We start from the raw sequence: 72089 nt of genomic DNA, 5'->3' as shown, positions 1-72089 counted from the left end.
CACATTGCCCCAGCAGCTTGGTGCATATTACCCCAACGGCCTGGGGCACATTGCCCCAACAGCCTAGTGCAAAGTGCCCTAACAGCCTAGTGTAGAGTGACCTAACAGCCTGGTGTAGAGTGACCTAACAGCCTGGTGCACAGTACCATAAGAGTGTAATAATCTGCTGGTCACTTTCTCTTCTCTACTGTGCACTTTATTTGGGGTGCAAAAAATGAGGAGAGCATCGAATAGGGGACTTGTATGTGGCCGTGGTGCTGCTGATGGTGGTGTTTTAGCTGCTGCAAGAAGAGGACGTGATCATTATGTGCCTTCTACGTGCCCAAATTAAACACCTTTCTCTGGTGCATGCAGTCGACAGGACGTTCTGTGTAATTTCATAGGCCCGAGTACCGCTGGACGAATATTGAGGCCAGAACATGTTGATCCGGTTTTAGATTGGATAGCTGAAAGTGCCACTAGTTCCTTTGCATTGTCTTCTTCCGAGTCCACTGCTGAAAGCACAGAATTGGCACCTGTGGACCATGGGCATCTGTCTTCCACCTCACCCCCTTGCAAATCAGCCAAGCAGTCTGAGCTCCAAGTTATGCAGCAGTCACTTCTGCTTTTTGATGACACCACTGGCTGTGGTTCTCTGGGCCATCTGACGCGCCCCCGGGGCAATGGGGTACTCGGCAGCCGGGCCTATGGATGCTGGTGGGGGATATCACGATGGCTGGCCCGGTCCGTGGCCCAGGGCTTTCAACCAAAAAGGGAATTTGTAATTTGGATAGGAAAAATAAAATAAATAGTTTGTGACACCACCTGTGGTACCTGGTAAGGTTTACCAGCGCTGCTGCAGACCTCCGGGGGGTGATGGGATGGCAGCTGAGGTGTTTCTGCTCCCCACATGTGGAGCGGGTCCCCGGGGCAGGAATGGTGTTTGATGGTGGGTGGTGATGCTGGGGCTTGTAGTGCAGGCGGGATGGCACAGCAGGAGTAGCTGACAGAGACAGGGGATTAGTTTCAATACCTTTACTGGTGCGGATGTCAGGTACGGTCCAGGGTACTCAGTAGGATGGGTGCACTTCAGGACTTCTCCCCAGTGAGCGGGTATAAGGCCTCCTGGTCCGTGTCTGCCTCTCTGTATGCTCCGGGCCAGCCTGCAGCTGGGCCTAGCTTATGTGTCGTGCTGTTCCTTCACCTGTCGCTCGGTAGTAGGACCTTCTGCTGGTAACCACTCTCCCTGGACACTGGGGCCTTGTGGTTCCTGGTCCTGTAATGGGTCTAGCTTCATAATTTTTTTGTAGTACTAAAGGATTTACAACTATTTCTTAGAAAAGTAATCCTGCGGAAACTACACACCTGACCAACATCTGTCCTCAACTTGGACACTATTATGGAAAGAGAGGCCCTGTCAGCTTTAGAAGAATTGGACGGAGAAAATACCCCAACTCCCACAGGTACTTTCCCTTGCTCGGTCCTGGCCAGATCTACCACTTTCCCTCCCTTCTCCCTCTGCCCACAAGTGGAGATATTTAATAAACTTGTCATTAATGACCTTAGGATGCTGTCCGTGGGATCTAAACATGATAACCTTACTGTGGGACAGAGAAGGGCACTTGGTGAATTACAATCACTCAAGGATGTAGTATTTAAACCTGCGGACAAGGGAGGGAACGTTGTGGTCTGGCCGGTCACTAAGTACGAGAAAGAAGCCTTTAGACAACTTAGGGACCGGTCCTCATACACCACTCTACCAGACAACCCTTTAGCAGCTTTCAGGGCAGATCTCCTTGACATCTTAGAGCGGGCCTATGAACATGGCATTATACCGAAAAAAATCTTTGAGGGCCTTTGTGTCAATCACCCAGTGGTTCCCACTTTTTATCTGCTCCCTAAGATTCATAAGAATCTTATGGAACCCCCAGGACGTCCCATTGTCTCTGGCATTGGAGGGCTGTGCGACCCCATCTGTAAATTTATTGAGTACTATCTACATCCACTTGTCGAGACACTGCCCTCCTATGTCAGGGACACTGGTGACGTCCTTAGGAAAATTGATGGTCTTTAACTAGATTCGAATAGTCTACTGGTGGCCGTTGACGTAGAATCGCTATATACTAGCATTGGCCATGAAGATGGATTACGGGCCGTGGAGTTCTTCCTCGATGCCAGCAACCTTGATGCCTCTCTCCGTGCGCTTGTTCTGGAACTATTAGAATTTATACTTACCCACAATTTCTTAACATTCAAAGACAGATTTTTTCTCCAGAAACGCGGCACTGCGATGGACGCGGCGTGTGCTCCATCCTACGCTAATCTCTTTCTTGGCTTTTGGGAGCGGGAGATTTTCGGGGATGGAGCATGCGCCTCTACTCATGCGCAGTGCTGGTACAGATATATAGATGATATTTTCATCATTTGGCAGGGTCCCGAGACTGAGTTGCACGACTTCATTATTGCATTAAACACCAATGATCGCAATATTAGACTTACGTATATATGGGATACTACCCATATTGACTTTTTGGATATTAAGATCACTGTCCAGCGGGATGGTCTGTTACAAACTGATGTCTTTCGCAAAAAGACATCAGTTAACGCACTACTTCACGCAACATCGGCTCATACACCGTCCACTATCCGGGCCATCCCAGTTGGACAGTATCTAAGAACGAAACGCATCTCTTCCACCGATGCGGCGTTTGAGGCTCAGTCCCGGGACCTTGACCAGAGATTCAGTGAAAGGGGATATAGCGCGCGGAGTATTAAAAGAGGCTATAGACGGGCGAGGAGCACTCCACGGGATCTTCTCTTAATTAATACTAAGAAGCTACCTGAGAATGACCCCCCTATTAGGTTCATATCAACGTACAATAGCCACTGGCATGCGATACGAAGTATCCTTAGTAAACACTGGTCAATTCTCAAAACTGAACCAATACTTAATAAAATTTTGCCTGATAGACCAATGATGATGGCGAGAAGGGGCAAAAGCCTGAGAGACTCATTGGTTAGGAGTCATTATGTTGCCCCCATTCATACCCCATTTGGGATTGGTAAACAGAAATGGGGCTGCTACCCCTGTGGGTCTTGCATGGCCTGCAGAAATATAGTTCGCACTAAGTCATTTACCTCCAATGGAGGCAAAGAATTCAAAATCACGCATCATATTTCTTGCAGCTCCACATACATTGTTTACCTGGCTACTTGTCCCTGTAATTTACATTATGTGGGGCTTACATCCAGAGAATTTCGGGTCCGCGTTAGGGAACACGTCAGGGATGTGATCTCAGCACAAGACATCCCTGACGTAACTACACTTAAAACCATCCCGTGGCACTTCAAGCTGTGCCATAACTGTGACCCCTCTGTCCTCAAATTTAGAGGTATTGATCAGGTACACCTGAGAACAAGAGGTGTAAACTACAAACGGATTTTGGCGCAGCTGGAGTGCCGCTGGATGGCGATCCTGGACACGGTGACCCCCAGGGGTTTAAATGAATTTAACAGTTTTTCCTCATTCTTATAGATCTCTTCCCCTTGCTTTTTTATGTGGATTTTAACCTTTATTATACGTTTTCCTCTATAGTTTTCTGCATCTTGGTGTCATCATTATTCTGCCTTCGCTATGTACAGGATTATTGGACATATTAGGGTCATGATGCTCTGATCTACATGGAATTGTCCTTTAAAATTACATCGAAAGATCTAACAAGACTTCGCAGTTTTGTAACTGTATTTATGATATATGTCTTTATATGTACATATTTGTCCTACTGTGTATAGACTTGCGATCAGATCAGCAGTTATTCCAGCTGGTGGCCCACTATTTTCCATTCTTAGCTTTTTAGCTACTTAGCTCTGTTCTACTTTCATATATCTAACATGTTTGCCCAAACTTCGTCCCTATTCTGACATGGCCGCCGCTGAGCCGCGCATGCGCGGTGCTGTCCCCTCCTAACTACGTCCTGTCGGGCTTCCGTACGATGGGATTGTGGGTGGTAACGTCGTAGTGACGTATGTACCTACCCACAATGCTCTTCGGGAAACTGGCCGGACATGACACGGCGCGGGGGGACGTAGGTCACTGCGCATGCGCCGCACACATCAGCGGTGTCACCTGCGTTACACTCCCGCAGCATACATAATGGTGCCCATCTTCTTCCACAACCACAGCCCCCCGAAGAAGCTACGCGAAACGCGCGTCGGGGCTCCAGAGCGGCTCAGTGGCCTCCACCAGCACCTTATGGGTGAGCCTCCTTATTTGACTGATACTCTCTTTTCTTGACTTACTATTTCTCATGTGGCTCCCATCAATGTGTGTATGTGGAAACCTCTTTCATATGGAGGCCCTCTAGCCCTTATATATTGTGCCTAATGATTTTTGAAGTGTATAAGCCTTTACATAGGTATACCTGTACTATATAGTATATGTATCTAGAGGGTTGATTTACTTATCTGTGGATCTACCTACACTTGCCGCTCTGTAATTGTGTGTATTCCCACCCTGAGTGACCTTTTTTAATCTTGTCATACGGTTTTACTCTGTCTCTTTAATAAAATTGTTTCAAATTTGTATTAATATTTGTTTCATATATTTTTTGGGGTTGATACTATATATTTTTTGTAGGCTTTATGTATACCTTGAGGAATACCCTGACTACCAATTATGCTAGATAATCATGGGGTTCGGTCCGTTTATCTATATATCTGGGTATAAAGGGACCCTGTAGGCGCGGACCCGGTGTCCGGTTTGTATATTGGGGTGAGCCTATGATGCTCCTCTGCCCTCTCAACTCCTCTCTCCTTTCTCCTCTTGCCTTCGGCCACACTCGGGGCTCTCAGAACTCAGCAGCAGACGCGCTGCGTCTTCACTGCTCTCAGCGTCAGCACGCTCTCAAACTCTCTCTCAGTCTGACTACTCTCACTGAACTAACTGAGCTGCTTGGCTCCACCCTCCATATATACATCCCTAACGGGCTCCCTCTGGTGGTGTGAGGTGGAAGGGTGGAGGTGCTTGTATGTAATGAGGGTCTCTTGTGGAGAAGTCCGTCCATGCACCCTGGGTCCTGTGGGTCCTGTGCTCAGCAGGGTGCCACATTCCCCCCTAGTACAATTCAATACTCTTAGACTGAAGCATTTTGTAAAACAGGTTAACAACGATAACAACAATAATAACAATTATAATAACATTAATTAAGTTACAGTAAGTCCCGTAACCAGGTGTCCATTTCACCAGTGAAAGAACATGAGGGACCCGCCTGAAAACCCTCAACGTAGGCCCTGGGCGTGGCTACAGGGCATAAGTGATCAAGGTGCTGGACCACGTCTTCGGCCACGCCAAACAGGTTATTGTTCTGTGGTCTTATAAGGGGGCACTTTTGGTGAGTGCAACTATTTACAAATAAAGTTTTTGGCTGCTCACAGTCCTCAGCCTACAAGTCTCTGTACCCTTACGGGTAACTAAATGCACACATATTATTGACAGCTTATACAATAAATAATAGGCAATACCCAACTGGGTAACTATTTACAATGTAGGCACTTTGTGCTTATTCCCTAAACCTGGTAGGGATTTGTCCTTGTGTGCTGCATGTGGACCTTCACTGGGGTGTAACTAGTGTCTGTGCGTACCCTTTCTGTTAATCTAGCCGGTGTACGTGCTGGTAGATTGTAAAACTGCCTTAATATCTCTATGAGACTGGCAAGTGCACTGTCCACTGGGCCAGCAGGCTCTGCTTAAACGGGTGATTCTCTTCTTTCTGGGGACTCTTCCTGTTCCTGAGCAGGCTCATTCAGGGCGCTTACAGGTTCTTCTGGTTGTTGGTAGAAGTGTATCACCTGTATTATAACTGCTCCATCAAGTTGAGGCCAGTCAGCAGGGAAATCTCCTAGAACTATGTGGAGCACGTCTTCCTTGGGTTCTTCCGGTGCTATAGGAGGTACTTCTTGCTCTGTTGTCTTCAGTAGACCTGGGCACACATTCAGATAGTCTCTTGAGACTGTTGCAGTTGTTTTTCCTCCATCTTTGCTAATTAGGCAAGTTTTACTGTTGTCAAATCTGGAGTTCAACACTGGTCATCGAGCTTGTGACTTCTTCTCTTCCGCTTTAGCACTATCTCTCCAGGTGCCAAGGGTTCTTCTGGTGCATGTTTATTGTACTGTTCTTCTTGTTTTTCCCTTACTCCGTTCAGACTGTCTTCGACACAGGCCTGTACTCTCCTGTACTGCTCTTGCCGATTTGTATCCCAGTCTTCAGTGGACATATCTGCTTCAGGTTCTACCACTCCGAGTTCCAGGTCCATGGGCAACTTTCCGGGTCTTGCTCTCATGAGGTATGCTCGGGTACAATTAGTAGACCTCACAGGTATGTGATTGTACAGATCTACCAGGTCAGGTAGTTTGTCTGGCCACTGGTTTCTTTCTTCCAAGGGTAAGGTTTTCAGCAGGTCTATGACGATGTTATTCATTTTCTCACACAACCCATTGGTCTGAGGGTGATACGGCGTAGTCCGGATCTTTTTGCATCCGTACAGGTGGCAGAACTCTTTAAACAGCTCGGCTTCAAAGGCAGGGCCTTGATCCGTCAGCACTTTGTCCGGGTATCCATGGGGCCTGCAGAAGTATGCTTGGAACGTTCTTGCTGCAGTCTCTGCTGTCAGGTCCTTGACAGAGGCTACCACCAGGAACTGGGAATAATGATCCACAATGGTCAGTGCATAGGAGTAGCCTGACCTGCTGGGTGACAGCTTGACGTGATCCAGAGCGACGATCTCCAGGGGCTGGGTTGTCTTGATGGACTGCAAGGGTGCTTTCTGGCTGCCGCAGTCTTTCCTTCTGAGGCTACAGGGCCCACAATTCCGGCACCACCTTTCTATGGAACTCCGCATTCCAACCCAATAGAACCGGTCCTTTAGCAGGGTTTCCAGCTTCTTCCAGCCAAAGTGACCTGCTTGATCGTGGTAGGCCTCCAACACCAACTGGATATCCGTTCTGGGTACAACAATCTGCCACACCATTTCATGGGTCTTGGGGTTGACATATCTTCTGCACAGCTTCGCTCTGTAGATGAACAGCCGGCTTCTTTCATTCCACAGTTGGTTGGCTTGTGGAGGAGCATCCTTCTCCAGATGAGAACCTTCCTGGGTGATCAGTCTTTTGATAAGGCTGACAACCGGGTCACTGTCCTGCGTCTCCTTCCAACTGTGGTGGGGTAGAGGATTCAGCGTCCTTCCCTGACGTCTTCTGGTGACGTGTTGCTCATGGACCACTCCGCTTTGGTGGAAAGCAGGAAACTCAACTTCCTCTAAATCATCCACTTCATCCTCGGTGTCTGACTGGTGGGGCATCCTTGACAGGGCGTCAGCATTTGTGTTCTTGTGACCTGCCCGGTACTTGATGGCGAACTGATAATTTGACAGTCTGGCCACCCAACGCTGTTCCATGGCTCCCAACCTGGCTGTCTCCAGGTGTGTCAAGGGATTGTTGTCAGTAAAAGCTGTAAACTTAGTTGAGGCTAGGTAATGCTTGAACCTTTCAGTGATAGCCCAGACCAAGGCCAGGAACTGCAGTTTGAAGGAACTGTAATTCTCCGGGTTCCTCTAAGTAGGGCGAAGCTTCCTACTGGCATACGCAATTACCTTCTCTCTTCCATTTTGCTTCTGGGACAACACAGATCCCAGTCCCTCGTTGCTGGCGTCAGTGTACAGCAGGAAAGGCTGGCTGTAGTCAGGGTAAGCCAGGATTTCTTCACCAGTCAGGATTCCCTTCATTACTGCAAAGGATTCAGACTGTTCTTTGCCCCACTGGAATGGGGGACTCTTTCCTCTTTTCGGCTGTCCTACCAGGAGGCCTTGTAGAGGTGCTACCTTTTTGGTATAGTCCTTTATGAACCTCCTGTAGTACCCGACCAGTCCCAGGAATTGCCGTACTTCTTTGATGCTTCTCGGCTCAGGCCACTTCTGGATGGCAGTGACCTTCTCCGGGTCTGGTGCTACTCCCTCCGAGCTGACTACGTGCCCCAGGTACTGAACCTTCTGCTTGAGCAAGTGGCATTTAGAAGGCTTTAATTTCATCCCATACCGGGACAATGCTTCAAATACCTCCGCCAGGTGCTTCAGATGGTCCTCAAACGTCCTCGAGTACATGATAACGTCATCCAGGTACAGCAGCACTGTTGCAGAGTCCAAACGGCATACTGTTGAACTCGCACAGTCCCATCGGGGTGGTGAAGGCCGTCTTCTCCCGGTCTTCCTCAGCAACAGAGGCTTGCCAGTACCCGCTAGTGAGATCCAGTGTAGAGAAGTAATTGGCATATTTTAGTGCAGCCAGGGATTCCTCTATACGGGGCAAAGGGTATGCATCTTTATGTGTTATGTATGCGATTAATCTGTCTATAATCTACACACATCCTCATGCTACAGTCCTTTTTCCTGACCAGGACCAGGGGAGCTGCCCAAGGGCTACAGCTATCCCTTACTACCCCTGCCTTTTTCATGTCGTGTAACATTTCCTTGCCTTTCTGATAATGTGCTGGTGGTATAGGTCGGTAACGCTCCTTAATGGGTGGATGGTTACCGGTGGGTATGTGGTGTTGTACCCCTTTAACCCTTCCAAAGTCAAGTGGGTGTTTACTAAACACTTGTTCATATTCCTGAGCCACTCTGTAAACACCGTGTTTCTGATGGACAGGAGTGGCGTCAGTCCCAACATGGAGTTGTTGACACCAATCCTCCAGCTGAGCTTCGGAGTCATTGTCCTCCACTGTATCTGGTGGGGTCAAGGATTCCACTGTGTGTATGGCATCATTATTCACAGTATACAATCTAGCAACAGTGGCATACCTTGGCAATTTGACTTCCTCCTCCCCACAATTTAGGAGTCGTACAGGCACCCTCCCATTGCGTACGTCAACTACCCCTCTAGCAGTTAAGAGTGTAGGTCTGTGATCTGAGCTAATGGGCTCCGCTACCGCCTGGTAGTTTTGTCCCTTGAGACCTATTGCTGCCCTACACAAAATCAGCATTTCACTCATATGGGGGAATCACAATGGGTATCGGGTCTGTCACCCGTACATTACCAATCTCACCACCTGTTAGTTTTACCTGTTGCTGGTACAGGAGGGCTCGAATCTCTCTCTGGAGTACCTTCCTCTGCCCTGGTTTGGCAGTGTCAGCAATCTGTTGGAGCAAAAACAACACTTCTCTCAAACAGTTACCAACAATATTTGTACCAAGTATCATATACAAGTCTGTATCACCAAGGTTAGATTCCACTACAAACATTCCTTGGTCCTTTAGTTGCACTCTCCCCACCTATACTGTCACGTCCTTAACCCCTACTAGGTTAAGAGGAAGGCCGTTAGAGGCATACACAGAGAGGTTCGGGGCTGGCGGCTGGAGTTTATCTACGGACAAGTACCTTTTGTAGAGGACAGCAGGTATGATGGTTACCTGTGAGCCGGTGTCCAGTAATGCAGATGTGGCTATACCATCCAGCATGATGGACAGGAAAGGCCTTCCTCCTACAAACCGATGGTACCAGCTTGATGGGCCTGGTTGATTTACTCCTGGGTGTCAGCCCTCGGCCCCAGGGTTTGCTCATTTAAAGGGCAGTTCAGCGCTGTGTGGCCTGCCTTGTGGCAGCGGTAGCAGATGAAGACTCCTGGAGGGTGACGTTGGTCGTTGTTCCTCCCACGGGGTGGCGTTGTCCTCCTACGGGGTGGCATTGTGCTCCTACGGGGTGGCATTGTGCTCCTTCTTCTCCTCATCCAGGGGACATCCTCAGGGCTGTCGGCGAGTAGGATCCTTTCTTCTGGCTCGGGCTCCGTCTGTAGCTGAAGGGTGCTCAGGACAGTGGCCAGGGTTTTACTTAGCTGGCGCACTTCAGAGGGCAGGCTGTCCAGCTCGCTAGGGGGCACTGTTTGCGTCTTTGTTTCAGCTGTCAATGAAGGAGCAGTGGGTGCCGTAGCCACTGGGGTGGCCCCACCCTGGTAACGCTGGATAGCAGTCCCTGATGTTTCCAGGGGCTGTAGACCCTTAATAGCCATGTCCTTCAGGGTGTCAAAGGTGACGTCTGGATGATCTACACTGTGTTCCAAATTATTATGCAAATAATATTTTCTCAGATTTTCCCAAATTACCTATATGAATTGCAATCATTGTAATTTTCCAGTCAAATAACTATTAGAGTACAATTGAAAGGTTTTTGTACAAACTGCCTATGATAACAGTATATTTTTTTAAAAATAAAACACTCAAGCTGCACTCAAAATGCATGTTCCAAATTATTATGCACAGCAGAGTTTTCAACCTTTTTATTTTAATAAAGAACAAAAAATGGTCATTTTTGAAATTATAAGCATTAGCAGGTTATTACAAACTGAAATCAAACAGTTTTCAACTCAAAACTTTATTCTAGGTTATGTAACATTTGCACATAGGACCCCTTGTTCGAAAGGAGATTCTGAACTCTCTCGTCCATTGAATTTGTCAGGTTTTGGATGGTTTCTGCTTCAATTGTTTTGCATGAGGACAGAATACCCTCCCAGAGCTGTTGCTTAGATGTGAACTGCCTCCCGCCATCATAGACACTCCTTTTGATGATGCTCCAGAGGTTCTCAATGGGGTTGAGGTCAGAGGAGCATGGGGGCCACACCATAAGTTTGTCCCCTTTTATGCCCACAGCAGCCAGAGATGCAGATGTGTTATGTGCAGCATGAGACGGGGCATTATCATGCATGAAATGATCTCGATGGTCCAGATGGAAGGAGTGGAGGATGGCTGGTTGATGGACACCCCATGCAAACACGGCTACGGCGCCAACAAGGAGGAGGTGGAGTAATGTTTTGGGCTGGAATCATGGGGAGAGAGATTGTCGGCCCTTTTAGGATCCCTGAAGGGGTAAAGATGAACTCCATAATGTATGTTGAGTTTCTCAAACAGCACTTCATGCCATGGTTCAAGAAGAAGAACCGTGCATTCCGCAGCAAGATCAGAACAGTTCTGCTCTCCTCCTGGGACCTCAAACCCCGGATGAACTGTTCCGTCAGCATTTTATTCTCATCTTGTATGCTGGCTGGACTAAGCTGTTTCAGGGCCCGCAGGGCTTCCTTTAAGTGCCAAGTCCCGGATACTGTCCTCAGGTTTCTGGGTACAGTGGTAGAACCTCATCCGGAGATCTTTCTCAGTGCGGTTTTCAAAGACAGTTTGCAGTCTCTTAAAGATGATGGATACTGATTCCTGGTCTGCGGCTGGCCAGGTTTCAACTTCCCACTCTGCGGCACCAGTCAATTGTCCGAGCACAACTGTGGCTCTCTGCTTACCAGTCATAGAATACATGTCCAGTACACCGCATATTTTCCTTTTGAATCCAGACAGGGTGTCTGGTTTGCCATAATACTGGGGAAGCCATTTCGCTCCAGGGATATAAGGCAGGGCCATGGGTATCAACGGAGTCATGACCCCTGCTGGTGGGGCGGCCGCTGTGGCCTGTGCAGCGCGGGGCGCAAGTTGGGCATCAGGAGCATTAACCGGTGTTCCGGCAGCTTGCTGGTCGCCGGCCATGGTTGCGCCCTCCTAATAAACCGTAGCCTACCTTCTTTACTTGAATCGGGTAGGCCGCAGCTCCGCAGGCGACGGTCTCCTTCCAGGACCTTGCGTCTCCCTCGCGGCTGACGCCAGAGCGTGCGCTTGACAATGATCTCCTTCTAGGACCTGATGCTTCCTGGTTCGGTGTCAAGGCGTGAGGCGGGGCCTGGGCTTTGCACACTTCCAGTGGTTACGCCTCTCAGATTCCCGCGGTTTCGCCCCTCTTCTTCCTGCGCGGCGACAGGAAAATGGCGGATAATGGCGGGAAACCTCGGGAATAGCGGGAAATCTTCACCACAGTAAGTGTTACAGTCTTTTAAGGCGCACAGTACCCGGTGGCAAGGGGCACAGAATCCTGTTCGTGACGCTAGAAGTTGACACGCCCCCGGGGCAATGGGGTACTCAGCAGCCGGGCCTATGGATGCTGGTGGGCGATATCACGGTGGCTGGCCCGGTCCATGGCCCAGGGCGGTCAACCAAAAAGGGAATTTGTAATTTGGATAGGAAAAATAAAATAAATAGTTTGTGACACCACCTGTGGTACCTGGTAAGGTTTACCAGCGCTGCTGCAGACCTCCGGGGGGTGATGGGATGGCAGCTGAGGTGTTTCTGCTCCCCACAGGTGGAGCGGGCCCCCTGGGCAGGGATGGTGTTTGATGGTGGGTGGTGATGCTGGGGCTTGTAGTGCAGGCGGGATGGCACAGCAGGAGTAACTGACAGAGACAGGTAGTCACGCTGTCCCATCTGCACAACATAAGAGGGAGCAAGATGCAAAAGCACAACAGCTGGCTCATAACCAGTATTTCAGCTGCTACTGCCCACCGTGCCCATGAACTGAGCACACCAAAGCCAGCTCAAAGGAGCAACCTTGCGTGGCATTTCTTTAGGCAATGTGTTGACAACAATAGAACGGTGGTGTGCACGCTGTACCATCAGAACCTGAAGTGAGGCATAAATGTTCTGAACCTGAGCATGACTAGCATGACAAGGCATCTAAATTCAAAGCACGAGCTGCAAAGGAATACACACCTAAAAAAACAGGAAAGATCTCAGGCTTCTCCTGTTCCCTCTTCTGCTGTGATCTTTCTCACGCTCCCAATTAACAGGGCCACCTGGCTCACCTCAAAGAAAGGATGTGACAGCACCATTACCACCACCAGTGACCTCGAGCATTTCTACACCATGAAATGAAAACATTCAGCTGTCCATCCATGTTGCGCTGCTTCAAGTACTCCACCAACATTGTCAGCGCTGTTGATGCCAAAGCGGCTGCTGTAACGGTGCCCCTGGTACCAAACTGACAGCTGACCCCAACGTAGAGCCAGTGTCAGTCAGGGCTGGGGGCGCAGTTACAGCTGCCGCTCAGTATTCTCAGAGCAATGCCTGGACGCATACCGGCACCTCCCCCGTAACTGCAACCGAATGCTTCTGGGGAGAATAAAGTTAATTTTCTTCCCACAGTGTTTGGCTACGTGCAGGAGCCGGGCAGGTTAGTAACACTATCAACTTGCAGATTAACCCCATTTTGGCAGGGTAATAGTGTTTTTCTGGTGACAGGTTCCCTTTAATTACAGCATTTTTTTTTATTATTCTTCAAACAAAGACGAATAATGAAACAAGGGTAAGCAAAAATTAGATTCTTGAGGATGGTTAATATATATATGAGAAATTTTATAACCTGGTGGTATATGAATAAATAAATATTCCCTAATCAGAAATTCGGACTAGTGTGAACCCGAGGACAGTCAGTAAAATGAAGAGAAGAGAAGAGAAAGAAGAACAGTCCGACCATAAAGTCCCAACACGTCATATGCAGTTAAAACCAAAGTAAGTTTATTTATTACAGGTGACAAAAATGGATAACAGAACAATGCCAAAAAAATTAAGACACACTAAAAACAGGGGCGCATGTCTGAGAATTACCGTATATTCCGGCGTATAAGACGACCTGGTGTATAAGACGACCCCCCTACTTTCCTGTTAAAATATAGAGTTTAGGATATATTCACCGTATAAGACTACCCCTTTTCCAACGCATACCAAACACCGGTAAAAATAAAAAAAAAACAGATTTGAATTTAACATGGTCCTTTTTTAATTTAAATTCTTATGACATGCAGGTATATAGCAGGAAAACTGTCACTCATAAACATATTAAAATAGGGGGGACCCCACGTCATTTTTTGGGGGGGGTCCCCCATTCTAATAGCTAGTAAAGGCTAGGTATTCAGCTGGGGGCTGATATTAGTAGCCTGGAAAGCTCCGTGGGTATTACCCCCTTCCCAGGCTTCAAACATCTGCCCCAGCCGTCTGATTAACCTCCGCTAGAGACTATAATGATGGGGGATCCCACGCCAATTTTCTTTTTAAAAAATCCTTTATTTTAACACTAAATGACACTTGAGGGGTTAATTAAGATGCAGTCCCTAAATTATTATTAATTTTGTAATTAATTTTTCCCAAAAATGTTGACGTGGGCTTCGCCATATTTTTGTGTCCAGCCAGGTACAGCAGGCAGGAACGGGCTGCCCCCAACCACCAGCTGCCTATTTGTACCTGGCCGGACACAACAATATAGGGAAGCCCTTTTTTTTTTTATTATTTCATGAAATAATTTTAAAAAAAAAGACGTGGGGCTTCGCCCTATTTTTGTGTCCAGCCAGGTACAACTAGGCAGCTGGGGGCTGGAATCTGCAGCGCAGGGAGGCCCAAGCTTTCTGGCCCCCACCCGCTGCAAATTGCAGTCCGCAGCCACCCCAGAAAATGGCGCGTTCATAGAAGCGCCATCTTCTGGCGCTGTACCCAACTCATCCAGGGCCCTGGTGCGGTGGCTCACTGGGTAATAAAGGGGTTAGGGCCAGCTTGGCATTATCAGCTGGCCCTAAGCCTGAAATTCATGGGGTCACGCCAATATTAGACATGACCGCCATGAATTTCTAGTAAAGTAATTAAAAAAAACACAACACCCAGAAAAAAGTCCTTTAATTGAAATAAACACACAATTTTTTAATGTTCTAAATTAAACCATACTTACCATCACGCCCATTCCAGCTGAAGCCAACGATCTCCTGCAATAAAAGTAAAATAATAAAGCAACCTCATCCTTACCTTCCCATGGTTCCCAGGACCGGTCCAGCTCTGCTACATCGAGATGACAGGCTGGACCGCAGCAGAACGCTGCCATCCAGCCTGTCATCCCGCAGACACTGAGAAGCGCAGGCATGCTTGTGCTCCTCAGTGTCTGACTGTGACGGCATCCAGATGAGCCGACAATGAACTCGGCTCACCTCATGCACGTCACTGACAGCGTGGGAAAATTCTCCTGCTCCCCGCATGCGCAGTAGAAGTTTCCCACGCTGTCAGTGACGGACGTCCAGGAGGTGAGCTGAGTTCATTGTCGGCTCATCTGGATGCCGTCACAGCGAGACACTGAGGAGCGCAAGCAAGCCTGCGCTTCTCAGTGTCTGCGGGATGACAGGCTGGATGGCAGCGTTCTGCTGCGGTCCAGCCTGTCATCTCGATGTAGCAGAGCTGGAGCTGTCCTGGGAACCATGGAAAGGTAAGGATGAGGTTGCTTTATTATTTTACTTTTATTGCAGGAGATCGTTGGCTTCAGCTGGAATGGGCGTGATGGTAAGTATGGTTTAATTTAGAACAATAAAGAATTGTGTGTTTATTTCAATTAAAGGACTTTATTCTGGGTGTTTGTGTTTTCTTTTAACTTTGACTATGGGGTTAGTAATGGGGGTGTCTTATAGACGCCTCTCCATTACTAACCTGGGCTTGATGTCAGCTGGCATTATAAGCTGACATCAGCCCCAACCCTATTACCCCCTGCCACCGCACCAGGGCAGTGTGGAAGAGCGAGGCTAAGTGCCAGAATTGGCGCATCCTATGGATGCGCCATTTCTGGGGCGGCTGACGGCTGGTATTTCTAGCCTGGGAGGGGGCCAATATTCATGGCTCCCTTCCTGGGCTATTAATATCAGCCTCCAGCTGTCTGCCTAGCCTTTGCTAGCTATTAAAATAGGGGGGACCCCACGTCATTTTTTTGGGGATGTCCCCCATTTTAATAGCTAGTAAAGGATAGGTATTCAGCGGGGGGCTGATATTAGTAGCCTGGGAAGCTCCGTGGGTATTACCCCCTTCCCAGGCTTCAAACATCTGCCCCAGCTGTCTGCTTAACCTCCGCTAGAGACTAAAATTAAGGGGAACCCCACGCCAATTTTTTTTTAAATAAATCCGTTATTTTAACACTAGATGACAAGTACAGTAACCAGCACTGTCACTGTACTTCATATATATGTGACTGACATGTTTCTGTCTATCTAATCTATGTGTGATGCTCTATTCTTTCTGTTATAAATTGTCGGGTACCGCTGCTGAAATGCCGGCCGGCTTTTTTAAAGAGACGGTGCATGAAAACACTATTATTTGTTTTAATAAATCCTTTACACTAAATGACAAGTACAGTAAGCAACACTGTCACTGTACTTCATATATATGTGACTGACATGTTTCTATCTATCTAATCTATGTGTGAAGCTCTATTCTTTCTATTCTAAATTGTCGGGTGCCGGCTTATGCCGCTGCTGAATTGCCGGCTTTTCATATATTGTCACAGAAGCGATGCGAACTTCCCAGCTCCGGACACAGCGCAGCGCTTCTGTGACAAGTGAAAGCTGTCGGCACAGAAGCCCTGCGCTGTGTCCGGAGCTGGGAATACGCAGCGATGTGTCAGTTTCAGCACAGAAGCGCTGACTGTCTGGACCTACCGCCGCCGTATTTTAACTCCCTCCACCTTATATTAACTCCGACATGGCAGGGATACGGCCACGGCAGCTTATTAACACCCCCAGAGTATCCCCGCATGTCAATTTCTGAAAGTTCAAAAGCATTACCGGCGTATAAGACGACCCCAGACTAGACAGAAGATTTTTCAGTCTTCAAAAGTCGTCTTATACGCCGGAATATTCGGTATGTAGAAATCATGAAGGGAACAGCGAATCTCACTGTGCAAAAAGAGTGATGTGGAGACAAAAATGCAGCAGCAAAATTAGTCAAATTATCATATTAGTAAAGCAGGCTCAAAAATGAGGTAGGCTCAAAAGGTAATCTTTAAGTACTAACACACATCATTGGCATGTGACAAAGACAATAGTAAAGACTTACAATCAAATTGCTCCCTTTGCCGGGGTGCGTCCACCCCGACGCGCGTTTTGGCAAGCGCCTTCGTCATTTTGGTCTCCACATAGCTCTTTTTGCACATGTTTCATCTTTGCCACTGGATATCTGAAATTGCAACATGATTATGTGTTGCCCTCTTTATGCACTGACGATGGCATGTTCCCTGAGTTTTTCCAACAAGATGGTGCACCACCACATTATGGATGTCAGGTCCGAGCATTTCTACAGTTTCCTGGAAAGTGGATTGGTCGTCATGGGCCAGTTGAATTGCCACCAAGGTCTCCCGATCTGACCCCCTTAGACTTTTATCTTTGGGGTCATATGAAGGCAATTGTCTATGCTGTGAAGATACGAGATGTGCAGCATCTGAAACAATGGATACTGGAAGCCTGTGCTAGCATTTCTTCTGCGGTGTTGCTATCAGTTGCATTGACAATCCAACACAATGGGCAGCACTTTGAACACATTTTATAAATGGTCATAAACTTGCAAAAAATTCATGAAAGAATAAAGTTATGTTAAAACCAAGCACACCATTGTTTTTCTTATGAAATTCTCAAAATGTTTGATGTGTCACATGACCCTCTTCCCATTGAAAAAAATAAATTTGGATCCAAAATGGCAGACTTTAAAACGGCTGCCATGGTCACCACCCATCTGGAAAAGTTTTCCCCCTCCCATATACTAATGTGCCACAGACAGGAAGTTGATATCACCAACCATTCCTATTGTATTTAGATGTATCCATATAAATGGCCCACCCTGTATTATGAAGAAAAAAATAATTAAAAATAAGCACCAAATTTGTCATACAGTATTACACTGACAGAATGCCTTTTAGACCATGCTTCTTGCATGGTCTAACAAGTCACCATAGCTGGAAGACCAGGAGGTTGTCACTTGACCTCCGGTTGCGATGATTACTTTTGGCAGCCTACGATTATGTCGTGGGGGTGCCAATCCTGTGGGAGAAGGAGCTCTCTCCTTCTCCTAACCATTTAAATACTGCAATTGTTATTGATCACAGAATTAAGGGGGTTAAACAATTGGCGTGGTGTTGGCACCGGCCCTCCTGTTACAGCTGGAGATCGGCTATCACTTAAGCCGAGCTTCTGGCAGCAATCGTGCGGGCGCAGCTTATGTGCCCGCTTGATCGCCAGGACATACCGGTACAAGTAATTTGCAGTAATGTACTTCAAAATAAGATATACAGGTATGTCCAATGTAATGAAGGGGTTAATAAAAAGATTAAAGAAGGTGATACACTTACCATTGATCTCAGTTGTAAAGTGCAAATTTAAATAATTTCAGTTTAGGTGATCAACAAATGCATCAAACAATTCATGTGGTCCATTCTGTAAGATGAATATATCATCGATGAAGCATCATTAAAAAAACAATCAGGGTGCTAATAGACCCACCTCTTTCTAAATCACTATGATGTCCTCTCACCAGCCCAGGAATCGTTTGGCATAGGTGAGGGCACATGGGCTCACCATTATTATGCCCATGAGCTAGTGATAGAACTTTTGACTTCTCATCTCAATCAGGACTTCTGACCTCAGTCAGGCATTGGGAGTCATTACATGTCATATAATCATGATAACATGACATTTACATGTGTGCTGTGACCTTACAATGTGCAGAGACCAAACCAGAAGTCCTGGCCTATAATGAAAAGGATGGAAATTCAGCAGGTGTTAGTAGAAAAAAGACTGGACAGCTGGCAGTGAGCACTGAGCAGTGAACTGCTGAGTGGCTGGAGAGGTGAGTGGTAAGTTGAGCATTTATTGTTTTTTTTTTCATTTTTTTTACATCTTACCTTTATTATACTCTGGCATCTGCAAGAGCATAATAAGGAACAATGAATTTGTGTAACATTTATTTGCTGGTTAAAAAAAACATCTTTTGGAAAAATTTGGCAAAGGCAATGAATTAGAATCCCCAACAATCCATTCATCACTATTCTTTATGTATTTTAAGTACAGCATAAAATATAGGTATGTTGGGCTTTTCTATTGATAGAAAGATGAACTCATCTTTTAAAATAAGCCCCCTATCCAAAGCTGTTATAATAATGGCTTCCAATTGCTCACTCTTTTAACCCTCCGTCACATACAATATCGGTTCTAACGAGTTCACATACAATGTGACTGTCAGGCGCAGGCTAGAAAAATACCTATAATATCTAATGTTTGCAATTTCAGTGCTCTAAAAGTGATCAGTGACCTTCATAGGGATGTAATAAAAGAGACTACACATAATCAGGTGCAAAAAAAAAACATTTACTTAACATAAAACTAATAACTCTGAAATACAAACATTTCAAAACTCCCGCCAAATAGTCCCCAGTTCGACTCTGTCAAAAAACTCTACAAAGAAAATTTATGGAAACAAACTTAATTTTAAGGTACCTTAAGTACTATTAAACACATATTCAATCAGAATTAGATCCTGAAGTTTCCCCAGAAAAATTACACTTGCAGAGCAAAGAGCAAGAATTACACATCATTTTTGCATGTGTCAGGCAGATTGCATTATGACATTTGTGACATTCATAATTAGAAAGCCTTCTGATTCCGCTTTCCGTGGTGCAGGTGGTGCATCTCCTTCTTTTGGGAGGTGGTGCAGGTGGTGAATTTTCACTATCATCTTCTGGGCGGAAACTTTTGAGCTGAACTTGAAGGCGAGAGGGGATACCGATTGTTTTCATACTTCTCCTGCGTAGCTCTCCAAGCACTTGTTCATGGGCCAATTTTTTCAGATAGAATCGTCTACGGAGTGGTTCAAGCTTGTTTTCAAGGTAAATGACTTGTGAATTTATACCACCCAAATTCAACATTGCAAAAAATATGACCATTGGCCAGCGTTTGGTGTTTCTGCTGACGTTGAAAGTTGAGCACATCTGATCAGCTGTATCAACACCCCCTTTGGTTGCATTATAAAATGTAATTATCTCCGGGTTTTTTTGTGCCTCAGTCCCAGGATCGATGGCATCATCATCAGGAAGTGTTGATAGAAGAAGTACAATTTTTTTTGCTTGTGGTACATAGGAAACCAAAACCTTTCCATTATGGAATGCAAACCTACTGCTGTACTGTTGTCTCCCTTTCACACTTACAAACTGTGTAGGCAATTCTTTTTTATTTTTTCTTACAGTTCCGACATATGAAAGCTTCTGCATTTTCAGATAATCAATCAGATCACAATTTGAAAACCAATTGTCAGCTGTTATATTGCGACCCGATCCAAATAAGGGCTCAGCCAGTCTTTTTACAACATCACTGGGTTTGTTGCTGACACAGTAAGGACCTTCTGGTTGTTTTCCTGCATAAACTTCCAGGTTGTAAGTGTAGGTCTTACTGGCATCAACAAGGGCATACATTTTTATTCCATATTTATTAGGCTTTGATGAAATATATTGACGAAAGGCACATTTACCACGAAAACCAGGGAGCATTTCGTCAATAGTGAGATTCTCCCCAGGGCAATAGCTTTTTTTACAGTTTTCAACAAATTTTTGGAATATATCACGAATTGGAGCAAGTCGGTCATGTGTTTTACGTTCGGTTCGGGTAGTTCTGTCGTCAAACTGAAGGCAACGAATTAGAAGCTTGAATATGTTTATGGACATAACAAGGCCAAATTTTTCAACTCCATCCCAATCTTTACTCCAAAGTTCCTCCAAGCTTTGTCTATTTGCCCTATAAGCTCCTGCAAGGTATAATAATCCAAAAAAGCACGCAGTTCTATTTCATCTGTGGCCTTGATGGTTCTGTTGCAGATGAACTTGTCCTTTATAATGTCTATATATTGGTTGGTATATGTGACAATAGAGTCCAGAATGTCATCTGTGAATAAACTATTCCAGCATTCAACTGCAGTTTTTGCATTACTTGCAGTTCCTATATCTGCAGGAAGGTGAGTAATAATGTTTTGAGGTTCCCTACGTTTTTTCTGGAGTGGCTTCTTGTTCCATTGGTTTTTTTTATCTTTTCCCATATAATAAGATTCTACATCTTCATCCTCATCACTGTCACCATCTTGCTCTGTTTCAGAATCCACTTCACATACTTCCACCTCATCATGAGAATCAATCTCACTTTCCTCTCCTAAATCCTCATTCAGTGTGGGGTCTGCATCATCTAACAGCATGTTTGTTACTTCCTCAACATCAAGGTTTTTTGATAAATTGTACATTTTCCTCTCCATTTCAGCAGATAATATGAAGCAAGAGAAGGAATATGTGTTAGGGAACTACTGTATATGCCTGAGCAGCACACTTTCTTTTTTAATCTGCCTTATTTCTATGAAATATCCTCACACTTTGTGCTATACATTCATAAAACAAGCTAAATAAACAATTGTGATGAATATAAACATAAAATACCAACCTTATTGAGTTTCACGTGTTCACATAGAATGAGCCTGAGAGATTAGCGCAGTTATATCTGTCCTCCTGAAGCTCTGCAATACAACTGTGGTATGAGGTTTCACAGAGCTGCTAGAGACAGGAGACTACCTGGAGGGAGGGGGATTTCCTCACAATCTGGTGAGGAAGGACAAATGAAAGTAAAAGAGATGTGCCTGTCAGGCCTATTGTATGTGACGGAGGGTTAAGGTCCTTTTGTAATGTAGCATAATAATCTCTGTCATGTAGCAAATAATGACATAATCATCTATATAAAAGTATTTTTGTAATAACTTTATATATTGTTTTCACATGTGCAAAACCCTGAAATTAAGGACAATATAAAAACAATAATGATAATAAGAACAATATTTCAGTAGCTCAAGAATCTTTTAGAAATGTCATTTAGACGTTGCAAATCAATCACAATAGTACAAAGTCACAATGTTATCCACAAAAGTAGCTCCAACTTGTCTAGTGTATACATACAGCAAACTAAAATCTCTGCTAAACTTATTTAAGGGAGCTTTCTGATAAAGTTGACCTAAGGTTTGAATTTAGTGGCTAAAATGATTAGTATTTCCTTTTTTTAAAATAATATTGCACCAACCATAGTGAAACATGTTAATGCTGTATTTTTCTTATGTACATGCATGTGTTTGTTTTACAGTAGAACAAATCAAAAAAGTTTGAAAAACTCACTTGATCCTTTTTCTTTAAAACTATTATAAAATGACCAAGACATTTTTTTTTATTGGCACTCCTCAGAAGTTCTAAGAAACAATTGTTTTGTTTTGCTACTTCAGTCAGGCTATTATCTTGTAATTAGTTTCATAGTTATCTCTAATCTTATAATCACTCAATAAGGCAGATTATTGGAAAAATAACAATCATCCTGCTGTGTGGTGTCACTGTGCATCTCACAATAAACATTGTAAAGTGAAGGAAGAATAGTTGACTGAGAAAATTAGTTGGAAAGGTTACAGCACCAGTTCCAAAGAAGGTAAAAATTCCTGTGATCACTGTTTCCAGTAGTTTAAGCAGTTTAAGGTACTTGACCTAAAAGAAAAAAGACTTGGTCATGAGAACAATAAGTAATCCAATAATCTAAATATGAATGAAAATGATTATTTTATGATGGTGAAAGAATCAAGGACAAATTGTAAACAATTCAAATCTGTATGATGTACAATGCAAAGTTATATTATTGTACCATGATAGCCAGAAAAATCGAAGTAAATACTATTATGCCCAAAAATGACATAAGTATTCTCGGAGTGATACCTTTATTGGCTAACCAGAAAAAAAAAAAACTGGGGGTACGGAAAGTATTCAGACCTGTTTAGATTTTTCACTATTTGTTTCATTGTAGACATTTGGTAAATTCTAAAAAGTTCATTTTTTTTCTCATTAACCCCTTAAGCCCCGCGGGTGGTTTGCACGTTAATGACCGGGCCAATTTTTACAATTCTGACCACTGTCACTTTATGAGGTAATTACTCTCGAACGCTTCAACGGATCCCCCTGATTCTGAGATTGTTTTTTCGTGACATATTGTACTTCATGATTGTGGAAAAATTTCTTCGATATCACTTGCGTTTATTTGTGAAAAAAACGGAAATTTGGCGAAAATTTTGAAAATTTTGCAATTTTCAAAATTTGAATTTTTAAGCCCTGAAATCAGAGCGATATGTCACACAAAAGAGTTAATAAATAACATTTCCCACATGTCTACTTTACATCAGCACAATTTTGGAACCAAAATTTTTTTTTGTTAGGGAGCTATAAGGGTTAAAAGTTGACCAGCGATTTCTCATTTTTCCAACAAAATTTACAAAACCATTTTTTTAGGGACCACATCACATTTGAAGTCACTTTGAGGGGTCTTTATGACAGAAAATACCCAAAAGTGACACCATTCTAAAAACTGCACCCCTCAAGGTGCTCAAAACCACATTCAAGAACTTTATTAACCCTTCAGGTGCTTCACAGGAATTTTTTGAATGTGGAAGAAAAAAATGAACATTTAACTTTTTTCACAAAAATGTTAATTTAGACCCAATTTTTTTTATTTTCACAGGGGTAACAAGAAAAAATGGACCTCAAAATTTGTTGTTCAATTTCCCCTGGGCACGCAGATACCCAATATTTGGGGAAAAAATACTGTTTGGGCGCACGGCAGGGCTCGGAAGGGAAGGAGCGCTATTTGACTTTTTGATTGTAAAATTTGCTTGAATAATTAGCGGACGCCATGTTGTGTTTGGAGAGCCCATGTGTGCCCAAACTTTGGAGCTCCCCCACAAGTGACCCCATTTTGGAAACTAGACCCCCCAAGGCACCTTTCTAGATGCATAGTGAGCACTTGGAACCCCCAGGTGCTTCACAAATTGATTCGTAACAATGAAAAAGTGAAAAAAAAAAACACTTTTTCATTTTTATGAATCAATTTGTGAAGCACCTGAGTGTTCCAAGTGCTCACAATGCATCTAGATAGGTGCCTTGGGGGGTCTAGTTTCCAAAATGGGGTCACTTGTGGGGGAGCTCCAATGTTTGGGCACACAGCGGCTCTCCAAACGCAACATGGTGTCGCTAACAATTTGAGCCGATTTTCCGTTAAATTTGTTAGAGGACACCATGTTGCATTTAGAGAGTCCCTGTGTGCCCAAACATTGGAGCTCCCCCACAAGTGACCCCATTTTGGAAACTAGACCCCCCAAGGCACCTATCTAGATGCATAGTGAGCACTTGGAACCCCCAGGTGCTTCACAAATTGATTCGTAACAATGAAAAAGTGAAAAAAAAAACACTTTTTCATTTGTATGAATCAATTTGTGAAGCACCTGAGGGTTCCAAGTGCTCACTATGCATCTAGATAGGTGCCTTGGGTGGTCTAGTTTCCAAAATGGGGTCACTTGTGGGGGAGCTCCAATATTTGGGCACACAGCGGCTCTCTAAATGCAACATGGTGTCCGCTAACAAATTTAACGCAAAATTGGCTCAAATTGTTAGCGACACCATGTTGCGTTTGGAGAGCTGCTGTGTGCCCAAACATTGGAGCTCCCCCACAAGTGACCCCATTTTGGAAACTAGACCCCCCAAGGCACCTATCTAGATGCATAGTGAGCACTTGGAACCCCCAGGTGCTTCACAAATTGATTCGTAACAATGAAAAAGTGAAAAAAAAAAACACTTTTTCATTTTTATGAATCAATTTGTGAAGCACCTGGGGGTTCCAACTGCTCACTATGCATCTAGATAGGTGCCTTGGGGGGTCTAGTTTCCAAAATGGGGTCACTTGTGGGAGAGCTCCAATGTTTGGGCACACAGGGACTCTCTAAATGCAACATGGTATCCGCTAACAAATTGAATGGAAAATCGGCTCAAATTGTTAGCGGACACCACATTGCGTTTGGAGAGCTTCTCTGTGCCCAAACTTTGGAGCTCCCCCACAAGTGACCCCATTTTGGAAACTAGACCCCCCAAGGCACCTTTCTAGATGCATAGTGAGCACTTGGAACCCCCAGGTGCTTCACAAATTGATTCGTAATAATGAAAAAGTGAAAAAAAAAACACTTTTTCATTTTTACGAATCAATTTGTGAAGCACCTAGGGGTTCCAAGTGCTCACTATGCATCTAGATAGGTGCCTTGGGGGGTCTAGTTTCCAAAATGGGGTCACTTGTGGGGGAGCTCCAATGTTTGGGCACACAGGGACTCTCTAAATGCAACATGGTATCCGCTAACAAATTGAATGGAAAATCGGCTCAAATTGTTAGCGGACGCCACATTGCGTTTGGAGAGCCCCTCTGTGCCCAAACTTTGGAGCTCCCCCACAAGTGACCCCATTTTGGAAACTAGACCCCCCAAGGCACCTTTCTAGATGCATAGTGAGCACTTGGAACCCCCAGGTGCTTCACAAATTGATTCGTAATAATGAAAAAGTGAAAAAAAAAACACTTTTTCATTTTTACGAATTAATTTGTGAAGCACCTAGGGGTTCCAAGTGCTCACTATGCATCTAGATAGGTGCCTTGGGCGTCTAGTTTCCAAAATGGGGTCACTTGTGGAGGAGCTCCAATGTTTGGGCACACAGGGACTCTCCAAATGCAACATGATATCCGCTAACAATTTGAGCCGACAATTTGTTAGCGGATATCATGTTGCATTTGGAGAGTCCCTGTGTGCCCAAACATTGGAGCTCCCCCACAAGTGACCCCATTTTGGAAACTAGACCCCCCAAGGCACCTATCTAGATTCATAGTGAGCACTTGGAACCCCAGGTTCTTCACAAATTGATTCATAAAAATGAAAAAGTGTTTTTTTTTTCACTTTTTCATTTTTACGAATCAATTTGTGAAGCACCTGGGGGTTCCAAGTGCTCACTATGCATCTAGAAAGGTGCCTTGGGGGGTCTAGTTTCCAAAATGGGGTCACTTGTGGGGGAGCTCCAAAGTTTGGGCACAGAGGGGCTCTCCAAACGCAATGTGGTGTCCGCTAACAATTTGAGCCGATTTTCCATTCAATTTGTTAGCGGATACCATGTTGCATTTAGAGAGTCCCTGTGTGCCCAAACATTGGAGCTCCCCCACAAGTGACCCCATTTTGGAAACTAGACCCCCCAAGGCACCTATCTAGATTCATAGTGAGCACTTGGAACCCCAGGTGCTTCACAAATTGATTCATAAAAATGAAAAAGTGTTTTATTTTCACTTTTTCATTTTTACGAATCAATTTGTGAAGCACCTGGGGGTTCTAAGTGCTCACTATGCATCTAGATAGGTGCCTTGGGGGGTCTAGTTTCCAAAATGGGGTCACTTGTGGGGGAGCTCCAATGTTTGGACACACAGGGGCTCTCCAAACGCAACATGGCGTCCGCTAACAATTTGAGCCGATTTTCCATTCAATTTGTTAGCGGACACCATGTCGCGTTTGGAGAGCCCGTGATGTGCCTAAACAGTGGAGCTCCCCCACAAGTGTCCCCATTTTGGAAACTATACCCCTCAAAGATTTTATTAAGGTGTATAGTGAACATTTTGAACCCAGAGGTACGGCACATTATTTGTTTACATTAGGTCATCATATTGAATAAGTTTTCATTATTCTTGAGCGCAAGTGCTCGCTACTTGAGTTTGCATCGGGTACTCAGGTATGCACCATGTACAGCGTGTGCTCGAGTGACATGCTCGAGTCCCTGCTCCGCATGTTTCACGGTTATTAGACACCCAAAAAAAAACATGCGAGGATCGCTCGTGCATGGCAGGCAATCCCCGTAAAGTTTTTTGGCCGCGAAGCATATGGGGCAGAGACTCGAGCATGTCACTCAAATACCCACGATACTAAATGCATACCAGAGCACCCGATGCAAACTCAAGTAGCGAGCACTTGCTCTCAACACTAGTCGCCATATCGTCATCTTTTTTTCTTACTTTTGAAAAAAATCCCAACCCCAGCCCTAACCCTAGCACAACCCTAGCCCCAGCACAACCCTAGCCCCAGCACAACCCTAGCCCCAGCACAACCCTAACCCCAGCACAACCCTAGCCCCAAACCCAGCCCTAACCCTAGCCCAATCCTAACTCAAGAGTTTATTTTTGACGCCGTTCCTTGTGCGGTATAAGTGATTAGACGACTTTATTCTTCGGGTCGGTGTGATTACAGCAATGCCAGAATCATATGGGGTTTTTATGACTGACAGCTGTCACACACTAAAAGACGCATTTTTTGTAAAATCTAGTTTTTGCATCGCCATATTTTGAGAGCTATAATTTTTCCAGATTTTGGCAGACAGTCATGTGACGGCTCGTTTTTTGCGGGACGACTTGACGTTGTTATTGGTGCCATTTTCAGGCACGTGACATTTTTTGATCGCTTTCTATTCCGATTTTTGGGAGGCAGAATAAACAAAAACCAACAATTCAGGAATTGTTTTTTTTTTTTTTTTTTTTTTATTCTGTTCCGCGTGTGGTAAAATTGATGAGGCAGCTTTACTCTTCGGGTCAGTACGTTTACAGCGGTACCACATTTGTATCATTTTTCTATATTTTGGCGCTTATACACAATAAAAGCTATTTTATAGAAAAAAATATTTTTTAGTATCGCTTTATTCTGAGAGCTATAACTTTTTTATTTTTCGGCTGATGGAGCTATATGGCGGCTTGTTTTTTCGGGACGAGATGACGTTTTCAGTGGTATCATTTTTATTTATATGCGTCTTTTTGATCGCGTGTTATTCCACTTTTTGTTTGGCGGTATGGTGATAAAGCATTGTTTTTTGCTTGGTTTTTTTTTTTTTTTTTTACCGTGTTCACTGAAGGGGTTAACTAGTGGGACAGTTTTATAGGTCAGGTTGTTCTGGACGCGTCGATACCAAATATGTGTACTTTTATTGTTTTTTTTTTATTTTTTTTATAATAATATTTATTGATGGGTACATTATATTTTTATTTTTGGTGTATTATTTTTTTTATTTTTTTATAATATTTTTGCACATTTTTTTTTTTTTTTTTTTCCACTTTCACACAGTTTATACACTTTATTACTTTGTCCCACTCTGGGACTTTCACTTTTTTTTTTCTGATCGCCTGCATGGCACAGGAATGGAGCACCATCCCTATGCCATGAAGGCTGTCAGAAGTGCACAGTGTGAAGATTGCTTGGAGATGCACTGCGCATGTCCAAGCAATCTTCCTGCTCTCTGGTGACCCGGATGTTGTCATGACGACATCGGGTCGTCATGGCAACACCCGGGAAGCCTTTGCAGACTGCGCTGGAAGCCGGAAGAGGAGGTGAGTATCGCCGATCACCTCCCCTTGCCCCCGCAATGCCGCGATCGACTTCGATCGACTTCGATCGCAGCATCGCGGGGGTTAATGTGCTGGGAGCGGTGCGTGACCGCTCCCTGCACATAGTACCGGGTGTCAGCTGTGACAATCAGCTGACACCCGGCGGCGATCGCGCCCGCACAGCCTGTGTGCGGGCGCGATCGCGATGACGTACTAATACGGGTCTGGCTCTTAAGTCCCAGGGCACAGACGCGTATTAGTACGTCAGATGTTATTAAGGGGTTAAAGTACACTCTGCACCCCATCTTGACTGAAAAAAAACAGAAATGTAGAAATTTTTGCAAATTTATTTAAAAAAAAACCTGAAATATCACATGATCATAAGTAATCAGACCCTTTGCTCAGACACTCATATTTATATTTAGATATTTTTTTTAGTACTAAAAGGTCACTTCAAAGATGACCAGGAGAGAAAAATCTGGGAATTCAAATTGATAAAGAAGTTCAATTCACTGACAACAGTACTCAATCTAACACCTGGGTTTATGACTCACTACATGGAGCCAATGCACACCTCAATCAGATGGTCTCCAAATAATTAAGCATTCCCACAGACTTGTCATTTGCAACTAAAAACTCTAAATGTGACCTCTTGGACTTATCATTAGGAGGCATCACCCCCTCCTCCTCATGAACAAATGTCGTACTGTAACATCTCTTAAATGTTGTGCCCCTTGTCTTATGAATTCATCTGTAATATTTTAAGCAAGATAGTTAAAATATAACATTTATTAGATATATACTAAATTTTTTTCTCCTTTTAATTAAAAAAACCCTAATGGGCCAAATAATGAACCCTGGGTCTTCTGAATTACCATAAATAGTTTATGGACCCAGGGTTACACCTCTTTTGAGAGGAGGATATGGGCTACTTGGAATGGTGGAGACCCTCAGCCCCTTTTTCAGTCTCCCCTGATGAATCTATTTTAGGAGGAAACGCGTTGGGAGCAGGATACCTCCAATATGTTTAGGTCATGAATAATAGGATGACATTACACCAGGATGAATCAAGCCATGATGTACTTTAGGATTGGGTGAGATTGTTTCATTTTGCTTGGTATAACAACAACCCGTAGGATTCCTTTAGTGAGGCTTTGTTGATTTTCCCTGACATAGTCCACGGTACCTTTTTGAATAGAGGTCATGTGGGATTTTACTTTATAGTCCATGGTACCTTTCCTGTTTAAGGGCATGTGGGATTTCATTGTATACCTAATTTTCTGAGCGCATACATGGTATCTCTATATGATTGTTATTAAAAATGTTAACCAACACTAGTAAGGGTAATATTTAATTGTATGATCCTCAATGCTCTGAATGAATTGAGGTTGTCTTTTCTAAACCCTACATACTTGGCATTTGGCATTTTGAGGTGTGGTTTGCATGTATACACAATTATAAAATATTTATGGTAATTCAGAAGACCCAGTGTTCATTATTTTGCCCATTAGGGTTTTTTTACTTAAAAGGAGAATTTTTTTTTTAATATATATCTAATAAATGTTATATTTTAACTATCTTGCTTAAAATTTGATTGATCTGGTGGTTACCCTGATAGCTTGTTATTCATTTGTAATATTGCCTGACGAAGGAGCCTCTGTGCTTTGAAAGCATGCACATATATATATTTTTTTTCTGGCTAGCCAATAAAGGTATCACTCCAAGAATACTTTTGTCATTTTTGGACATGAAAGGATTTACATTAATCTGTCTATAAAATTCTTGATCCTTGGGATTCTCGTGGATCTGTCATGACATCTAATTGAAGTAACATAGTAACATAGTTTTTAAGGTTGAAGGAAGACTAAGTCCATCTAGATCAACCCATAGTCTAACATGTTGATCCAAAGGAAGGCAAAAAAAACCCATGTGGCAAACACTAAGCTCCACATTGGGGAAAAAAATTCCTTCCAGACTCCACCTGCGATAATCAGACTAGTTCCCTGGATCAACGCCCTATCAAGGAATCTAGTATATATAACCTGTAATATTATACTTTTCAAGAAAAGCATCCGGGCCCTTCTTAAATTTTAGTAGTGAATCACTCATTACAACATCATGCGGCAGAGAGTTCCATAGTCTCGCTGCTCTTACAGTAAAGAATCCGCGTCTGTGATTATGATTAAACCTTCTTTCCTCCAGACGTAGAAGATGCCCCCTTGTCCTCATCTCAGGACTCAGAGTAAAAAGATCAGTAGAAAGGTCTTTGTACCTTCCCCTCATATATTTGTACATAGTAATAAGATCACCCCTAAGCCTTTGTTTTTCCAAACTAAATAACCCCAAGTGTAACAATCTGTCTTGGTATTGCAGACCCCCCAGTCCTCTAAAAACCTTGGTTGCTCTTCTCTGCACCCACTCTAGTTCAGCTATGTCTTTCTTATACACCGGAGACCAGAACTGTACACAGTAATCTAAGTGTGGACTAGTGACTTGTATAGAGGTAAAATTATGGTCTCATCATGAGCATCTCATCATTTGCCTTTGCAGCAGCTGCCTGACACTGGCCATCAAAAGTGATTGTTCAGTCATTGTTAATGTGAATCTGATATCAGGAGTGTTTTTAGAGTCTAATTCTAGCAGCTAAAAACCTTCAGTGAGATCCCTCCATTAAACCTATTTCAGCAAGATCTAATGAATAAAATGGGTTACCATCATAAGCCTGCCTACTCCACACAAAAGGCTAGTTGAGTATTACCATGTTTCATAAACCCTTTTAATTAAGCTAAACTGGGGCATTGATAAGTTGTTTTATTACTTTATGGACTAAAATGATCAGCTGTGTGACAATTGCTGGGATTCTATGAGTTCAAAAGTCCTAGGTCTTCTTTGCAAATTTTTTTGCTTCATAATGTGTAGTGAGCGAGCACTAAAATTCTTGGGTGCTTGTTGATTGGGTCGAGCAAATCGTAATGCTTGGGTGCTCAAACCGAGTAACGAGCCCAATGTAAATCAATGGGAAACTCAAGCATTTTTCCAGTGCCCCCCCCCCCGGAGGTCTGGAAGGGGCATAAAAATTGGCCAAACAGTGTCAAGGGACGGGGAAGTGGACGTAATGGTGATGGTGCACGCAGAGGCTGAGGCCGTGGGCAAGATGAAACTGCCTGCTAAGGAAGCACAACAAGCACCTACATCATGTCCACTTAGCTTTCTGTCCCACTTTCTAGGGGACTGCAGAATACCACTCTTGATGCCAGACCAGTGTTAAAAGTTTGTTGGTTGGATAGCAGATAAATAGATAATGCTTCCAGTCAGTTTGGAACCACTATCACACTGTCTTCCACAGGGTCCAGTCTCAGTAGCCATGAGTCTGGACCACATTGTTATTATTTATTATTATTATACTGCCTTACATGCGAAAAAGGAGTATACATAGCAAAAACAATTACAATAATCTTGAATAAAATTGTGATGGCGACTGGTACAGGAGGAGAGAGGACTCTGCCCACGAGGGCTCACAGTCTACCAGGGATGTGTGAGGATACGTTAGGTGAGGGTAGAGCTGGTTGTGCAGCGGTATGGTGGAACAGTGGTTACTGCAGGTCATAAGCTTGTTGGAAGAGGTAGGTTTTCAGGTTCTTTTTGACGGTTTCCACGGTAGGCGAGAGCCTGATATGTTGGGCTAGAGAGTTCCAGAGTAGGGGGGATGCACAAGACAAATCTTGTATGCGATTGTGGGAAAAGGAGATAAGAGGGGAGCAGAGAATGAGATCCTGTGAGGATCGGAGGTTGCGTGCAGTTAAGTACCGGGAGACTAGGTCACAGATGTATGGAGGAGACAGGTTGTGGATGGCTTTGCATGCCAAGGTTATGGCTGTGAACTGGAGTCTCTGGGCAATGGGGAGCCAGTGAAGGGATTGACAGAGAGGAGAGGCCAGGGAATAGCATGGGGACAGATAGATTAGTTGGGCAGCAGAGTTTAGGATAGATTGTAGGGGTGCGAGAAGGGAAGCCACAGAGCAGGAGGTTGCAGTAGTCAAGTCGGGAGATGATGAGGGCATGCGCAATTGTTTTTGCAGATTCTTGTTTGAGGAATGTATGGATCTGGGAGATTTTTTGTACTTGGAGTCGACATATTCCTCAGTTGTCCCTCAGAGTTCAGTTGTCCCTATCCCAGTCCTTGGAATGCAAGCGCAAATATGCAGTCACCCACCCACATGCCACAATACTAAACTGCCACATTTCTCAACTGCTTGCACTAGAAATTTTTCCTTTTATATACTCGATCCCTAGCCGCCACTATTTCTCCCGGTGTGCCGTCCCCGCCTTATACAAGCATGGTTCCCAGAACATTACCCATACCCTCACTAATGCAGTTGCTGGGCAGGACCACCTAACCACAGACATGTGGTGCTTGTGGCCAAGGATGGTACATCTCACTGACGGCACACTGAGTTAAGTCGGGACCCAGTCTAACCCTGGTATGGAACACGTCCTCCCGACGCAGAGGATTGCGGACCCTGAGTCAATCAAGCTTCAACACAATGTTCACAAGGTAGACAGCAGCAGTGGTCGGTCTCCTAGACAACAAGCTATGATAGAGACCACTATCTCCTTAGCTTGCTGGTTGTCACGAATAATTGGGATATTCGTGGCAGCTATAGTCATGCTGTAATTTAAATGTAGTTTTTTCCTTTTGGTCCGGCAAGGGTTAATGTTAATCTCTTGCTGGCAGCCTTTTGTTAATGGTCAGCTGATGTTGGTTGGTGCCACTCGCACATCCCTTTAAATAGCCACATGATCCATCAGCTGACCTACGGTTATAGTTCATTCTATGCTGACCTCTTTGAATGAGCCAGTCTCTGGAGATGCTGTGGTGCTCGTTGCTATTGCAGTGGTGAAGTTTTCTGTTGGAGAGATAAGTGTATTTTAAGTTGTTATCTTTCCATTGTTTGTCTTCCCTTCCTTGAGTTGTCCTATTGTTTTCGTGAGACTGGTGTCTTGCTGTCCTGCACACTAGCCAGGTTAAATCCAGGGCGAGCGAGTGCACGCGAGATGCTGGTGATGAGCGAGCATGCTCGCTACTGCTCTGTGTTCGCCCGAGCATCTCACTGCTCGAGATGCTCAGCGCTTGCCGAGTATTTCCGGGATTGCTCGGTGGGAGCTCGGGTCTCCTCCCTAAAGAGCGCCAATGAACATGCAGGGATTGCCTGATACTCATTGTAATGCCGTAGCCATGTTGGTTGTGGCATTGCAGTGATTGGCGGGCCGCACACCGTCATCAGGTCTATATCATACCTGGAGCTGCCATGCTCGTCACAGTCACTCCGGTATCAGACAGTGTAGGGAGAGCTGCTGCTGAGCTAGGGAGAGATTTGGTTGTTTCTAGTTAGTGTAGGTGTACCAAACTATATTAGAGACACATATCCATCTCAACAAACAGTCCTTCTAAGGACTAATCCATCTGCAGAGATATCAGGCAGGCAGTGTATATAGGCAGGCAGGCAGTGTATATAGCAGACTGCACTGCACATAGCACAATAGGCTCCATTCCAGTTCTGTCTGCTGCTGCTGTTAGATATTTCTAGAAATAGGTCCAGGTCTCAGGGTCCAGGGTGGCAAAACTAGCAGCCTGACCACCACCAGCATGATCAGGCACATGGCAGCAAAGCACCCGACTTTGTGGGCTGAACCCCAAGATCCAGGAACAGTGTCAGCAGGTGGCACCACTGCTTCTTCCGCTGTTGTGCATGCAAGCCAATCCCCTGTGTTAGGAGGGCGGTTGCAGACAACTTTAATTAAATGGAACGCAACCGACCCCGGGGTCCGCAATGCAGCCTAATGGACTGCTGCCGAACACTTTCCGGGTGGAAAGGAAAAGCGACAACTAAACAGATAACCCGTCCGTGTTAACAGCACACCGGACCGGGTAAAGTGGTACGCTCTATCTCCGTTAACTGCACGGAGGAGAGAGTGACCGGCGACGCACCTAACAATTATCTTAACCCTTCGTGTTAAGGCACACGGAAGGGTAAGACGGTTCGCACAATCTCCAAGAACCGCAGGGAGACGTGCGACCGCGGGAACAGCAGTAGCCCTGTATTTGATACAGGCGCTACGCAAAGGGGATTGGCGCTAAAGCGGTTCACATAATCTACAAGAACCGCAGGGAGACGTGTGACCGGACTAGGAGCAGTAGCCCTGTCTTCGGTACAGGCGCTATGCCATAGCAGTCAGCGCTAGTATGTGGGTGAGATACCCGCCGGGTATTCGTGCACTCAGCCGGTGTGCTACCGGACGGAACAGACCCGCTCTATATGGCTACCTGCCTGCATAAAGTTATGGCTCTTAGAGGAGCCCAAGAGTTTCAGCGTGCACACCACAAACTACCAGCTCAAATGATCTGAGCGCGTCGCCATCTTTGTGGGCGGGCCTTTTAAAGACTAAGCCCTGCCCACCGACGCGCTATTGGTGACGTTACCCGTGAACCAATCAGGAGGTGCCAGGTCACCGGGTCAGGTGGGTGCCAACCCACCAATCATGAGCCGCCAGGTCACGGACATGCTCAGTGCGGCAAAACCTGGACTTAGATTCCACAAGCCCTGTCTCACTCTGCAACCCAGGCTTAACATTGCTAGGCACAACTACCTGGGAGATAAACAAGGCTCGCGGACCAGCTAGGCGTTAGGGCTGACGGTGATGCTGAGCAGCATCTGCCCTGGCTGGACTGAAATGGGAAACCACAGAAGGTCCTGGACCCATTTCAAATCCAGCACCAGACCGACGCCTAACACCATGTTCATGGTGCATGCGAAGATGCCTCCTGCCTTGCACCTGTCATTGCACACTCTCAAGTAACAGCATAAGGAAGCACGTCATTGACCCAGCGCAGCGTTCAGTTGTCCATACCCCTCACTGCTAAATTCTCATATTTCCCGACTGCATGCACTAGAAATGTTGCCTTTTAGGCTCGTGGAGACGGAAGCCCTCAACAACGCAGTTACAGGGAAAGTCCACCTAACCACGGACACGTGGACAAGTGCTTGTGGGCAGGGACGGTACATCTTTCTGATGGCACACAGGGTTAACATAGTGGAAGCCGTGACCAAGTCGGACCTTGGGATGGAACACGTCCTCCAGACACCAAGGATCGCGGGCACTAGGTCAATCAGGGTTGCCCCCACAGTCTACAGCTCCTGCACCTCATCATCCTCAGCCTCGTCCTCCTCTTCAGCCTCCATCTCCAAAATGACTACATCAGTCACAAGCTGGAAGCACTGCAGCACTGTCTCGGCCGAGAGGCAACAGGCTCTGCTGAAGCTAATATGCATAGGTGACAAACCGCACAATGCTGAAGAGTTGTGGACAGCTCTGAAGGAGCAGGCAGATCTGTGGCTCACACCGCTGAAACTACAGCCATGCATGATCGTGTGTGACAATGGCCAGAACCTGGAAGAGGCTCTGAGGAGAGGCGAGCTCACACACGTACCATGCCTGGCCGATGTGCTTAACTTCATGGTTCAGTGGTTTCTCAAATCCTACCCAGAGCTGCCGGATCTGCTTGTTAAAGTATGCTGCCTGTGTGCCCATTTTAGAAAATCACCTACAGCTTTCACCTCCCTTGCCGTGTTTTAGCAACGTTTGCAACTTCCCGCTCACAGACTGGTATGTGATGTCCCCATGCGTTGGAACTCTACACTGCAAATCTTGGGAAGGATTTGTGAGCAGAAGAGGGCAGTTGTTGAGTACCAGCATCAACAAGGCCATCACTATTCAGTTCAGACTCTACACATAAGACCTCAGGAGTGGACATTGATGTCACACATATGTACCATTCTCAAAAACTTTGAGGACTCCACCAAGATGGTGAGCGGCGATGATGCCATAATTAGCATCACCATCCCGCTTCTCTGTTTTCTGAAACTCTCTCTGCTCACAATCAAAGAGGATGAATTGCAGGCGGAGCACGATGAGATGGAGCAAGGATCCATACAGGGTGATTACACACAGCCCAGCCTCATCTCTTTCCAACGTGGATTGGGTGACAATGAGGAAGAGGAAGAGGAGGAGGAGAAGGAAGGACAGGAGCTAGTTTCATGCGCTATAGACTGTACTACCTGCATAACTGTCAAACCGTCTGTTCAGCGTGGATGGCCAGAGGACAGAGAGGAGGAGGAGGAGAAGAGCATGGTCGGACATCCTCTTGGTGAGGACACGGAAGACTTGCCTGTTAGCAGTCTGGCACGCATGGCTGAGTTTATGTTACGCTGCCTTTCCCATGACCCTCGCTTTCTCAAAATTTTGGGTGACAGTCATTACTGGTTGGTGACACTTGTAGACCCACGCTACAAGGAGAACTTTATCTCTTATTCCTGAGACGGACACGTCTACAAAAATGGGGCAGTACCAGAAGGCCCTTGTGGCGGAATTTTTAAAAAAATTCCCATCTGAAAACGCTGGCGGCGGAGGTCACAGTTCTTTGGACAAGCAAGCACTGCAGGCGAGAGAGACACAACTTCAATCCAGCAGAGGCATGGGAACACTGTCAAAGTTCTGGGAGAATGTTCTCAGCCCCTCCCATCGCACAGTCCCTCAGGACTCTCACAAGGAGTGCAAAGTTTGGGAAGAGGCTAAGGGAGTACCTTGCCGACGTCCTCCGTGATTCTTCTGCGATTTATAATTATTGGGTATCCAAGCTGGATACGTGGAATGAACTGGCTCTCTACGCCTTGAAGGTTCTGGCCTGCCCTATCACTAGCGTTTTATCATAGCGGGTTTTTAGTGCCGATGGTGGAATTATAACTGATAAGCGCGTTTGCCAGTCAACTGAAAATGCTGACAGGCTGACTCTTATAAAAATGAACAAGGGCTGAACTGGGCCAGATTTCTCAACACCACCGAATGATAGCAGTGTAACATAAACTAAAATCCAGTGTCTTTTTTTGGAGGTGTATTCCCATGCACCTGTTCACACCCACACATGGGTATACGCTTCCTGATTTGGCTATTTTCTCGTGTCCTCCTCCTTCTCCTCATCCTCATCCTCCACCACCATATCACTAGGTTGACCGTGGTCCGTGATGCAACACCCACATAATTTTTTTAAAGGGTGTTTATGATGGCCGTAAAATTTTTTTTTTATCTTCATGTATTCCCCACAGGGTGAAATGTTTGTCAGCCCATACAATTAGTGCATGGGCATTACAAGTATAGGAGACCCGCTCCTTTCTAAAGGGAATTTTTTTTTATGAGGCCCTCTAAGTCTCTTCCAAGGAGCATTGGAGTGCCTCCCAATTTTTGGCAGCCCTTGCATTCACTGCATAGGCCAACACTATGGGAGACCCACATCCTAATAATAGGAACCTTTTTTCATGAGGCCCTGTACGTCTCTTACATGGGACATTGGAGTGCCTCCCAATTTTTGGCAGCCCTTGCATTCACTGCATAGGCCAACACTATGGGAGACCCTCTCTGTTCTAATGGGAATTTGTCGTTACTGTGGCCCTGCTCTATGTGTCTTTAAATTCTTAGTGGGGTTTTTCTTAAAATTGGTCAGCCGTTGGACTCACTGCATACCCTATAACTGTATAGCAGACCCTCTCCTTTCTAATGGGAACATGTCGTACTCATTACTGTAGCCCTGCTCTATGTGTTTTTAAATTATTAGTGGGGTTTTTACTAAACTTGGTCAGCCGTTGGAATCACTGCATACCCTATAACTGTATAGCAGACCCTCTCCTTTGTAATGGAAACATGTCATTACTGTGGCCCTGTTCTGTGTGTCTTTAACTTCCTAGTGGGGTTTTTCCCCAAATTTTGGTCAGCCCTTGCAGTCACAGCATGGGCATTACCACTATAGGAGACCCGCTCCTTTATAATGGGAACATTTTTTTTACTGAGACCCTCCTTTATGTCTCTTCAAAGGGGTATTGGGTTACGTCCAAATTTTGGGCAGCCCTTGCAGTCACTGCATACGCCATAACAGTATAGGAGACCCAATTGTTAATAATGGAACAACAAAGCATAGCCGGCTGATGGCTCGTAACAATAGCGAGGGCTGACTGCTGACCTTTTAAGAATAGTAAGGGCCGCCTGATGGCCCTATAAAAATAGGCTTTGTAACTTTCAGAGTCCCTCCATCATAAATGAAACAGGATGTGTCTGCTGATGTGTCACACACCACATGGTCAGATAAGGTTGTAAAATGTTAAAATGACATTTCCCGGTGAATGCATTTGCCTTAAAAAATAACGTAAAAAAAAACAAAACAGTAGGATCTTTCTTTAGTATAAAAAACAGAGTCGCCAATGTACAGTAACCTCAATGTATTCACATTGTTCAGCTCCTGCACCTCCTCCTTCATCTGCGAAATGACCACATCAGTCACAAGCTGAAAGCACTGCAACACTGCCTTGGCCAAGCGGAAACAGGCTGTGCTGAAGATAACATGCTTAATGCTTAGGTGACAAACCGCCCAGCACTGTAGAGTTGTTGAAAGCTGTAACACAGCTGTCTGATCTGTGGCTCTCACCGCTGAACATACAGCCAGGCATGGTCGTGTGTGACAATGGGCAGGACCTGGTGACAGAGAACTGACAGCCGGAGTAGATACGGTTTCCCTCTACCCCAGTCCTTTCTTCGAGCTAAAGAATATGGCTGTGGTGAAATACAACTCCCACTGAAAAGCTGTTTCAGATTGAAAAACATTGTGCCCACCAGAGGATTTGATTCTGAGGGCTCACCTTTCTCCCCCGCTCAAGAGCCCCAAAGCAGCTGCAAAGTTAGCGCTATCATGAACTCTCCTGATGTAGAAGCCAGGTCACACCAGAGGATTCTCTGGTGGGACCGTCCAACCCTGCCAAGAAGCAGTCCTGGCTAAGAAAAGTGTGGGGGAAGGTTCCCGGACACTCTATGTTTGCTTTTTTAATGTGGATCAGACGTGCTTATGCATGTTATTTCTCAAACCGCATTGCAAATCATGCCATTCCCCAACCATGTAGTCATGCAATTAAATGCACAAAGAAAGATGTTTGTGTGTCAAAGCACCACTGACAAGTGCGAGTTGATGTTGGACGGGTTTGCCATTGCTTCTGCAACAAGCTGCATTAGAGAACTTTCTGGAAGAAATGACACCCAGAGTAGGTACGGCTTCCCTCTATGCCAGTCCTTTCACCTAGCTAAAGTATATGGCTGTGGTGAAATACAACTCTCAGCAAAAAAAGCTGTGGACTGGCTCCGTACCGTCCCTGGCCACATTCACCTTTCCACGTGTTTGTGGTTAGGTGGTCCTTCCCAGTAAGTGCACTGGGTGGGGCACGGGTAATGTTGTGGGACCCGTGCTTGTGGAAGGTGGAGACGATACCGGGAGAAATAGTGGCGGCTGGGGACCGAGTATGGACACCTGGCCGCTGCTGGAATAAGGTGGTTTAAAGCTTCCGCCTCCACGAGCCTAAAAGGCCACATTTCAAGTGAAAGAAACTTTAGAGGACTTCCTGAGAGAAATAACAGCTGGAGTAGATATGGTTTCCCAAGTCCTTTCACCAAGCTAAACAATATGGCTGTGGTGAAATACAACTCAGCAAAAATAGCTGTGGACTGGCTCCATACTGTCCCTGGCCACATTCACTTGACCACGTGTTTCTGGGTAGGTGGTCCTTCCAAGTAAGTGCACTGGGGAAGGCAAGGGTAATGTTGTGGGACCCGTGCTTGTGGAAGGCGGAGATGATATCGGGAGAAATAGTGGCGACTGGGGACCGAGTATGGACACCCGGCCGCCGCCAGCATGAGGTTATGAAAAGCTTCTGCCTCAACAAGCCTAAAAGGCCACATTTCAAGTGAAAGCAGCTTTCGAGGACTTTCTGGGAGAAATGATAGCTGGAGTAGATATGGCTTCTCAAGTCCTTTCACCAAGCTAAACAATATGGCTGTGGTGAAATACAACTCAGCAAAAAAAGCTGTGGACTGGCTCCATACCATCCCTGGCCACATTCACTTGACCACGTGTTTGTGGGTAGGTGGTCCTTCCCAGTAAGTTCACTGGGGAGGGCACGGGTAATGTTTTGGGACCCATGCTTGTGGAAGGCGGAGACGACACCGGGACAAATAGTGGTGGCTGGGGACCGAGTATGGATACCCGGTCACTGCCGCCATAAGATTGTGGACAGCTTCTGCCTCCACGAGCCTATAAGGCCACATTTCAAGTGCAAGCAGCTGTCAAAAATTTGGCAGCATAGTATTGCAGCCTGTGGGTGGATGGGTGGCTGGCTGCATACTTGCGGTTGCATTCCAAGGAATGGGGTAGGGACAACTTAACGCTGCACTGGGACAAGGTCGTGGACGGTGATTGTTGCAAGTCTGCAATGACAGGTGCATGGTGGGAGGCATCTTCGCATGCGTGAAGGATCACTTATGATGGGCACACTTTTAGGAAGTGACCTGGGAGTCAGAGATGCTTCCAGAGGTCTTCCCCATGCTGTTCTCATGTCTTTTCAGCACTGTATGCATGTGTCTGATGATGTGTCACAGACCACATGGCCAGATAAGGTTGTAAAATGTTACAATCTGTCTAGGTTGAAAGCAATGCAAAAGTGCAAAAACGCATCAAAAACGCTACGTGTGAACAAGGTGTGGAGGAGTATTTTTGGTTTTAGCTATTTATTTTGCCTTATATACAAGTCATTACCATGGAAAGGATGTTCCTTAACTTATTTCCCAGGAAAAAACTATTTTGGATTCATTTTGGTATGTTTATTGTGAGTCCGTAAAAGTGGCATAATACCTCTGACAATGTTGACAACAGTGATCTGGGAGTCAGAAATGCTTCCAGGAGTCTTCCCCATGCTGTTCCCATGTCATTTGAGCACTGTTCCCATCGATTTGGGCAATTTTTAGGCCCCCTGGAGAGCGCCGGGGGGGACCGCCTGAAAAAATCGAGTTTCCCATAGACTTACATTGGGCTCTTTGCTCGGGTCGAGCACCCGAGTATTCTAATTTGCTCGACCCGAGCATTGAGCATCCGAGCATTTTAGTGCTCACCCATCACTACTCATCACTAATAATGTGCCAAATGTTTTCTATTGGTGAAGGGTCTGCACTGCAGGCGGCCAGGTCATCGCCCATACTCTTCATCTGCAAAGATATTCTGTTGTGATGGATACAGTATTTAGTTTAGCATTGTCTTGTTGAAATATGGTTGAAATATGAAAGGCATTCCCTGAGATAGACGTCTGGATTGGAGCATATATTGTTCTTAAACTTCTGCATAATGTATTGAGAGTGCCTGTCAATGCCTATTTTATAGACGCTAATGCAACCCCATACCATCAGAGATACAGACTTTTGATTTGTATTCTTACAAGTTGGATGGTTCCTCTCACAGGACATGGTATCTGTAATTTACATAAAGAATTTCAAATTTTGATTAATCTGACCACAGAACTGTTTCCATTTTGCCTCAGGACATTTTAAATTAGGTTTTTTCCCAAAGAAGACAGCAGTGTTTCTGGATTGTATGGCTTCTTTTTTGCTTGCTTGAGTGTTAGTTTGCACTTGTGGAGTGCTTGGCCAACTAAGTTCACAAACAATATTTTCTGGAAGTATTCCTGAGCCTATGCAGTTATTTGAAAGACTAAATCTTGCCTGTTTTAAATGTTATGCCGCCTTAGACCCCTCTGATTACGAGCATTCAGTATTGTTAGCCTTGCCCCTTGTGCATACAGATTTCTCCAGAATCTAGAATCTCTCAATCTTTTGATAATATTATGTATTGCTGATGGTGTGTAGAGATAAGCAGATAGATCTGCAGATGACTGAATTAGAGTAAAATGTCCTGAAATTTGCAGTTTTACATGAATTTTAACACTTTGAGATTGTTATGGAGACCCTCTTTGTTATTAAGGAGAACTTTGGAATAGACAGCAAAGGGTCTTCACTTCATTAGTGGAAAGGTTCACTGTATCTGGGCTCCAGTGGTCTCCTCATATATCTCTTTACCACAACTCAGTCTCCTGGTACCAAAATATGAGTGCCGCTGAGGCAATTGGGGTCTGGGATAGAGGAAAGAACACAATTATGAGTAACAGTCAAATGTTTATGCAACTCCAGAACATATTCAGTGAGAGAACCATAGGAGGCCTGCAGCTGCTGTGGGAAATACAACCCTGTCTTAGGGACACTACCAAACAGTATTTCATATGGGGACAGCTTTTCCCTCCCCCTTGGGGTGGTCCTCACTGAATACAATGCTATGGGCAAACAATCTACCCAGGACAAGTGTCTTTCTTCCATGTACTTTTGGATTTTTAGTTTCAAAGTACCATTGAGGAGTTCCACCTTCCCACTACTTTGTGGATGATAGGGAACATGGAAAGCCTGTTCTATCCCAAGAGTGACCATGAATTGTTTCATTAGTTCCCCAGTAAGGTGGGTCCCTCTGTCACTTTTCTATAGTTTCGGGCACCCCATATCTACAAACCACTTCACTGATCAAATTTTTAGCAGTAGTTTTTGTGTTTGCTTTAGTCACCGCCCAAGCTTCTGGCCACCCAGAGAAAAGGTCAATGAATACCAGGGCGTATTCATAATTACCCACCTTAGGTAGCTGTATGTAGTCCACCTGCAGTCTCTGAAATGGGTAATCTGGTTTTGGTGTGCATTTCCGTGGCCTACCAGGGTTATGTTTTGCACAAACTAGAGCCATCTAGTCTAGAGCCAAACTAGAGTCATCTACAAAATGCTCAGCAGAGGGGTTAGTGAGGGTACATCAGTAATATTTGCCAAGCCCTTTATTTCAGCTTCCATCAATGCCTGACAATAATGTTCATATGCCATATCAAACTGAGCTTCCTCATCTGCTAATTTGAAAAACAGGGGCAGGTCTTGGCTCATGTCTTGGCTCATGGTGCCTCCCTCTTCCCCATCCTGATACTTTCCTCCCTTTTCTAAATCCACTGGAAGTAGTGTAGCTGGATTTAGAACATTACAGCGTTTGATAGTTATATGGGGGGTGTAAGGCGTGAGACATCATATTTTGTCAACCTTGAAGCTGAGAGGTGATGGGTCTGAGCCTGTTGAAGTATTTCAGATACAGCATGAGGAACTTTAAGTGTGAGGGGGCTTCCTAACACTATGTCCTCTGTCTTTTTAACAAGTTCTAAAGCAGCTGCCACAGCTCTAACACAAGTAGGAAACCCCATAATGACTGGATCTAGAGTTACAGAGTAATACCCTAGAGGGCGCTGCCTACCACCATGTTCTTGGGTAAGGACACCAGACGCATGTCCATCCTGTTCGTGGCAGTACAAAGTAAAAAAACTTGTCATAATTAAGGGGTCACTGCCTTTCTGCAGAATGATAGAAACTAGATCATCCCATGTGGCCTGATATGCCTCCTGAACACCCTGGAGGCACATTCTAAATGTTAAGGGTTTTTTTCAGGGAGCTGGGTAGCGATGGCAATAAGTTCACTGGGGGACCAAGGCTGATATGTTTCTATTGGCCATACTTGGGGGGGATTGTGTACCTGAACATTATCAACCATCCTAGGAGGTTGAAACTGAACACAACTAGTGGCCCTCAGATGCACCTTGGGTGTTGTCCCTTGGTGTGAAGACCCACAGGACCTGCAACAATTAACCACAGGGGGATTCTGATGACCACAATGTCTGCAAGTCCATCCCATTGACCCAGCATAAGGCGGGGGTGCTGAAGGGGTTGCAGAATTTACATCAGGTACAGAGACTACAGGGGTCTGAGAGTTTTTCAAACTATCATAGATTACATAGAGATTTCCATGCCTGGTTTACTCTGATTTATGTTCATTCATTGAGAGACGTTTTGCTACTTCTAGCCACATCCTAGCCTGCTCTAGTTTGCTTTTATCTTTCAACCATCCTTCCCAATTGCAGATATATTTCTCCAATTCCTTCTCTTCCAGATTTCCTCACTTTCCCATACCAAATTTCCTCAATATTATTTCACATCCCTCTACTGCTTCTTTCCCTTTCAGTCTCTCCACTATCTCACATACTGTAACTGGGGCCTCGCCCTTTAGGTCAATCAATTCCTTACTGTTGCCAGTCCCCATGACTGCAATCACTGTGCCAGAGTTACCGCAGAACTCTCTTCAGCACACCTAGAGCCTCTCAGACTCAAATTTTATCCCGTCCCAGTCTCCTCTGATCCTCGAAAGATGGATCTGATCCTGCCCCAGTCTCCTCTGAGCCTCGGAAGATAGATCTTTAAGGAAGTACTAACACCGATTTTCCAGCCCTGTGAGCTAGGGAGATTCTTACACACAACCAAACAAATAACAATACCAATCCTACTGCTCCACCTACTATTACAATTATTTCTGCATGATCATATAACATTTCCTGAGGTAATCTGAAATTATTAAATTGCTGCCTCTGCAGTTTCTCTATCAACTGGGTTAGTTCCGGAACAAAAAAAGGAAGTCACCCAGGTGGGGGCGTAGTGGTGTGTTTTTACTACCCAGTTCAAAAGTTTTCCTTCTACACCTTGTAAAGGCACTGCGTGACAATTATATCTGCAATAAGTGTTACTTTTTATACTATATGTTTCCTGGTCTGGGTATACAGGCTGAGCAAGAACTTCAACTACTATGATTTTCCCTCTCTTGAGCTTACACAAAAAAGAACACAGACACTGAGGACTACAATTCTGATTCATCAAAAATGACTTAACAATACATCAGTCACTCAATGCACACTGCACAATCGCTGATATTAATCCCCCTGCTGTATTCGGGCTAAAAACTGCATTCAGTTACCCCTTTCTTGAGGGTGCTCTTATCAATTTACAGGGGAATTCAATACCCTCAGAGTACTACCTTACCCTGAAGGATTCCTCTGTTATAGGCAATCACACTGCCCTGATCCTCTTACGGACCGATTTTCCTCTCCACCACATGTGAAGGAACACACCTAACGGGATCCCTTATCAAGCAGAGACCGTAGTCCCTTATTGGTTAATCAAAAATCATTCAGTCCCACATTCCAGGATCCTCATAGTTTACAATATCATACCAGACATTTATGACGTAGACAAAACAAACAACATAAAACAATCCTCCGACTCCTGAAATATACAGGAGAACTGCGGAGGTGCCTAATCCCGACACTCTGGGCAAAGTTGGTTAGTCATCACTTCATTCAATTATCATTCAACCTTCATTCAATTGTCAATTATACATCTAAAAACCACATTGAAACACAATGAGACACAAATTCAATCGCTGTCAAGGGTTCAAAAAAATGATTGTCTTGTTAGGACCACCAATTACCCGTCCTGGAGCCCTCTAGTTAGCACTGAATTATTAGTAATACACGGGAATACTTACCACGGATTTTATTCAGTGATTCCCAGATTACCTTGTTGACGGGTCCAGAGGAGGTCCGATTGTGGCAATCCCGGGTTTTGGCACCATGTACTTTTATGGAGACCCTCTTTGTTATTAAGGAGAACTTTGGAATAGACAGCAAAGGGTCTTCACATTGCCAGTGAGATTCAAATTAAAATACTTCATTGATGAATGGAGAGAGACAAAATACATGAAACATGTATTGTCAGCAGGTAGAGTCTTCTGGTGTGGCAACAAAGGCTCACCACATTTATTAGCTAGACAAAAAGTGGAACTACATTTCTTACATGCAACTGAACAGTAAACCGAAATAGACAATCAGTGATAACACACTTCCCTTGGCCCAACCTAAAACCTTCTTATCAGGGAATTCACAGGAAACCAGTATATCTTAGTCAGACATTCCATAATACAAGTCTTACACTAACATTTCAGACATAGAATAGTTATAATTGTTTTCCTAAATAATAATAATGTATCTAAATATAAAAAATTAACCATAACAAGATTCAATTCATGTTTCACAAAAAAAAACATGGCAGAAAAACAGTATGTATTTTTGCGTGGCCACGCAGGCTTCCCCATAATGCTTTGCAGCTATGTCATCTGGTGGAAGATCAAACCTTGTACAGTGGTGGTCCGTACCTTGACCATCGCATATCAATGGTTCCCAGCCTAGTACAGTTTGTATTGCAGAGTCGTGTTCCATCTCCAAAGACACTGGGTAAGTCTCTCTCCATCTTGAAGATTGTTGGCTCTTATGATCTGCAGGATTCTCGCTCTCCTTTAGAGTGTAACCTTTTGGCTGGTATCACACAAGCATATAACATTCGTTATGAGAGCATTGGATGCGATATGCTAATGACACTCGGCTCAGACTCTGCTGCGAGCGTGAGCTGAGTGTCAGTGCTCAGTGCTTCGATCCTCTTGCATGAGAGAATTGCAGCCCCGCTGCAGAGGAGACAGAGAAAGTAATTTCTCCATTAGTGTTGAGCCACCCCCGTAGTGTTCGAGTTCGGTTCGGTTCGTCGAACACCCGTGTGTTCGCCGAACTGTTCGTCGAACTGTTCGTCGAACACCTTCGAACACCGTTAAAACCAATGGCAGGCAAACAAAAACACATAGAAACACATAGAAAACACCGTCAAAGGTGTCCAAAAGCTGACAAACTGCTCAGAAGACATAACTAACACATGGAAAAGTGACAAGTACATATAGTCATGAGAAAAGAAAAGAGGTGGAGGAGTAAAAGGAGGGGGAGACACAGATATAGGCATGTCATGCCCTTCTAAAATCCAAAAAGTGAGAAGCCGACACGTTCAGTCCGCTCCTGCCCGTGCCACCTCCGTGTCGCCGGGTTTGTGCCAGAGCCGCGGTGAACCCTGACGGCCAGCCCCCCTCTCCCAATACTGGTGCCTGTCCACTGGTGGGTCGAGCGAGCCCCCCTGTGGTGGAGGCAGCTCTAAGCTTTTTAATTTAAATTGTCTCTCTAATTTGAATGAATACACTTTAAATCCATTTACAAGGATCTATTGGAGGGCAAGTCTAATGCCAGCAGCCGCGTAATTCCAGCTCCAGTAGCGTCCACTAAAGCTGCTGCAGTTAAAAAGCTTTTATAAGGATCGAGCTCGGCTGTCCACCGCAAGGCATCCTACTGCCAGTCCCAGCCCCTATGCCTTGGGGTGCCTCCTGATGCTCTTCACTGAGTATCCCGTGGTCCCGAAGCATTTCCTTTGAAAAAATTAAGTGTCCAAACTACAGGTGGTGTAGCTTGCTTAACAGCCGGGATAATCCGCTGACTAGCAGACACTGCTACTAGGCACAAAGTATTTCCTGGGCTAGATGCAGTTAAAAATTTGTAATTAGATACTCTCGTTGGATGCTGAGAAAGCATTCCATAGAGTCTCCTGGCACGCCATATATGATTCTCTTAAAAAGCTTGGGGTAGGGGTCTAGGGGACCCTTTTATAGCCAAAATCACGGCCCTGTATCGCAATACGTCACCTAGGCTGAAGATAAATGGAACTGTAGCACCCTTAGGGCTCGGTTGAAACAGAGGTATTGCACCTCACCCAGAGGTGTGATATCTCACTCTCAGGTAAGGATGGAGTGTGGATCAGGACCCGACACCTGCATGCATTACACCACATTGCCGTGGGGCAGGGCGACCAATATGCCCCTGAGATGGGCATGACAGTCCCTGTCCCTGGCTGGAGTGGGGGGAGGGAACACTGAGGAAGGGGAACCCTGTAGTGCAGGAGCAGGGAGGAAGCAGTTCCTGGGTGCATTGAGAAGGGAGTATAAAAGGTGGGAACCATCTTAGTTCAGTGCAGAGAAGTCTGAGCAGAAGTGGCAGGGAGCAGGGGCTCTGCATGAGCTCTGCTCCGGAGGCGGGCCTAGTAACAGAGGCCCAGGCCTGGAAGAGGGAGAAGGAAGGAAAAGGAACGGAGAAGGCTCCAGGAACAAGGAATGAAGGGATCCCAGGGGTGCGGACGGGCGAGTCGCCACCGCACGCCCGAATCCACCTGCATGGAGGGGTCAGGCCAAAGGGGGAGACCGGTCCCCGAAACTAGTGGAGGCAGGAAACGACCCTCAGCTAGAAACCGGAGGCTGTGACATTTTATGTGGCGCAGCCCCTCGCTAAACCCGCTAGGAGGGCAGCACATAGGGTCAGGGAAACTGGCGCCAAGTTTACCAAGAGGAGGCCCGAGGCAGCCGGACAGAAGGGTTGGTAAGAAAGGCCAGACAAAGGACACACAAAGGGGGTCCTGTGAAGCGCTCCAAAGTTATCTAGGAGTTGTCTGAGCCCCTCACCTGGTGAGCACAGTACGACGTGGGCAGCCGTTACCTGCAGACGTGGTCTGGATAATAAGAACTGTGAGTAAAGGCCCTGGACTGCATCACTGACTCCGTGTCATTACTGCTGCTGCCCTGCACCATCACCCCCATCCTCCGCATACACTGCCCTGAGGCTATACTCCTCCCGTGGGGAGTTATGCTACGCTCTGCTGCACCCACAACACCAGCCTCAGCGGTCTGCCCTGCAGCGGCGGTTCACTCTGACCGCAATCCACGGGTGGCGTAGTCGGACATTTAAACATCAAAACCACATAAATGGTTACGCCACTGGTTTGACCACCCTGAGCCACGGAAGCGGGTCGCCGCCACGAAGACTACAACCACCAGCATCCACCAAAAAGGGTCCGGCTCCGGGTGTCCCAAGGCCCAGGGGGTGCATCAGAACATTTTCATCACCTTTCACAATCACCAATGGGACAAGGCAGGGATGTCCTCTGTCCCCTCTCTTATACATCCTAGTGACGGAGCACCTGCTCTCATCAATTCGTCATAACCCCAATATTAGGTGGATTGAGGTGGGAGGCACCGAGTACAAGTGCTCTCTATTTGCTGATGATGTACTAGTATATATCACTCAATCACATATATCCATCCATGCTGTTATGGCTGAAATAGATCACTTTGTTGCATGGTCAAATTTTAAAATCAATGCAGCGAAGTCTGAGGCCCTCGATGTCTCCCTCCCCAAAATCCATATAGGATTCCATCCAGTCCAACTTTCCCTTTGCCTGGCCCTCACAGGGTATCAAATACTTAGGAATTCCTATTCATAGAGACCTCTCCCATCTATGTTATCTTAATTTTGGGCCCTTTATTGAACAACTCCATACAGACCACGGTTGGCAAGTTAGAACTGTAAGATTCACTACGTGAACCACTGGTGTTTTGTGGAAAAGCACATGTACACTGTGTTCCAAATTATTATGCAAAAAGTGTTTAGGAGTGATAAGGGAAGAATTTGTTTGTTTGTCAGTTAAACTCATTGATGGTGATGTGTGTCAGGGCTCTTTATATCAATGTAAGCAATTGCAGACACCTGTGCTAATTAGTTTGGCAGGTGTGTCCAATGAAAGGCAAGACTACTTAAGAAGGCTGTCTCACATTATTAAGCAGCCTACATTTTCTGCCAAAATGGGAAAGAAAAAGGATGTGTCGGCTGCTGAGAAGCAACAAATTGTGGAGTGTTTAGGTCAAGGCATGACTACAATCAACATTGTGCGATGATCAGGATGAAGTGTCTTGGCAATCAAGAAGTATGTAGCTGATTCACAGTACACACGTGTGCGTGCTGATAAGGGCAAATTGAGGACACTTTCCTACAGGCAATTACGTCAGGTTAAAAGAGCAGCGGCAAAAAAGCATTGTCATAGCAGCAGACAAGTTTTTGAAGCTGCTGGTGCCTCCAACGTCCCCCGAACAACAAGATGCAGGGTCCTTCAGAGGTTTGCAGCTGTGCATATGCCATCCTGTCGACCTCCTCTATCCACTTCACACAAGCAGAAACGGCTCCAGTGGGCCAAACATTACATGAAGACTGATTTCAAAACTGTTTTGTTCACGGATGATTGCCGTGCAGCGCTCGATGGTCCAGATGGATGGAGTGGAGGATGGCTGGTTGATGGACACCCCACGCAAACACGGCTACAGGGCCAACAAGGAGGAGGTGGAGTAATGTTTTGGGCTGGAATCATGGGGAGAGAGATTGTCGGCCCCTTTAGGATCCCTGAAGGCGCTAAAGATGAACTCCATAATGTATGTGGATTTTCTCAAACAGCACTTCCTGCCATGGTTCAAGAAGAAGAACCATGTATTTCACAGCAAGATCATTTTTTTGCATGATAATGCACCATCTCATGCTGCACATAAAACATCTGCATTTCTGGCTGATATGGGCATAAAAGGGGACAAACTTATGGTGTGACCCCCATGCTCCCCTGACCTCTACCCCATTCAGAACCTCTGGAGCATCATCAAAAGGAGTGTCTATGATGGCGGGAGGCAGTTAACATCTAAGCAACAGCTCTGGGAGGGTATTCTGTCCTCATGCAAAACAATTGAAGCAGAAACCATCCAAAACCTGACAAATTCAATGGACGAGAGAGTTCAGAAGCTCCTTTCGAACAAGGGGTCCTATGTGAAAATGGAACATCACCTAGAATAAAGTTTTGAGTTGAAAACTGTTTGATTTCAGTTTCTAATAACCCGCTAATGCTTATAATTTCAAAAATGACCATTTTTTTGGTCTTTATTAAAATGAAAAGGTTGATCGAAAAGTTTGGGGGATCTAAGAGTGTGGCAACCCAGTAGTCATGATTACTTCGAATTCTGACAATATGAGGGTCATGTTGCAGGTAGTGCAGCAAGAAGGCACTTATGTGTCTTGCGCATCTCGGAGCCCCAAAATTATTTTCCGGGCTAGATGCAGCTAAAAATTATTATTAATTTTAAATCTGGTGGAGCTTAGTATAGATGGGCTAATAGGATCAGTGCTGCACACTGCTACAAAGCCCAAATTATTTTCCAGTCAAGATACAGATAAACATGATTAGTAATTTGAAAGCTTAAAACGGTTGGTAGGGTGATTTTAACCAATCATCAAGATTTTACTCTCCCCAGGATGACACAGGGGTAGAAAAGTCATTTCGGATCCATGATTTGTTCATCTTTATGAACGTGAGTCTGTCTACATTATCAGTGGAGAGCTGCGTGCGCTTATCTGTCAGCACACCACCAGCAGCGCTGAACACACGTTCAGACAGAACGCTGGCTGCGGGGCATGACAAGATCTCCAAGGCATAAGTGGCTAGCTCCGGCCATTTATCCAGATTGGAAGCCCAAAAAGAGCAAGGGTCCAGTGACACAGTCATGGCTTCAATGTTTACTAGGAGATACTCCTGTACCATCGTCTCTAGGCGTTGACTATGTGTCAGACTTCTTGTCTCCTGTGGCCTTGCAAAGGATGGGCTAAAAAAGTGGTGAAATGATTCTGCAAAATTGATGCTACCAGCAGATACTGTGGTTCTGTTACGGTTTGAGTGCTGAACACTTGACGGTCCCACGGTTGGCAAGTTGGAACTGTGAGATTCACTACGTGCACCACTGGTGTTTTGTGGAAAAGCACATGTAAGATTCTGCAACAGTCTCTGCTGATACTCCTGCATGCGTGCATCCCTTTCTATGGCAGGAATAATTTCTGCAAATTTACTTTTGTACCGGGGATCTTACAGTGTGGCAACCCAGTAGTCAGTATTATTTCTAATTCTCAGAATTCGAGGGTCATGTTGCAGGTAGTGCAGCAAGAAGGCACTCATGTGTGTTGCGCATCCAGGAGCACCAAGTCCCTGTTGTGTTGGTGGCGAGGTAACAATCATGCTTCCTTCCTCTGTCCTCTCCCCCCAACCTCGCACAACAGAAATGTGATCAAAATCTCCCTCATCTGATGAGTCTTCCATCAGTTCGTCCTCCACTTCTTCCTGGGCTCCTGCACCTTCCTCACTAGTTTGGCTGCTACCATGCGCCCTGGTAAAACCATCTCCCCCACCCTCCCATGCCTGCCGCCTTGGTGCTGCCGACCGTCTGGACCTTGCAGATGTTAGCCCTTCCGCATACAACTCCTCCTCCTCTACTTCCTCCACCTCCTCTTGTGCCACCACCTGACTCCGAATTCTGTTTAACATGTGCTCCAGCATGTAAATCACTGGAATAGTCATGCTGATAATGGCATCGTCAGCACTAAACATCTTCGTCGCCATTTCAAAACTGTGCAGAAGGGTGCATAGGTCCCTGATCTGAGACCACTCCTCCAGCGTGATTTGCCCCACCTCCGGATCTCGTTGGCCCAGGCTATACATCAGAACGTATTGCACCAGGGCTTGTCGGTGCTGCCACAGTCGCTGCAACATGTGCAGAGTTGAATTCCACCGGGTAGGCACATCGCATTTTAGCCGGTGAAGTGGCAGGCCCAACGACTTCTGTAGAGATGTAAGTCGCTGAGCTGCGGGATGCGAACAGCGGAAGTGAGCACACAGCGACCGTGCCCTCTGCAGAAGGCCATCTAGTCTGGGATAGTGGGCTAAAAATTGCTGGACAACCAGGTTCAACACGTGAGCCATACAAGGCACGTGTGTGACATTGCCCCGGCGAAGGGCCGCACCCAGGTTTGCAGCATTGTCGCACACGGCCTTCCCTGGTTTCAGGTCCAGTGGAGACAACCATTCATGAAATTGGTTCTCCAGAGCTGACCACAACTCCTCAGCTGTGTGACTCACATTTCCCAGACATTTAAAAGTAAAAACCGCCTGATGACGTTGAGCCCTACTGCCAGCATAGTAAGGAGGTGTGCAGGATCCCTTCTGCGCAGTTAGAAAGCTTGTGGCATAACCAGACAGGCTTTGGGTGCAGGTGGAAGACCGAGAGGAGGTTGAGGAGGCAGAAGCAGTGGAGGAACTTTGACATAAAGAGGATTGACGCACAACTCGTGGGGACGGCAAGACTTGGACAGCAGCCCCTTGTCCTGCTGTCACCATAGTTACCCAGTGCCCAGTCAGCGACATGTAACGCCCCTGTCCATGCCTACTCGTCCAAGTGTCTGTAGTGAAATGCACCCTGTCACACACAGAGTTTCTCAAAGAAGCGGTGATGTTGTGTGCGACATGCTGGTGGAGCGCAGGCACACCTTTCTTTGAGAAGTAGTGCCGACTGGGCATCTGGTACTGGGGCACTGCGACGGACATAAGGTCTCGAAAATCCTCTGTGTCCACCAGGCGGAAAGGCAGCATTTCTGTAGCCAAGAGCTTGCAGACGGTGAAATTCAACCTCTTAGCTTTCTCATGGCTAGGAGGAAATGGTCTTTTACTTGTCCACATCTGAGGGACCGAGGGCTGGCTATTGTGCTTAGACGGGGTTGATAAGGGTGTCCCCGGCAAACTGCCGGTCTGTGAGGAAGATGCAGGCGGACATGTTAGGTTGCCTTGATCCAAAGGTGGTGCTATTGGTGTCGGACAGCGCTCAACACCAGCTGGTGTTACCACCTCCAAAGAAAATGATGACCTGCCAATCACGCTGGCTGTTGCGGGTAAAGAGGTGGCAGGTCTGCGTCCCAAAACAGGTGTGACTGTTGTCCCCCCAGTCACAGAGGATGAAGAGGCCGCGGATGCACAAGATATGGCAGACGGTGGTTGGCCCGGCCGGCTAGGCCGCATTGTAGCACACTGAGCTTCCCACTGCAACTTATGCTTCATGTCCATGTGCCGGTTCATGCATGAAGTACTCAAACTATGTATTTTTTGGCCTCTACTTAGCTTTTGCTGACAAATGTTACAGATAGCACGAGTTGGGTCATCTTTATCGATCTGAAAAAATGCCCAGGCTATGCAAGGCTTAGCACCCATGCGACCTGAAGAGCCACCACGACTTGTGGTGAGAGGCAGAGTTGTGTTTGAGGATGCAGTTGTTGACGTGCTTCCAGTACTACGTCTCTGTCCAGGAAGGCGCAACCTGACCTCGTCGTCACTAGCATCTTCCTCCACCTCCTCTGCTGACCTCATCTCTTGGCTGACTGTGGGTTGACAGTAAGTGGGATCTCCAACCTCATCATCATCACCCTGTGCGTTATCACACCCGTCGTCCTCAGAGCCAACCTGTTCCTGCCCTGACAAAAAACTAAAGTTGTCGCTCCAATCAGGTATTTGAGTCTCATCATCGTCTTCCTCATTGTCTCCACCAACAGGAGTTACAGTTTGGGAATGAGGGTCTACATTATGGTCAGAACCTTCTGCGTCTGGTCCTGGATCCGATTCATAAAGATTCTGGGCATCAGTGCAGATCATTTCCTCATCTGGATTCACAGAAGCTCTGGAGTCGACCTCTGATTCCCAGGCTATAGTATGAGTAAACAGCTCTGCAGACTCAACCATCTGTTCTACCTCATACTCAGACGGGCAGCTGGAGATTTGGGAGCTGTGAGGAAGCAAGTGCGATTGGGGTGACATCTTTGAGGACTGGAGTATTTGTGATGTTGAAGTTGATGTGGAGGTGAGCCCACTTAAAGGAGCACTTGATATCCGTTGAAGAACCTGCTGTTTTTGTGCCTCATCTGGAATTTGTAGCGATTGGCATGGCAGTAAGAAAGGGATCTTATCACATTGTCCGCTAAAAGAAGTAGACATTTTAGTTTGGCTGGAAGATGGTCTTTCTTCTGCAGATGTTACTGTTGCTTTAACACCTACCCCACGGACACAACCTTTTTTCCCCTTCCCAACACGCCTATTCCCCTTTCCACTCATTTTGGTGGTTAACTAATTCACAACTCTGGAGTTGTTTGCACAAAAAAACAATGGATAGGAACCGAGCAGAGCTGAGTGGCCAAACTGTGGTATTAGGCCAAAACTATTGGCTTGGTTAGATGCAGAAAAAAATTATATTCAATTTGCAACCTGATGGAGGTCAGTATAGATGGACTAATAGAGAAAGTCCCACACACAGCTAGAAGCCCAAATATTTTTTCAGAGGTAGATGCAGAAAAAAAATATATTCAGTTTGCAACCTGATGGAGGTCAGTATAGATGGACTAATAGAGAAAGTCCCACACACTGCTAGAAGGCCAAATATTTTTTCAGAGCTGGATGCAGATAAAAATTATTTTTAATTTGCAACCTGATGGAGGTCAGTATAGATGGACTAATAGAGAAAGTCCCACACACTGCTAGAAGGCCAAATATTTTTTCAGAGCTAGATGCAGAAAAAAATTATATTCAGTTTGCAACCTGATGGAGGTCAGTATAGATGGACTAATAGAACAAGTCCCACACACAGCTAGAAGCCCAAATATTTTTTCAGAGGTAGATGCAGATAAATATTATTTTTAATTTGCAACCTGATGGAGGTCAGTATAGATGGACTAATAGAGAAAGTCCCACACACACTGCTAGAAGGCCAAATATTTTTTCAGAGCTAGATGCAGACAAAAAATTATTTTCAGTTTGCAACCTGATGGAGGTCAGTATAGATGGACTAATAGAGAAAGTCCCACACACTGCTAGAAGGCCAAATATTTTTTCAGAGCTGGATGCAGATAAAAATTATTTTTAATTTGCAACCTGATGGAGGTCAGTATAGATGGACTAATAGAGAAAGTCCCACACACTGCTAGAAGGCCAAATATTTTTTCAGAGCTAGATGCAGACAAAAAATTATTTTCAGTTTGCAACCTGATGGAGGTCAGTATAGATGGACTAATAGAACAAGTCCCACACACAGCTAGAAGCCCAAATATTTTTTCAGAGGTAGATGCAGAAAAAAATTATATTCAGTTTGCAACCTGATGGAGGTCTGTATAGATGGACTAATAGAACAAGTCCCACCCACAGCTAGAAGCCCAATATTTTTTCAGAGGTAGATGTAGAAAAAAAATATATTCAGTTTGCAACCTGATGGAGGTCAGTATAGATGGACTAATAGAGAAAGTCCCACACACTGCTAGAAGGCCAAATATTTTTTCAGAGCTAGATGCAGACAAAAAATTATTTTTAATTTGCAACCTGATGGAGGTCAGTATAGATGGACTAATAGAGAAAGTCCCACACACTGCTAGAAGGCCAAATATTTTTTCAGAGCTGGATGCAGATATAAATTATTTTTAATTTGCAACCTGATGGAGGTCAGTATAATGGACTAATAGAGAAAGTCCCACACACTGCTAGAAGGCCAAATATTTTTTCAGAGCTAGATGCAGACAAAAAATTATTTTCAGTTTGCAACCTGATAGAGGTCAGTATAGATGGACTAATAGAACAAGTCCCACACACAGCTAGAAGCCCAAATATTTTTTCAGAGGTAGATGCAGAAAAAAATTATATTCAGTTTGCAACCTGATGGAGGTCTGTATAAATAAATTAATAGAACAAGTCCCACACACAGATAGAAGCCCAATATTTTTTCAGAGGTAGATGCAGAAAAAAAATATATTCAGTTTGCAACCTGATGGAGGTCAGTATAGATGGACTAATAGAGAAAGTCCCACACACTGCTAGAAGGCCAAATATTTTTTCAGAGCTAGATGCAGACAAAAAATTATTTTTAATTTGCAACCTGATGGAGGTCAGTATAGATGGACTAATAGAGAAAGTCCCACACACTGCTAGAAGGCCAAATATTTTTTCAGAGCTGGATGCAGATAAAAATTATTTTTAATTTGCAACCTGATGGAGGTCAGTATAGATGGACTAATAGAGAAAGTCCCACACACTGCTAGAAGGCCAAATATTTTTTCAGAGCTGGATGCAGATAAAAATTATTTTTAATTTGCAACCTGATGGAGGTCAGTATAGATGGACTAATAGAGAAAGTCCCACACACTGCTAGAAGGCCAAATATTTTTTCAGAGCTAGATGCAGAAAAAAATTATATTCAGTTTGCAACCTGATGGAGGTCAGTATAGATGGACTAATAGACCAAGTCCCACACACAGCTAGAAGCCCAAATAATTTTTCAGAGCTGGATGCAGATAAAAATTATTTTTAATTTGCAACCTGATGGAGGTCAGTATAGATGGACTAATAGAGAAAGTCCCACACACTGCTAGAAGGCCAAATATTTTTTCAGAGCTAGATGCAGACAAAAAATTATTTTCAGTTTGCAACCTGATGGAGGTCAGTATAGATGGACTAATAGAACAAGTCCCACACACAGCTAGAAGCCCAAATATTTTTTCAGAGGTAGATGCAGAAAAAAATTATATTCAGTTTGCAACCTGATGGAGGTCTGTATAGATGGATTAATAGAACATGTCCCACCCACAGCTAGAAGCCCAATATTTTTTCAGAGGTAGATGTAGAAAAAAAATATATTCAGTTTGCAACCTGATGGAGGTCAGTATAGATGGACTAATAGAGAAAGTCCCACACACTGCTAGAAGGCCAAATATTTTTTCAGAGCTAGATGCAGACAAAAAATTATTTTTAATTTGCAACCTGATGGAGGTCAGTATAGATGGACTAATAGAGAAAGTCCCACACACTGCTAGAAGGCCAAATATTTTTTCAGAGCTGGATGCAGATAAAAATTATTTTTAATTTGCAACCTGATGGAGGTCAGTATAGATGGACTAATAGAGAAAGTCCCACACACTGCTAGAAGGCCAAATATTTTTTCAGAGCTGGATGCAGATATAAATTATTTTTAATTTGCAACCTGATGGAGGTCAGTATAATGGACTAATAGAGAAAGTCCCACACACTGCTAGAAGGCCAAATATTTTTTCAGAGCTAGATGCAGACAAAAAATTATTTTCAGTTTGCAACCTGATAGAGGTCAGTATAGATGGACTAATAGAACAAGTCCCACACACAGCTAGAAGCCCAAATATTTTTTCAGAGGTAGATGCAGAAAAAAATTATATTCAGTTTGCAACCTGATGGAGGTCTGTATAAATAAATTAATAGAACAAGTCCCACACACAGATAGAAGCCCAATATTTTTTCAGAGGTAGATGCAGAAAAAAAATATATTCAGTTTGCAACCTGATGGAGGTCAGTATAGATGGACTAATAGAGAAAGTCCCACACACTGCTAGAAGGCCAAATATTTTTTCAGAGCTAGATGCAGACAAAAAATTATTTTTAATTTGCAACCTGATGGAGGTCAGTATAGATGGACTAATAGAGAAAGTCCCACACACTACTAGAAGGCCAAATATTTTTTCAGAGCTGGATGCAGATAAAAATTATTTTTAATTTGCAACCTGATGGAGGTCAGTATAGATGGACTAATAGAGAAAGTCCCACACACTGCTAGAAGGCCAAATATTTTTTCAGAGCTGGATGCAGATAAAAATTATTTTTAATTTGCAACCTGATGGAGGTCAGTATAGATGGACTAATAGAGAAAGTCCCACACACTGCTAGAAGGCCAAATATTTTTTCAGAGCTAGATGCAGAAAAAAATTATATTCAGTTTGCAACCTGATGGAGGTCAGTATAGATGGACTAATAGACCAAGTCCCACACACAGCTAGAAGCCCAAATATTTTTTCAGTGGTAGATGCAGATAAAAATTATTTTTAATTTGCAACCTGAAGGAGGTCAGTATAGATGGACTAATAGAGAAAGTCCAACACACTGCTAGAAGGCCAAATATTTTTTCAGAGCTAGATGCAGACAAAAAATTATTTTCAGTTTGCAACCTGATGGAGGTCAGTATAGATGGACTAATAGAACAAGTCCCACACACAGCTAGAAGCCCAAATATTTTTTCAGAGGTAGATGCAGAAAAAAATTATATTCAGTTTGCAACCTGATGGAGGTCTGTATAGATGGATTAATAGAACAAGTCCCACACACAGCTAGAAGCCCAATATTTTTTCAGAGGTAGATGCAGAAAAAAAATATATTCAGTTTGCAACCTGATGGAGGTCAGTATAGATGGACTAATAGAACAAGTCCCACACACTGCTAGAAGCCCAAATATTTTTTCAGAGGTAGATGCAGAAAAAAATTATATTCAGTTTGCAACCTGATGGAGGTCTGTATAGATGGATTAATAGAACAAGTCCCACACACAGCTAGAAGCCCAATATTTTTTCAGAGGTAGATGCCGAAAAAAAATATATTCAGTTTGCAACCTGATGGAGGTCAGTATAGATGGACTAATAGAGAAAGTCCCACACACTGCTAGAAGGCCAAATATTTTTTCAGAGCTAGATGCAGAAAAAAATTATATTCAGTTTGCAACCTGATGGAGGTCAGTATAGATGGTCTAATAGAACAAGTCCCACACACTGCTAGAAGCCCAAATATTTTTTCAGAGCTAGATGCAGAAAAAAATTATATTCAATTTGCAACCTGATGGAGGTCAGTATAGATGGACTAATAGAATGATGCTATGCCCAAAAGATTTTACTTCACTAGGTGCAGTAAAAAAATTGGTATTCTATACACAGGTGGTATATCTTGCAACACAGATAGGCTACTCCACTGACTAACACACTCTGCAATAGGCCAAAAAGGATTAGCTTTGCTAGATTCAGCCAAATGCTGTGAAAAAAACTTGCACAGCACTGGCACAGATCTGCCTGGCAAAAACTGATAGGAACTGATGTAACCTAGTCCTGAAAAGGACTGCAATTACAATTAGTCTTTACTCCCACAATCTATCTATTTAAGAGCACAGACCTGCCTGATAAAAGTCATAGGAAATGCTGTAACCTAGTCCTTAAAAGGACTGCAATCACAACTATTCCCTACTCCCAAGCTATCTGTAGATTTGTGCGAAAATTGGCTTGAAATTAACAAGGTATAGTGCACACAGCAACAGCGGTGCCGTCTAACACGCAGCTGCAGCAGTGAGAAAATGGTGGCGACGGGGAAAATGGCTTGGTCTTATAGGGCAAGGACATGTGACATACATTGCCAATGACACATGCCCTTGCTTGTGTGAAAAAAGCACTTCGCTCCGTGTGTGCGCTGCTGATAGGCTGACAGATTGCACCTCCCCACTGTAAATGCGGGAAAGAGAAAAAAAAATGGAGATCTTCATTATTCCTGCAGAGATCCATCCCCATGTCCCTCCCCCCACCCCGCTGTACACTCAAACTGCGTATTAACATTAATTTTCATCATTACTGAGAAAAAATCCAGTTATGATTTTGGTGCACGAACAGTTATCGAACATAACCTCGAACAGCCGAATTTTTCTCAAATCGTTCGTGTTCGCCGAACGGCTCGAACACCGCCCAAAACAGCTCGAATTTGAGATTGGCGAACAGTTCGAGTAGAACAATGCTCATCTCTATTCTCCATCTCTTCTGATGCTGTCGTCCACAGTAATTGCACTGCACTCAGATCACAGAAGTGCATTGCGAAATTTCAATCGCACCCATAGACTTGTATGGATGAGTGCTATCCGATTCTCAGATGCAATCTCAGCAGCAATTGTTCTTTCATGCCAAATCATCATGAGAAAATAATCACAGATCTGAGCTGTCCCATAGAATAACACTGGTCGGAGTGCAATGCAATGTTTTATCGCATAGCACTCAGCCGTGTTATATGCTTCTGTGACTCCGGCCTTAGAGTGTAAACTGGCAAGCTGGATTCCCTCTCTTCTCCCCAACATATATTTTCTGAGCAATTACATGTTTTTCAATATTGAGATTTGCACAAATAAATTTGCTGCAATTAAATTTTTTGGGAAAAAATCAGCAAAGCCTGCAAATTTGGTAAAAAAAAATCTGCTCATATGTAAAAATGGGATATTCAAAGTCCTTGCCACTTGACACATAGGCTGTGTGCCCACTATGCATTTTTTAAGCATTTCTGCAGAGGCAGAAGGTCTGCAATGTTCCCCAATGATAATCCCCATGTGCTATGCACATGCTGCGGAAATTTCTGCTGCGAATTATCATTGCGGAAAAATCTGCAGCAATACGAATTATTTTCCGTAAAGGTGGCGTTTTCGCCGCCATTGACTTGCATTGAATTGCTTAATATCGGCATGACTACATGTGCACACAGGACCGCTGAAGTCGGCAGTCGCGTGACCTGTCACATGACTAAATAACGTCATGGCCACCGCGAGACACCCGTAAGACCGGACGCAGCGGAGAAAAGACCGGGGGCCATCGAAAGGTGAGTATATATTTTTTTTTTTACCATTTTTATTCTTTTTTTAACTATTAACTTGGTCACACTATATAAATCCATGCTGGTTGCATGGATTTATATAGTGTGACCAAGTTGTCAAGCACTTTCCAAGTGATGCTAAAATCACTTGGAAAGCGCTTGACAACCCGCATGCGGAAATGCATGTGAAAACGCTTCACTTACGCTTGTCCCTGGCAGGAAAAACGCATGTAAAATCCGCATGCATATTTTCTGGCAGGGAGATGCAGAAACGCTCAGGAAAAATCCGGAGCACTTCTGCATCGTAGGCACTTAGCCTAAGGAACATTTTTCTGAAATTGTTTACAGATTGGAGAATCTCTGACCATCTGCTGAGAGAATCTGCTTCTCCTTTTGTGCACAGTTATGGGACTTCAGCTGTTTTTCATTAGTATCACTTTTCAAGACTTTTGTTAACACTGTCCCAATTTTTTTGACATGTGTTGCTGCCATTACTTTCTAAGTTTGAGTTGTTTATTTTTTCAAATTAAATGGTAAAATGTATAACTTTCTTCTTCTGATCTGTGTTCTATGATCTGTTGTGAATAAAATATGGTTATAAGAGATTTCTAAATCATTGCATTCAGGTTTTCGTTAAAATTTTCACAGCACCCCAACTTTTTTGCATTGGGGTTGTATACTGCATTGCTAATTAATGTGGGCCATCACAATTTAAAAAAATAAATGTTACAAAGCAAGATTTTGAAGGACTTGTATGAAGTTTCTATGAAAATCAGTATCTGTGAGTAGGCTTAGCCCTAAAAGTATCAAATCCTCAATAGTGATTGTACAAAATAAAAACAGAAGAACTAATCAATACTATCTCTGTTTGGGACATTGCAGGGTAAATCACACCATTTATGATCAGTGTTTTTCTACTCGATAGCAATCTTAACTGTAATATATACAGCATGTACAGGTGCATCTCACTAAATTAGAATATCATCAAAAAGTTAATTTATTTCAGTTCTTCAAAAGTTCTTCAAAACAAAAAGCGAAACTCATATATTATATAGAGTCATTACAAACAGAGTGATCTGTTTCAAGTGTTTACTTCTGTTAATGTTGATGATTATGGCTTACAGCCATTGAAAGCACAAAAGTCATTATCTCAGTAAATTAGAATACTTTATAACAACAGCTTGAAAAAGATTTTTAAAATACAAAATGTTGGCCTACTGAAATGTATGTTCAGTAAATGCACCCAATACTTGGTCGGGGCTCCTTTTGCATCAATTACTGAATCAATGCGGCGTGGCATGGAGGCGTTCAGCCTGTGGCATTGCTGATGTGTTATGGAAGCCCAGGTTGCTTGATAGCAGCCTTCAGCTCGTCTGCATTGTTGGGTCTGGTGTCTCTCATCTTCCTCTTGACAATACCACATAGATTCTCTATAGGGTTAAGGTTAGGAAAGTTTGGCCAATCAAGCACAGTGATACTGTTGTTTTTAAACCAGATATTGGTACTTTTGGCAGTGTTGACAGTGCCAAGTCCTGCTGGAGAATGAAATTTCCATCTCTAAAAAGCTTGTCGGCAGCGGGAAGCAAGAAGTGCTCTAAAATTTCCTGGTAGAAGGCTGCGCTGACTTTGGTCTTGATAAAACACGGTGGACCTACACCAGTAGACGACATGGCTCCCCAAACCATCACTGATTGTGGAAACTTCACACTAGACCTCAAGTAGTTTGGATTATGTGCCTCTCCACTCTTCCTAGAGACTCTGGGACCTTGATTTCCAAATGAAATGCAAAATTTTCTTTACATTTACTTAGTGCGTCAATGACTGCCTTCTGGACATCTGTCAAGTCAGCAGCCTTCCCCATGATTGTGGAGCCTACTGAAACAGACTAAGGGACATTTTTAATCAAGCAGGAAACCTTTGCCGGTGTTTTTTGTTAATTATTAGTGATGAGCAAGCATGCTCGCTACTGCTCAGTGCTCACCCGAGCATCTCACTGCTCAAGATGCTTGGCGCTCGCCGAGTATTTCCGGGGTTGCTCGGCGGGAGCTCGGGTCCCCTCCCTGCATGTTTCGCGCTCTTTAGAGCACCAATCAACATGCAGGGATTGCCTGCCACTCATTGTAATGCCGCAGCCATGATGGTTGTGGCATTACAGTGATTGGATGGCCACACAGCGTCATCAGGTCTATATCAGACCTGGCGCCGCTGTGCTCGTCACAGTCACTCCGGAATCAGGCAGAGTAGGGAGAGGTGCTGCTGCGTCAGGGAGGGTTTTGCTTGTGTATTAGGTAGTGTAGGGAGAAAAAACGTACATTACACATATCCATCTTAACAAACAGTCCTTTTGAGGACTAACTAATCTATCTGCAGAGATATCAGGCAGGCAGTGTATATAGGCAGGCAGGCAGTGTATATAGGCAGGCAGGCAGTGCATATAGCACAAGAGGCTCCATTCCAATTCTGCCTTCTGCTGCTGTTAGATATTTCTATACAAAGGCCCAGGTCTCAGGGGCCAGGAATACCTTTCTTTGGATCTTAATCCTCATTATTTGCTTAAAAAGCAATCCAGAGAACACAGTTTTTCTGCGCCATTTGCTTGTTGGCAATGCAGAATACAGCCAGGTCCTTTCCATATTACAGCGCTAGGAATACAGCTATTTAAAACTGTGTTTTCTCTGTCACACAGATCACATATACATTGTCGGAAAATACTGCCATTTCTGGCCTCCATTAATAAATTCCTTCAGTGTGTCAGTGAATTAATTCCCACAAGTTTGCTGTTCAAACTACTTACCTACAGGCCAGGTATTTAAAACTCTGTTTTCTCCACCACATGGATCACATATACGTTGTCAGAAAATACTGCCATTTTTGGCCTCCATTAAAAATTTCTTTCAGTGTTTCAGTGAAGCAATTCCTACCAGTTTGCTGTTCAAACTACTTACCTACAGGCCAGGTATTTAAAACTCTGTTTTCTCCGTCACACGGACCACATGTACGTTGTCAGAAAATACTGCCATTTCTGACCTCCATTAAAAATTTCTTTCAGTGTGTCAGTGAAGCAATTCCCATCAGTTTGCTGTTCAAACTACTTACCTACAGGCCAGGTATTTAAAACTCTGTTTTCTCCGTTACACGGATAACATATAAGTTCGCTCCAAACTCAGTCATTTGTAGCGAGCGTGGAAGATACTGTCTTCCATTCAAAATCGGCAAAGCACGTGGCAAGGGATGGGGAACTGGACGTGATGGTGATGGTGCATCCAGAGGCCGAGGACAAGGCCGTGGGCAAGCTGAAATTTTGCCACAACAAACACCCACATCTTCTCGCCTGACCTTCCTGTCCCAATTCCTAGGGGACCACAGAACACCACTATTGAACCCAGAGCAGTGTCAAAAAGTTGTTGATTGGACAGCGGATAATGCTTCCAATCACTTAGCCACCACCACCACCCTGTCTTCCACACGGTCAAGTCTCAGTTGCCGTGAGTCTGGGCAGCATATTCCTCACCCTGATCCTCCTTCCTCCCACCATGCTGAGTGCCCGGAGACAACCGATCCCACATTTGGAAACGCTGAAGAGCTGTACACTTTTCCATTAATAGATTCAGGCCTCTCGCCCAGTCCACTTGAAGCGGGGCAAGAGGAAATCGCGTATAGCGATGCCCAAATATTTGAGCAGCCACACTTACACAAAAGCGACGGTGGGAAAGTGTCACAAGAGATGGACAATTATGAGAAACAATTGCCAGAAAGTCAGGAGGAGGACCAGGGTGCGGAAGTGGAAGACAAGGTGGTGGATGATATAGTAACTGACCCAACCTGGCAGGAGGATATGCAGAGCGAGTACAGCAATGCACAGGGGGAGGGAGGCAGAGCACCCCAACAGGCAGGAAGAAGCAGTGTGGTGGCTGCAGACAGAAGGCTGGCAACCGTTCCCCGTAACACCAACACGAAGGAAGTTGCGGGTACAACTGTTAGGTCTTCCCGAGTCTGGTTGTTTTTTAAAGACTCTGCCGATAACCTCAAAAAGGCCATTTGCACCACCTGCCAGGCCAGCATCAGCAGGGGCGGCAAAATGACCAGCCTGACCACCACCAGCATAATCAGGCACATGGCAGCAGAGCATACAACATTGTGGGCCGAACCCCAGGGTCCAGGAACAGTGTCTGCAGGTGGCACCATTGCTTCTTCCGCTGTTGTGCATGTTAGCCAATCGCCTGTCCATGGTGCATGCAAAGATGCCTCCTGCCCTGCACTTATCGTTGCGCACTCTCAAGTAGCTGCATCAAGAAGCACGTCCATGTCCTTGTCCCAGCACAGTGTTCAGTTGTCCATACCCCAGTCCTTGGAACGCAAGTGCAAATATGAAGCCAACGCCCCACAGGCCACATGACTAAATTCTCACATTTCACGACTGCTTGTGCTCGAAATGTTGCCTTTTAGGCTCGTGGAGACAGAAGCATTCCGCTACCTGATGGCGGTGGCCGTCCCTCGGTACTCGATCCCCAGCCGACACTATTTCTCCCAGTGTGCCATCCCGGCATTACTCAAGCACATGTCCCAAAACATTAGCGTTGCCCTCAACAACGCAGTTACCGGGAAAGTCCACCTAACCACGGACACGTGGACAAGTGCTTGTGGGCAGGGACGGTGCATCTCTCTGTCGGCACACTGGGTTAACATAGTGGAAGCCAGGACCCAGTCGGACCTTGGGACGGAACACGTCCTCCCAACAACAAGGATTGCGGGCCCTAGGTCAATCAAGGTTGCTCCTAAAGTTTACAGCTCCTGGACTTCATCCTCCTCAGCCTCCTCCTCCTCTTCAACCTCCATCTCCAAAATGACCACATTAGTCACAAGCTGGAAGCACTGCAGCACTGCCTCGGCCAAGCGGCAACAGGCTGTGCTGAAGCTAATATGCTTAGGTGACAAACCGCACAATGCTGAAGAGTTTTGGACAGCTCTGAAGGAGAAGGCAGATCTGTGGCTCACACCGCTGAACCTACAGCCAGGCATGGTCGTGTGCGACAGTGGCCGGAACCTGGTGGCGGCTCTGAGTTGAGGCGAGCTCACACACGTACCATGCCTGGCCCATGTGCTTAACCTCGAGGTTCAGCGTTTTCTCAAATCCTGCTCGGAGCTGCCGGATCTGCTTGTTAAAGTACGCCGCCTGTGTGCCCATTTTAGAAAGTCACCTACAGCTTCCGCAGCCCTTGCCGTGTTTCAGCAGTGTTTGCAGCTTCTGGCCCACGGACTGGTGTGTGATGTCCCCACATGTTGGAACTCTACACTGCAGATGTTGGGAAGGATTTGTGAGCAGAAGAGGGCAGTTGTTGAGTACCGGCATAAACAAGGCCCTCGGTATTCAGTTCAGACTCCACACATAAGACCTCACGAGTGGACATGGATCTCAGACATATGTACCATGCTCCAAAACTTTGAAGACTCCACCAAGATGGTGAGCGGCGATGACACCATAATTAGCGTCACCATCTCTGTCTTCTGAAATGCTCTCTGCTCACAATCAAAGAGGATGCATTGCAGGCAGAGCACGATGAGATGGAGCAGGGAACCATACAGGGTGATTCCACACAGCCCAGCCTCATCTCATCCCAATGTGGATTGGGTGACAATGAGGAAGAGGAGGAGGAGGAAGAACAGGAGCTAGTTTCATGCACTATAAACGGTACCACCTGCACAGCTGTCATACCATCTGTTCAGCGTGGATGGCTAGAGGACAAAGCGGAGGAGGAGCAGGAGAGCATGGTCAGTCATACTCTTGGTGAGGACACGGAAGTCTTGCCTGTTAGCAGTCTGGCACGCATGGCTGAGATAATGTTACCCTGCCTTTCCCATGACCCTCACTTTCTCAAAATTTTGCGTGACAGTCCTTACTGGCTGGTGACACTTCTAGACCCACACTACAAGGGGAACTTTATATCTCTTATTCCTGAGGTGGACAGGTCTACAAAATTGGGGCAGTACCAGAAGGCCCTTGTTGCGGAAGTATTAAAAAAAATTCCCATTTGAAAACGCTGGCGGCAGAGGTCCAGCAGAGGCAGGGGAACACTGTCAAATTTCTGGGAGAATTTTCTCAGCCCCTCCCATCACACAAACCCTGAGGCGCGGGGTACTTTCACAAGGAAAAGGAATACCATGTTTGGGAAGATGCTGAGGGAGTACCTTGCCGACCATACCAATATCCTCCGTGATGCCTTATAATTATTGGGTGTCCAAGCTGGATACGTGGAATGAACTGGTTCTCTGTGCCTTGGAGGTGCTAGTGGAATTATTACTGATAAGTGCATCCGCCTGTCAACTGACAATAACAAACCTACAAAAATACTTCCATATAAGAACTCATTTAAATAATTAATCTTTATTTGTATACAAAGAATTCATAAAAACAAATAAAAAAGATATACTGCAGACTGAAAACAGCTGGTATATAAAACCTATGTATGTCACATGTATAGAATATATCCAGATTTTATAGCGCATAACTATGTTCACTTATATGCAGAGAGACATATATACACACACAAGCCCCCTTGATAAATACAGGTAAATATAAATAAGCCACTATAAGTAAAGCATCAATAGAAAAAGAGCATATATATTACTGGAAATTATAACTCCGCTATGCAGGAAAAAGTCACTTGAACATATTGCCTAAGTATTTTTGAAAAAAGTGCAAGTGCAAGTATCAATAAATTCTAAGGCAACCATAAGTACTTCTTAGTAAAGCAGATAAATATATATACACATGTGAGGAGGTCCACAATATAGTTACTAGACATAGCCCTCTAACGTACGTTTCGCGTGTCTTGCTTCCTCAGAAAGGGCGTAACGTTACTGAAAATGCTGACAGGCTGACTCTTATAAAAATGAACAAGGGCTGGATTGGGTCAAACTTCTCAACACCACTGAATGATAGCAGCGTAACAAACTAAATTCCAGTGTCTTTTTCTGGGAGGTGTATTCCCATGCACCTCTTCACACCCACATATGGGTATACACTTCCTGATTTTGGCTATTTGCTCTTTGCTCTTGTTCTCCTCCTTCTCCTCATCCTCATCCTCCACCACCATATCACCAGGGCGACCGTGGTCCGTGATGCAACACCCACATAATTTTTTTAAAGGGTGTTTATGATGCCCGTAAAAAAAAAAATTTATACAGTATGTTCATGTATACCCCACAGGGGTAAATGTTTGTCAGCCCATACACTTAGTGCATGGGCATTACAAGTATAGGAGACCCGCTCCTTTCTAATGGGAATATTTTTTATGAGGCCCTCCTCCAAGGGGCATTGGAGTCCATTCAAATTTTTGGCAACCCTTGTATTCACTGCATAGTCAAACATAATTAGAGACCCACTTCCTAATAATGGGATTATTGTTTTCAGGAGACCCTCCAAATTTTTGGCAACCCTTGCATTCACTGCATAGGCAAACACAATGGGAGACCCACTTCCTAATAATGGGAACATTGTTTTCAGGAGGCCCTCTGACCTCCACATCTCTTCCAAGGGGCATTGGAGTGCCTCCACATTTTTGGCAACATATTTCCCAGGAAAATCCATTTTGGCTTTGTTTTTGTATGTTTTATTGTGAGTCCGTAAAAGTGGCGTAATACCTCTGACAACGTTGTGGACAGCAGTGATCTGGGAGTCAGAGATGCTTCCAGGGGTCTTCCCCATGCTGTTCCCATGTCATTTGAGCACTGTTCCCATCGATTTGGGCAATTTTTAGGCCCTCTGCAGACCGCCGGGGGGAGCCGTCTGAAAAATGCTCTTGTTTCTCATAGACTTACATTGGGCTCGTTGCTCGGGTGGAGCACCCGAGTATTCCAATGTTCTCAACCCGAGCATCGAGCACCCGAGCATTTTACTGCTCGCCCATCACTAATAATCATCCATATTAACAGAAATAAACACTTGAAATAGATCACTCTATTTGTAATGACTCTATATAATATATGAGTTTCACTTTTTGTATTGAAGAACTGAAATAAATTAACTTTTTGATGATATTCTAATATAGTGAAATGCACCTGTATATATTGGTTTAAGAGTAACAGTCATTTTAAATTTTATTTCATAAATCAATAATGCACAACTTTTTAATATATCTTATCAGAAAAATCTGCTTCTTTCTCTGCCAGAATTGATCATTCATTATCAAATTGTTCAATTCTGAGATAAAATCTGTATTTAGTGAAGACAGACTTTCCCATTACTGAGATAGGACATAGCAGTTGCTAAGGATACAATTCTAAGTAGAGGGGAGGTGGAGGAGGAGGGAGGAACTCTGCCTCTAGCCCCTCCCTCATTTTGTCTACATTGAATCTTATCAGTAGCCGCTGTCATCTTCTCAGTAATGGGAAAATCTGTATTAACTGAAAACAGATTTTACCTCAGAATTGAGGATTTTGATAATTACTGATCAATTTTCGAAGAAAAAAAAACAGATATTTCTGTTAGGATATATTACAAAGCTGCTTATTTTTATGTGTACTATTGGTTTATGAAATAAAAATTAAAATGTCGATTCCTCTTTAATAGTGATGAGCGAATATGTCTGAAAAACGATTGCAAGTTTCAAATTTGGCTCAAATATGGCACATTCGGATTTGTGATCAGAAACATGAGCATTTTTTCTTAAAATCAGCCAAAATCGGAAAAATTCTATAAAAGTGTGGGAAATTATTGCGTTGCTGCATCTTAAGTATTTTTATCACTTTGGCTAGGATAGTGGTGGTGTATGATGAGCGGGGGACGTGTATGATATGAGCGGGGGGGGACGTGTTTGATGAGGGAGGGGCTGGGAAGAGCTCAGAGGAGCGGAGCCCTTGTAATCTTTTTTCTTTTTTTTCCTAACTTAATGTGTGCAAATCGCGGCTAGCCAATCAGGGAGCAGAAAGCATCCACGCTGTCCAGACAGAAGGGCTTGTGCCATTGGCTGCTGAAATCACATGTCCCTCTCTATATAAAGAGCAGACATGTTTTTTTAGTGCCATTTTGTGATTAGAACAGGTCACAGAGGCTGTTGTTGATGGTGCTCCAGCATACTGAGAGATTTTAGCTAGTTAGATAGGCTGTTGCTTCTAAGTCAGATATTTTAGGTAGCTAGTGTTCTGTGTGGCTGAGAAATCGACCTTCCAGCAGATTTTATTTTTCTTGTGCCATAACGGAGTTCCACACAATGACAACAGGGCACATGTCATGTTGTGCACTGATTCTTTTGTGCTCAATGAATGAGTACACCTTTAAAAATCTATTTTTTTTCAGTTCCTAATGTGATACAGCAAGCCATAGTAGCCCAACCTTGTCATTTTGTGGCATTGAAATTCAGCTGTATGCAGAGTAAAAAAAATTTTTTTTTTCTGTGAGTAACGTGACACAGCATGCCATGAGCCACCTTGTCATTTTTTGGCGTTGAAATTTAGCTGTTTTTAGAATTAAAAAAAAAAATGTTTTTCTGTGAGTAACATTACACAACACACCATAAACCACCTTGTCGTTTTGTGGAGTTCAAATTCAGCTGTATGTAGAGTAAAAAAATCTATTTTTTCTGCGAGTAAAGTGACGCAGCACGTCATAAGCCACCTTGTCATTTTGTGGAGTTGAAATTCAGCTGTTTTCAGAGTAAAAAAAATATTTTTTCTGTGAGTAATGTGATGCAGCACACCATAAGCCACTTTGTCATTTTGTGGCATTGAAATTCAGCTGTTTTCAGAGTAAAAAATTTTTTTTTTTTCTGTAACATTATGCAGCACACCATAAGCCACCTTGTCATTTTGTGGTGTTGAAATTCAGCTGTTTTCAGAGTAACAAAAAAAGTATTTTTTCTGTGAATAATGTGAAGCTCTATGCCATAGTCTACCTTGTCATTTTGTGGCATTGAAATGCAGCTGTATGCAGAGTAAAAAAGAATTTTTTTTCTGTGACTAACGTCATACAGCAAGCCATATCTCACCTTTTCATATAGTGATGCTGAAATTCAGCTGTGTGCTGAGCTGTTGCAGTGTAAAAAAAATGATTTTTCAGTTGCTAACGTGATACAGCAAGCCATATATCACCTTGTCATTTTATGGCGGTGAAATTCAGCTTTATGCACTGCTCATGCAAAGTAAAACAATCTATTTTTTTCTGTGACAAACGTGATAGAGCAGGCTAGACTTGAGTTTGAAATTGTTTGGAGCATATCTTGTATGTTATACAGGCCTCATCCACAGTAAAAAAATATTTTCTTCTTTTACCAAGGTGATACAGTGGGGGAGATCTCAGTTTGAAATTGTTTGGAGCATATCTTGTATGTTATACAGACCTCATCCACACTTAAAAAATACTTTCTTCAGTGACTAACGTGATACAGTAGGGGAGATTTCAGGTTGAAATTGGTTGGAGCATATCTTATATGTTATACAGGCCTCATCCACACTAAAAAAATACTTTCTTTTCTTAAAAACGTGATACAGTAGGGGACATCTCAGGGTGCCAAACGAGGGTGGATTACTGTGATCGAGGGGGGCTGGTGATACCAGACAAACTTTTAGTGAAGGTGCCAGAGCCGAAGAACAAATGGAGGAGGAAGAGTTGATGGGCGAGCAACTGTCAGAAAATGAAGAGGATAATCATCCCCTCTCTGTTGTTCATGGTTCATTGGAGGGGACTGAGGAAACAAGCATCTGAGTTATCCAGCCACCAACACAGCATATGAAGAGCCCGACATATGAATGCCTTCTTGCTGCACTATCTGCAGCATGATCCCCGTATAGTTATGATTCAAAATAGTGCTGACTACTGGGTTGCCACTCTGTTAGATCCACAATATGAGTAAATTTTGCCAGATGCTTCCCACCCTGGAAAGGGACCCGCGAATAGGAGGAGTATCGAAACAGGCTTTTACACAACCTTAAGAAAGGTTTTCCAAAAAAAAGCAGTGAGGCACATGGTGTGCATTGCAGCTCTACACTTCCCACCTCTGGTATGTCAATTTGTCAATGCCAAAACATTAGCAGCAGCAGTAGTGTAAGTGGCAGAAACAATTTCTCTGACTCCTTTCACACATTTTTAGACCAGCTCATGCACCAGCACAACAGAGTACAAGTCTGACACGTGGTGAACGACTGGAGAGGATGGTGCAGGAGTATCTAGAACTCAATATCAATACCATCAGGGAGGGTGAAATGGATAGGTGGCATGAGCTCGCCTGTCATGCCTTGGAGGTTTTATCATGCCCGGCAGCCAGCGTTCTCTCTGAACGTGTCTTCA

This window comes from Phyllobates terribilis, unplaced genomic scaffold, assembly GCF_046119375.1.
Source record: "Phyllobates terribilis strain yellow unplaced genomic scaffold, ASM4611937v1 Scaffold_1__5_contigs__length_1240528914, whole genome shotgun sequence".
NCBI lineage: Eukaryota > Metazoa > Chordata > Amphibia > Anura > Dendrobatidae > Phyllobates > Phyllobates terribilis.
Note: the sequence above shows the minus strand (reverse complement) of the source record.